The sequence below is a fragment of the Xyrauchen texanus genome, chromosome 34 (genome assembly GCF_025860055.1).
Source record: "Xyrauchen texanus isolate HMW12.3.18 chromosome 34, RBS_HiC_50CHRs, whole genome shotgun sequence".
Classification (NCBI taxonomy): Eukaryota; Metazoa; Chordata; class Actinopteri; order Cypriniformes; family Catostomidae; genus Xyrauchen; species Xyrauchen texanus.
In genome coordinates, this window is record NC_068309.1 from 31111312 (window position 1) to 31183400 (window position 72089).

The 72089-nt window shown below is 39.5% G+C and overlaps 1 protein-coding gene and 1 pseudogene across 1 annotated transcript; both read right to left on the minus strand.

The window, feature by feature from the left end:
* Positions 1-2897: 2897 nt before the first annotated feature.
* On the minus strand, positions 2898-40243 carry LOC127627580 (uncharacterized). Its single transcript, XM_052104020.1, has 9 exons — positions 39415-40243; positions 39029-39153; positions 36069-36268; positions 25356-25636; positions 24876-25119; positions 16203-16349; positions 14555-14697; positions 12717-12928; positions 2898-3453 (listed from the first exon to the last, which is right to left on the minus strand). The coding sequence occupies exons 1-9, from the start codon at positions 39550-39552 to the stop codon at positions 3060-3062; spliced, it is 1884 nt and encodes a 627-aa protein (XP_051959980.1). The 5' UTR covers positions 39553-40243; the 3' UTR covers positions 2898-3059.
* A 31567-nt stretch (positions 40244-71810) lies between these two features.
* LOC127627581 (uncharacterized) overlaps positions 71811-72089 on the minus strand; it is a 3762-nt pseudogene continuing 3483 nt past the window's right edge.

Here is a 72089-nt window from a genome sequence, read left to right on the forward strand (position 1 = left end):
TCTTCACCTGCTCCAACTTCTCGATTTCCTACCTACCCGGCTCCAAGAATGTCAAGGCCGACTCCCTCTCTCGACAGCACGAAGCCACACCTCAAATCTCCTCCAATGATCCTATAATTCCTCCCGGGTTGGTTCTTGCTCCCATTCAGTGGGACATCATGTCAGACATCACTCAGGCCCACACCTCCGCCCCTCCTCCTCCCGAATGCCCACCCAACCGGACATTTGTACCCCACAGTTTGTGGGAGAGGGTAATTTGTTGGGTACATGACGCTCCACATTCCGGGCACCCAGGCACCACAGCTACAGTTCGCCTGCTTCGGAACCGCTTCTGGTGGGAGACTCTGTTGGAGGATACCACCGACTTCGTCAATAAGTGTCAGACCTGTAACATTGCCAAGACACCCAAAGAGGCACCAGCTGGCCTACTGCAACCATTACCCATACCTCGACGTCCCTGGTCACACATCGCCGTAGACTGTCACCGATCTACCCAGTTCTCAACATTACACCACGATCCTCACTGTCATCGATCGGTTCTCCAAGGCTTGCCAGCTTATTCCTCTACCCAAGCTACCCACTGCCCTCGAGACCGCTGAACAGCTCTTCCAGTACGTCTTTCGCTATTATGGTCTCCCAGAGGACATCGTTTCGGACCGGGGTCCCCAATTCACGTCCAGTGTATGGAAAGCCTTCTTTCGTCTCCTAAATATTAATGTCAGTCTCACCTCAGGCTATCACCCGCAGTCCAATGGCCAGATTGAACGCTTGAATCAGGAAATAACCAGATTTCTCCGAACATACTGTCACCATAATCAGTCGGACTGGAGTCGTTACCTCCCGTGGGCAGAGTATGCTCAAAACTCTCTACTCAAACCATCAACCAACTTAACTCCCTTCAAATGCATCCTGGGATACCAGCCCCCCCTGTTTCCCTGGTCCGGCGAACCTTCGGAGGTCCCCGCAGTAAACGACTGGCTTCAGCGCAGTGAGGCGGTATGGGACCAGGCCCACGTCCACCTACAACGGGCAGTGAATCGCTCCAAGGAACAAGCTGACCGTCATCGTCACCCTGGTCCCAACTACGCTCCTGGCCAATGGGTCTGGCTCTCCACCCGGGATCTCCGTCTTTGCCTTCCCTGCAAAAAACTCTGTCCTAGGTATGTGGGCCCCTTTAAGATTCTCAGACAAATTAACCCAGTTTCTTTTCGTTTACAACTTCCCACTAACTATCGCATTTCTCCCACTTTTCATGTCTCACTGCTCAAACCGGCTGATGGTCCGAGGGCTGAGGAGGAGATGAGTTCCACGCCCCCTCCCTTGATTGTGGGAGGCGAGGAAGCTTTCTTGGTGCGGACCTTGCTTGACTCCAGACGACACCGAGGTCAGATCCAATACCTGGTGGATTGGGAGGGGTACGGTCCGGAGGAAAGATCCTGGGTAAATACCAATGACATCCTCGATCCTAATCTCATCGCAGAGTTCCACCAGACCAATCCGGAGAGACCGGCCCCTCGACCCCGGGGGAGACCTCGACGCAGGTCGCATCCTCGCGTCCGGAGCCGCTCACAGGGGGGGAGGGCTCTGTCACGAACATTGAGAGCGCCTCCCCCTCCAGCCGTCGGAGATCAGATTTGCCGGAGTTTTGATTATAGACTACATTTCCCATGAGCCCACATGCCTAGGTCTGATTACACCCCAGCTGTTCCCTGTTTACCTTCCCCATTTAATCAGCTCGTTTACTCACACTCTTTGCGAAGTCTTGTTTTGCTCCGGCAACAATTCCAAGCGTTTATTCCTGGTTGTCATTCTGTCTGTTGTGTACCGACCCAGCTCTGTTCCAGTTTCACGATTGTTTGCCACCTGCCCTATATTACCTTTGCCTGTTTAAGTTTATTGATTGCTTGCTGCCTGCCCTGATCTTCTGCCTGCCCTCACGTTCATACTGCCTGCCTTCTACATTCCTGTTTGCCCGTGTTTTACCATTGCTTGTATCACTACTGAGGTTTCATTAAAATTACTGCTTATGGATCCCAACCTGCATGCGTCTGCGTTACAGTAAGTGCCGTTTATATTTATATTTAGTTTGTATAGTGTTAAATATGTCGACAGATCTGTAGACACGTTTTTTTTTATACATGAAAATGTACAGATGTTATTGAAACTCATAATAATTATTATAAGACAATTATTGTTGTCTTTTGATAAAAGTCATGCTCAGCAGCTCATAAACTGTAGGGAAATTATAGATTTGCTTATAATGCATAAAAAATACTAAAGTATCTTTGTAGGTCTGTAGACATACATATTTTAAAGGATTACATTTTTCTTTTGATCATTGATTCAGTGACAAACTCACACTTTCACACAAGACATCACCAAAATGCCTCACTTTAACTGCAATTTTTGCAACATTATGCCGCAACTGCTTGTATTGAACCCAGAACATTACTTTCATTTGTCAAATATTTACACAGCACAGTAGTATTTGTCGTAATGCCTTTGGGGTGACCTGGGCATATTTTTGTAAGATTCACACAAATTCATGGAATGATGTCATCTCAAATAACACAAATTTGTATTATTTAATAATTAATCTGAATCACAACCAGACAGACTCCATCTAAGCATTCTGAAACATCTGCACTTAGTCCACAGATTACAAGCACATTTCAGGGGTGATATACCCCTGAAATATTGCAAAATCTGTTAAATATTGTTGTACCAGTTCATGTTACACAAAATGACTAATAAAACAAACCAAAACACACGTAGCATACTGACCAATGGCAGCTCTCTACTGTAACATCACCTGGAAATACCCTGTCATCACTGGTACTCTTAAGGGCTTTTCACACCAGGGTTATTCCCTGGGTTAATGTAATCCTGGTGTATCTTCCCAGCAGGGTTTCATAAGCAAGGGTTAAAAACAATGTTAACTTGGTGTTTAGCATAGTGTGAAAAGCCCTTTAGAATCACTGGGACCTGCAGCTTATATGTCCTTAAGAGTATTTGAGAGCCGTTTTGTATGGCTAAAGGCACTGAGGCGCACCTTCCCTTCACCTCCTTTTGGTGGCGTTCAAAGATCTCTTGAGCTCTTTTTCAGCATCAGAGACATTGTCTTTAGACTGAGGACCTGAGGACTGACTCTGATTTTCACCTTCATCTCGTTCTGTGAGAGTCCAAACCGTGTCCACATCAGCTTTGGGGAGAACCAGGCCTGCAGGGGGGAGGGAGTTGGCGTTTGCACCCACTGGGGTGGTGGTGTCTGAGCTGGAGGGAGGGGCGAGGGTGGAACTGGCCTGGCCCTTCATCTTTCCAATTGTACAGAGACTAAGACTCCTGCACAGAGCTCCCCAGTTCTGCTCACACTGAGTTTGTATTCTTCGGCCGATGGCTTCGCGCACCTCCTCGCCACAGCCCAACAGGATGTTCACCAACTCCACATGGGGCCTTTCGGGAAGGTTAGGGAAGTAAAACCAAGGTTATTCCATGTAATTATTGAGTATTTTGACAGGTTTTGTAAAAGTCTGAACATGCGAGTTAGTGTTGTGTTTTACGGAGCCAGAAACATTTTTCCTAAAATAGTTTTGCGTTCCCTCGCATTCAATTTAATATAAAAAACAAAAACTATGGTAATAAAATGGTTTTACTATTGAAGGTTACTTGTTGAAGTAGAAACCATCTACTTCAACAACTTTTTTTGGCAGAAACCATGGTTTTACTATATTAATATTGTAGTAACTATTAAAAGTTAAATAACCATGTTGGTGGAAACTATGGTTTTAATACAGTATACTATATCCATATAGTAACCATGGTTTTTACTAGATTAACCATGGTAATTCCTGTGCTTGTATGGTTTTACTACAAATCCCACTGTCTTACCTAACCCTAACCCTAACTATAATAACCAAAAATTTTGGATTTTTATTACCATAGTTTCATTTAATGCACTCTAATGTGACTGGTTGGACAGTTTTTTCATTTGATTTAAGCTCTATAATTTAGAATTCATAATTTAGTATAGGCATCGATAAATCACGTTCAATTGAGAACATATGGCCAATGCTAATGCTGTTAAACCCATAAAAATACACATCGCAGGCAGGGGCTTACACAGTACAACTGGGGAAAAACTTGTAGCATGCAAAGTTTACAGCATTTCAGTCAAAAACAGAAGCAGAAAAGGTTAATTTTTTGTGGACGACCTTCTGCCCGAAGGAATTTTTTTTTTTACACTAAAGCTTCATATCAATCCATTTCTATTGGCCTCTTGAACTGTTTAATTCACAAAAGAGCCTCTGATTATGGCAAAAACATGCAGTGGCAGCAAGTTCCTCACTTTCATTGAGACACTATTGTGTTTGCTAAATTAAAACTCGCTGCGACTGCACTTCATTCATAAAAACTATTTCATTACTGTTCCGCATATATGTAAAAAGCATTTACTAGCGAGTCTGGTGCCTTCCTTATATGGCGTTTTCATGGGGTGGATTATGATCATTGTGAATGAATCATGCACACACTCCCTATTTACAAATGTTTTGAATTCACAAACATACGCATGTTTTACTAACAAATCTGGGGTGTACGCCACGTTTGTGAATCCTGAGGAAAGTTTTTAGGAAGGTCCATTTAATGCGCAAATTACTCGCAAATGTATGAAAGTTTCATGAATGAGACACGTTAAGTCTAAATAGATGCACAACTTACATAATTCCAGTAGCACACCTAAATGATAATAGTCATATCATACTGTTCATGTGCTGTACTTGCTAAAGTTTACTTCCATGTCAATTCTTCATCAAATACCAATGCTAAATTTAAATCAACAGCGCCATCTTGAGGAACAAATAGCATGTATAATATACACCATATGGTGCATTCAGCAAGTATTCAGACCCCTTAATTTTGTTAAAATGTTTTTATGTTGCAGCCTTGTGCTAAAATACTTTGAATTATATATAAAAAATTTTCTCACATCAATCTACACTCCATACCCCATAATGACAAAGCAAAAAACAGATTTTTGTTAACTTTTCAACTGTATTAAAAAGAAAATACTGAAATGTCACATTGACAAAAGTATTCAGACCATTAACTCAGTAATTAACGCACCTATGGCAGCGATTACAGCCTCAAGTCTTTTTGGGTATGACAAACATTGTACAACTGAATTTGGGGATTTTCTGCCATTCTTCTCTGCAGATCCTCTCAAGCTCTGTTAGGCTGGATGGGTCCATTGGTGGACAGCCATTTTCAGGTCTCTCCAGAGATGTTCGATTGTGTTCAAGTCCAGGTTCTGGCTGGGCCACTCAATGACATTCACAGAGTTGTAACTCTTGCGTTGCCTTGGCTGTATGCTTAGGGTCATTGTCCTGTTGGAAGGTGAACCTTCGGCCCAGTCTGAGGTCCTGAATGCTCTGGACCATGTTTTCATTAAGGATATATATGTATTTTGCAGCATTCATCTTTCCTTCAACCTTGACCAATCCCACAGTCCCTGCTACTGAAAACACCCCCACAGCATGATGCTACCACCATCATGCTTCACCGTTGGGATGGTATTGCACAGGTGATGAGCAGTGCCTGGTTTCCTCCAGACATGATGCTTGGAATTGAGGCCAGACAGTTCAATCTTCATTTCATCAAACCAGAGAATCTTGTTTCTCACAGTCTGAGAGTCATTTAGGTACTTTTTATGTGTATTTCACTGAGGAGAGGCTTCCATCTGGCCACTGTGCCATAAAGCCCAGATCAGTAGTGTTTTGCATTGAAGGTTGTCCTTCAGCAAGTTTCTCCCATCTCCACACATGATCTCTGGAGCTCAACCAGAGTGACCATCAGGTTCTTGGTCACCTCTCTTACCAAGGCCCTTCTCCCCCGATTGCTTAGTTTGGCAGGGCGGCTAAGCTCAAGGAAGAGTCCTGGTTGTTCCAAACATCTTCCATTTAAGAATTATGGAGGCCACTGTGCTTTGGGAACATTCACCTCAGCTGAAATGTTTGTAGCCTTCCCCAGATCTGTGCCTCGACACAATCCTGTCTCAGAGCACTGCAGGCAGTTCCTTTGACCTCATGGCTTGGTTTTTGCTCTGATATACATTTTCAGCTGTGAGACCTTAAATAGAGAAGTGTGTGCCTTTCCAAATCATGCCAAATCAATTGAATTTGTCACAGGAGGACTCCAATCAAAGTGTAGAAACATCCCAAAGACAATCCAGAGACATGTTGATGCACCTGAGCTAAATTTCAAGTGTATAGCAAAGGGTCTGGATAATTATGTCAATGTGTTATTTCAGTTTATTCTTTTTAATACATTTGAAAAGTTATCAAAAATCTGTTTTTTTCTTTGTCATTTTGGGGTATGGAGTGTAGATTGATGATGTAAGGATTGCAGACGATGAGTGGGGATCTAAACACAGCTCTTTATTGAGTAAACAAGTAAACACAGAATGAAACAAAACACTGGGAATAAATAAAACATCCACGATGGGATAACAAAGATGATAACATAAGAAACAAACCACGGAGGAACACGGAACAAAGAGAACACGGCAGGACAGGTAACAACGCGAACAAGGAACCATAAACATACACGTGAAGTACAAACATCCAACGACCGACAAGGGAATGGAGGAACAAACAGGATTTAAATACACAAGGACAAGGGTAACAAGGCCAATCAACAAACAGAACTCTGAAACAGGATAACAAGATAATTAACTAAAACCAATGACAAACAAGAACTGAATCAAAGTAATCAAACAATGAACCAATAAAAACCAGATACAAAACATGGAGGGAAAACAGGATGTGACAAGACTAGGAATTGAACAGGAATTTCAAAATAAAAGTACACAAAAGAACAAAGGACAACAATGAACATGACAGAAGCCCCCCTCAAAGGATCGGATTCCAGACGATCCTAACACAAAAAACAAAAGACAAAAACAACATGAGGGCACCAGGGGCAAACAGACAGTCCAAGTGGGCACAAGGGGCAGGCAGGAAGACCAGGGGGGCACAGAGGGCAAGACAGGCAGGTCACGGAGGTGCAAGGGGCAGACAGGAAGTCCATGGTTTGTGACGGGGACCGGGTCAGGTGGTCTGGGGGGTGTCCACCGAGAAAGGACAGGTTTAGGAGGCCAGGGAGGTGGCCACAGGGCAAGGACCGGTTTGGGTGGCCTGGGAGTGTCCACTGGGGAAGCTGACAGAGCTGTGATATGTGGGGCCAAGGAGGACTTCTGAGGCGGAGCAGTCGAAGACTTCGGTGACGGCGCCGAAGGAGGCGTAGGCAGGGCCGCAGGAGGCTCAGGAGGCAGAGCTGAGGGAGCCACTGGAGGTGGAGTCGGGAAAGGCTCAGGAGGTGGAGCCGAGGGAGACTCAGGAGGCGGAGCTGAGGGAGGCGGAACCATGGGAAACTCTGGAGGCTCAGGGGCGGAGCCGTGGGAGGCTCAGGAGGCGGAGCCGAGGGAGGCTTGGGAGGCTCAGGGGGCGGAGCCGAGGGAGGCTTGTGAGGCTCAGGGGGCGGAGCCGAGGGAGACTCAGGAGGCGGTGCCGGGGAAAGCAGAACCATGGAAAGCTCTGGAGGCTCAGGGGGTGGAGACGTGGGCGGCTCAGGAGGCGGAGCTGAGGGTGGCTCGGGAGGCAGAGCCGTAGGAGGCTCGGGAGGCAGAGCCGTAGGAGGCTCGAAAGGTGGAGCCGAGGGAGGAGGCGCCATAGGAGGCTCTAGAGGCGGGGACCTGGAAGGCTCTGGAGGTGAAGCCGAGGGAGGTGGCGCCGTAGGATGCTCGAGAGGCGGAGCCCTGGAAGGCTCGAGAGGCAGAGCCCTGGGTAGTTCAGGAGACTTGAGAGGCGGAGCCCTGGAAGGCTCGGGAGGCGGAGCCCTGGAAGGCTCGGGAGACTTGAGAGGCAGAGCCCTGGGAGGCTCGGGAGGGTGGAGCCCTGGAGGGCTCAGGAGACTTGAGAGGCGAAGCCCTAGGTGGCTCGGGAGGAGGAGCCCTGGGAGGCTCGAGAGGCTTGAGGGGCAGAGCCCTGGAAGACTTGAGTGACTTGAGGGGCAGAGCCTTGGGAGGCTGGGAGGCCGAGCCCTGGAAGGCTCGAGAGGCGGAGCCCCGGAAGGCTCGAGAGGCGGAGCCCTGGTAGGCTCGAGAGACTTGAGAGGCGGAGCCCTGGTAGGCTCGAGAGACTTGAGGCGGAGCCCTGGGAGGCTCGGGAGGAGGAGCCCCGAGAGGCGGAGCCCCGGGAGGCTCGAGAGGAGGAGCCCTGGGAGGCTCGAGAGGAGGAGCCCTGGGAGGCTCGAGAGGAGGAGCCCTAGATGGCTCGAGAGGAGGAGCCCTGGAAGGCTCGAGGGTCGCTAGCTCTGGGACGGTCAAGGCTACTGGTGCAGGCTCTTGGACGGTCGGGGCCACAGGCGCTGGCTCAGGGACGGTCGGGGCCACAGGCGCTGGCTCAGGGACGGTCGGGGCCACAGGCGCTGGCCGTTTGGCAGAGGTAGGCAGAAGCTGGAGGGCAGAGGCCTTTCCTTTTCTCCTCCTCCGCTGGCTGTTTGGACGAGGCTGGCAACGCTGGCTCTCTGACCGTGGCAGGCATGGGCTCTGGCTCGTTGACCGTGGCCGGCGTGGGCTCTGGCTCGCTGACCGTGGCCGGCGTGGACCCTGGCTCGCTGACCGTGGCCGGCGTTGCTGCTGGCTCGCTGACCGTGGCAGGCGTGGGCTCTGGCTCGTTGGCCGGAATCAAGAGGGGTGGTTCCTCGGCAGCGAGTTTCTTTACCACGAGACTCACATACTCCCTCCACGTGTGTTTTCCGGGTTCCGGCGCTTCCCTCCGCCGGCACGATGGTAACCCGATCCAGTAGATGGATTTCAGGGAAGCATCGTCGAACCCGGTGTAGATGGCGACAGTGGAGAAGAGGTAGGAGTACTCGCGGATCGACAGATCCGCCTGGGCCAGTTCTGTGAAGCGGGCTGCTAGATCCATTTGTGGTCGGTCGTTCTGTAAGGATTGCAGACGATGAGTGGGGATCTAAACGCAGCTCTTTATTGCGTAAACAAGTAAACACAGAATGAAACAAAACACTGGGAATAAATAAAACATCCACGATGGGATAACAAAGACGATAACATAAGAAACAAACCACGGAGGAACACGGAACAAAGAGAACACGGCAGGACAGGTAACGACGCGAACAAGGAACCATAAACATACACGTGAAGTGCAAACATCCAACGACCGACAAGGGAATGGAGGAACAAACAGGATTTAAATACACAAGGACAAGGGTAACAAGGCCAATCAACAAAGAGAACTCTGAAACAGGATAACAAGATAATTAACTAAAACCAATGACAAACAAGAACTGAATCAAAGTAATCAAACAATGAACCAATAAAAACCAGATACAAAACATGGAGGGAAAACAGGATGTGACAAGACTAGGAACTGAACAGATGAGAATTTTTTTTTTATAATATAAAGCATTTTAGCATAAGTTTGCAAGTTGCAACATACCAAAATGTGAAAAAGGTCTGAATACTTTTTGAATGCACTGTATGTATACATGCATATGGTATACTGATAATTCACTGTTCACTCAAAAAATTAAGGCATAACCATTCATTACATTTGAGAAAGTTTTTAATTTAGTTCATTCAGCTTAAGTGATTTTCATTGATCCAGCATAATTTAGTTAAATCAATGTACTATTGTAGTTTCAATTGAATAATGTTACATTTAATACATTTTCTTATGTTGGTCCAACTTATTTTATTAATAATTAGTATATGCCAGGAGAACAAGTGTAAGGACAGTGTAACTCTTGCACCATCAATTTGATAGCAACTATTTATGGAGCTAAGCAGCACTCAATCAAACATCATTTGAACATTAAATTCCATCCTCAACCTAAAAACTCTTTTTACCAATATAACAGAACAATAACCATCAACAAATATCCTCCTATTCTCATCTTGCTCAAAAATGCATAACATAACTCTTAATTTTAACATTTGTTCACTCACGTCAAGTCAATTGGTTTTATTGTCGTTCAACCATATACAGTTATTACAGTACACAGCGAAACGAGACAACGTTCCTCCAGGATCATGGTGCTACAAAAATCAACACAGAACCACATGAGACTACACAGACTAAATTACATTTCTACATAAAGTGCACGTGCAAATGTGTGCAAAGTATGGGACAGTACAATAAATTACTAAAAGGAACAGGACAATAGGCACAGTGAGAGACCAGTACATATTTGTAATCAGAGTAGTGCAAAAAATGACACTTTCTAAAATGCTAAATGTAAACATACTATGAAATAGTGTTCTATGGACAGCAGTTATTGAGGTAGCAGCCAGGTATAAATTGACAATGAATTAAAGTGCAACTCTGGACATGTGCAAATGTTGGATGGTGTAGAGGTGTGTGTGTGTGTGTGTGTGTATCAGTCCAGTCTCTGAGTATTGAGGAGTCTGATGGCTTGGGGGAATAAGCTGTTACACAGTCTAGCCATGAGGGCCAGAATGCTTCGGTACCTCTTGCCAGACGGAAGGAGGGTGAAGAGTTTGTGTGAGGGGTGTGTGGGGTCATCCACAATGCTGGTTGCTCTGCGGATGCAGCGTTTTGTGTAAATGTCTTTGATGGAGGGAAGAGAGACCCCGATGATCTTCTCAGCTGTTCACTATCCTCTGCAGGGCTTTGCGGTCCAAAACGGTGCAAGTCCCAAACCAGGCAGTGATGCAGCTGCTCAGGATGCTCTCAATAGTCCCTCTATAGAATGTAGTGAGGAGGGGGGGTGGGAGATGTGCTTTTCTCAGCCTTCGAAGAACTTCAAAGACACTGCTGGGCTTTCTTGGTAATAGAGCTGGTGTTCAGGGGCCAGGTGAGGTTCTCCGCCAGGTGAACACCAAGGAATGTGGTGCTCTTGAGGATCTCCACAGAGGAGCCATCGATGTTCAGCGGAGAGTGTTCACTATGTTCTCTCCTAAAGTCAAAAACCGTCTCTTTTGTTTTGTCCACATTCAGAAACAAGTTGTTGGCTCTACACCAGTCCGTTAGCCGCTGCACCTCCTCTCTGTATGCTGACTCGTCATTCTTGCTGATGAGACCCACCATGGTCGTGTCTTCGGCGAACTTAATGATGTGGTTTGAGCTGTGCATTGCTGCACATTCATGAGTCAGCAGAGTGAACAGCAGTGGACTGAGCACACAGCCCTGGGGGGCCCCAGTGCTCAGTGTGGTGGTGGTGGAGATGCTGTTCCCGATCCGGACTGACTGAGGTCTCCAAGTCCGGAAGTCCAGGATTCAGTTGCAGAGGGAGGTGTCCAGGCCCAGCAGGTTCAGATTTCCAATCAGGTGCTGAGGAATGATTGTGTTGAATGCTGAGCTGAAGTCTATGAACAGCATTCAAATATATGAGTCCTTTTTATCTAGGTGGGTGAGGGCTAGATGGAGGGTGGTGATGGCGTTGTCTGTTGAGCGGTTGGGATGATACGCGAACTGCAGTGGGTTAAGGGAGGTGAGCAGCTGGGTCTTGATGTGCCTCATGACGAGCCTCTTGAAGAACTTCATGATGATGGGTGTGAGAGCAATGGGACAGTAATCATTGAGGAAGGACACTGAAGACTTTGGCATGGGGACGATGGTGGTGGCCTTGAAGCACGTTCATCGGCGCTGCTCAGAGAGATGATGAAGATGTCGGTAAGAACATCTGCCAGCTGGTCTGCACATCCTCTGAGCACTCTGCCAGGAATGTTGTTTGGTCCAGCAGCCTTCCATGGGTTGACTCTACATAGATTTTTCCTCACATCTGCCGTGGTGATCCAGTCCCATGCACAGCATGCTGGAAAATGGAAATCCCCTATCCAGTTTCATCAATGCTACAAAAGGTATTTATTACGGATGTCATAAAATATCGATTATTGATTGGCACTTTATCAATATATTTTTGAGGCTTAGATATATTAAAATTAGCCAACATTTAAATTAGAATCCCAGTTGACATGCTTTCCAATTCACTCAGTTGACCTCTGTTTAACAGTCTGGTGTAATAGTTTTGGGAGACCACAAGAGGGCAGTATAACATTTACTGAATCATGCACACACACACACACACACACACACACACAATACGAGCTGAAGTGGTGCAGATGGCAGTCCAAAGTTACAAAGGTTTTTGTACTTCAAGAATGAATAAAGTGACATTGATGGGTTTGCATGTTGGTGAAACTGGTGTAACTACGTGATGTTAATTATGCAATTTCACTGTATGTAGCCATGAATAGGTCTTTCATTCAAGCTGTCAAATCACATAAAGACATACTTCTTACTGAAAATACATTGGGTAGGCTATATGAAAGATACATTTAAACAATGTATCATCTAGATATACTAGAGTAAATAATCTTTGTCCTTTGATAATGATTCGGACTTGAGCTCTGTGGCTCTTCAGATTGCTGATGCTGACACTCTTTTAGAATGCGCCATGTTGCCAAGACAAAGACTATTGTGCAAGGAGCAGCCTCATTTATATCTGAAAACTCCACTCCAAAGTCCTATTTCAATAGAAAATGTGTCAACAGCAATTGCAACTGCACTTGACAAGTGATTTAATGTGGTTAATATTACACTATATACTGTTAAACACACTTGAGTAGATTTTCATTGACATTCTGTAGACGTTGTCTCTGTTATTGAATGCCTCACCCTTTGGGAAACAGGTCTTTGAAGTGGATCATCCCCACCATGACGTTGATGTTCTCTCTTACCGCAGCGCAGAGGTTGTGTTTGACATAACACTCCCGCTGCAGCTGAAACACCATCTCTTTAACGGCCAGACACTTGCGGCTGACACAGCTGAACTTGTGGCGCAGTCCATGGGCCATGCACTTCAGTGCATCTTTGATGAATGATTTTCCCTGTGGTAATGCAGGAGATAGCTGTTAGAACATGCAAGTAATGGCAAAATGTTGACGACGTTGATTTCAGCTGAAGTATGTCTTAATTAAATTTCCCTCAGTTATGTGGTACTTGATGGAATGTATGCTAGATATCACTAGAACCTTAGACTTGATATGTAGAGTCCATATTACACGTTACTATGTCCATATTACGTGGACAAATCCAACATACTTTTATTCTGTAGATCAAAATTATTAATTAAAACAGCTCCTACAGCTTTCAAGCTACATCCACCAAATTTGGCACAGACCTTCAGACTGTTCCAACTCAGGTTGCCATGAATTTTTTTAAACTGATTGGAATAACAGTTAATAATCGGCCAATATTTGGACATTATGAGATTATTTTATCAGCTGATAACTGTGCCCAGTTGGCAAATTAACAGAAGTGTTAGTTCCAAAATCTACTAACAGCCTTGTGAATGAATAGTGCACATTTCCTGTTTTTTCTTTTCGTGAATTATGCAGTAAATAGTCTTTAAAATGACTGTCAGTAGCAGCTCGTAACCACAGATATAGGTGGGGTAGATTTTTTTTATTTAAGTTTTTTTTACATTATTCAACTCGTTCAACTCATTATTTAAACACAATATGTGTCCTTGCATTATTCCAACACAAGGCGAAACCCATAGAACATAATGTTGGTTCTAATATTATAAATAAGAATGCTTTATCTTAAAATGTTTACTTGTTGTAAGTCAAAATCTAAATCAAATGTTATTATACAATGTTAAGTGTTGAAAAACCCCAGCGAGGAGGAGAGAAAAATAACTATCTACATGCCATTTGAACATTTCTGCATTAGGCTACTAAAAAAACGTAATGTTTACAATGATAATGTTTTAAATCACAGTAAAGGTAAAACAGAATGTTTCAAGAGCCAAGGCTTTTTGACATACAATCTATCAACATACAAAACATACAATTTGAACGACGGCGGTTGTACACACCTAGGTTTCTCCCGGAAAAAGCTGATTATGCGGCCATATAAGCACATAAACAGCGTTCTAACAGGTTTCTGAAGAGTGTGTATGTGTGTGGAACAGACCGATTAAAGACATTGTCTTTAATATAAAAAAAATATATTGTTATATAATGCTCTAAACATGATGAAGTCCCTAAATACTTCTTGGTTTGAAAAAGTGCAGGGTTCTTATTACATGTACAAGAATTCAACTGAAAATAAGTGTCTATATAACATATACTGTCCACATGTCACATATTCTTTGCCACAAACTAGATTTGTGCAAGCAAATTATCTCTTCAGCCTGAAATACACGACATGGCAAGAAATTTAAAAATGCAGTTTATATGGATCTATGTTTTCAAGTGGATGAATATGTAGGTGGGGCTCTGCCCTTCCCGCCCATGTAGATGTTCTGCACCTGATTACAGTTATTTTCAGTTTTGCAATTTTGTGTAATTTTTTTTTATAATTACACATTAATTATGCATAGTTCATAAGTATCACTCAATAGATACATGAACACTGTAATGTGAGGTGTGACACAATATCAGAATTTTGGTGTATTCTAGTGGAAAGCTTGGAAATTCCTTATGATCAGAGTAAATAAGTGATCAGACCTGGGAGTCAAATTTGCCCGCATTGTGTAGAAATGTCAAGCAGATGTCGTGTAGTCCACGGATCTCACAGGAGTTGTTGTTGAAGCACTCAAACATCCCGCAGCCCACATCACCCGCGTTCACCAGACACTGCTGAATCTCTACTAGTGAACGGAGAAATAGGGAGAGAACTTTGAACACCTAATGAAAAAAGTTGTCACATTACAGTGTCCATGTTACTGTGTATTTACATATGTGTATTGCATTATACAGATGAACAACATATGTGTTAGTGAGTATCAGTATCAGCAGTGAAATTATAATACATGCAGTTTTTTTATGATCTCATATTAATTGAGAGAGTACAATGATCTGTAGTGAAGGCAAAAGGGTGATCACAAATGGTTAAAAACTTAAAAAGAAATGTGTGACCAAGAAGGATATGCTCTCCCTTAACATATATAAATTATAACCTAAAATCTTGATATTGAATAAAATAATAATAATAATATATATATATATATATATATATATATATATATATATATATATATATATATATATATATATATATATATATATATATATATTATTATTATTATTATTTATATTGTTTAAGTAAACTTCGTGGACATGTGTCAATTAGCCTACCTAGAAAGTTCCCCTCCGGTATGGTTTCCATTTTTTGTTTTTGGTGAATCAATTCCTAACGTTCTAAGAATGTTTTATTTAGTTATAACCAAACTATCGTATCCAGACATTAGCACATTGCATGGATGTTTTTGTGTGACAACCTAATAGGCTAATAACTTACAAGAAACCTTATGTTCTTCATGTAATTATTTGTAATCACTGTTACTGTGTAACAAGAAAACTGCTATTAAAATGTTACAGCTCATTCAAAGGTGCATTCTTGGATTTAGAACGTTAAATATACGAAATATTCAAAAACATTCCACGTTACAGCGTGTATTATGTTTGGCGCGAAAAGTTGACGTTTAATGGTCGTGTCTGTGGACTTTTCGCATCGTTCTGGGACTAAATAGGCCTACTAGGCTACTATTCAAGATTTAAGGTATCATGTATGAACACTTTAATGTAAATTTGACAAAAACCATCATTAATTGTTTGAAACATTGTGATTTAGAACGTTCATAAATTCAAATAGGCCTATTCGAATTATTTAAAAACGTTCCATGACCGTTAAATTTGACACGGAAAATGGAAGATTATGATGTAGGCTAATCTCTATCAGGACTTTTTGCATCGTTGTAATGGGTCGAAAATTATGGCGTTCTAGATTTAACGATTAGAACGTGATAAATTTGCGTTATGGAACGATTTGAAACCAATTATTTAAAACAACAAAAAATGCATTCATGTTCATATATAAAGGTCAGAAGATTTACAGTTACCTGACAGTTGTCAGCACTTTCACTTCTGCAGTAGAATTCTCCTATACATGAACCATGCATACATTTGTCTCTATTTCTGTTCTATATGCTGCTTGATAGAAAGTTTGATACGGCTACTTCTTCAACCGAAATTAAGGTGAGCCATTTAAATAGGTATATATTTTTTAGATGTGTCTAAGAACATACAGCTGAAGCAGATTTCCTTTCTCTGTGGAATATTCAGTCACTTTATTGCGCAAACGCGCCGTTGTTACCTGTGTTCTGCAGAGACAGTCTTCTCTTCTGGATGTTCTGTAATCTCTCCTGTGAGGTGTCATGAGCGCTGCTTGTATCCGTCGCGTCTGTTTGCCGCACCGCCAGTAATAATAAAAACACCCCAGTGATATATTTGACATGCATGTCTCGTTATGACGATGATTAGCGTGTGTAAAACTGGGAATGTCTCTTCTGCGGAGCGTTTGTCTCACTGTTGCATTGCCGCAGAGTGGTAAATGCGGTGAAGGGAGTATCTCATAAGCCAGAGGCGTAGTGAGAGTCAGAGGGGAATGGATGCTGCCTATGTTTCCTCAAACTCATGTCAGTTTGGATGAAGGAGGTGAACAGGTGCTGACCAATCACAGTCACCGAGACTAAAGCACTGTATTTCCATTCAAAGTTTGGAGCGGCACATACAGTTGCAGCTTCAAATGTTTAATTCAGCAATTTTCTCATCATTTACTGAATTGAAATTCCTCTTCTTTTTCCTCTTTCTTTCTAGATATTTTCCGTTTAAGGTGTCTCGTCATTTTTCCGGTCTTTACAAACGTTCTTTTTAAGAGATTTAAGATTAAAGTTTGAAAATGTCCAATTGAAAATCTTCACCCTTCAAAATCAAAACCATATCCATGTCATGCTTGTAATATTCTCAATCGATCTTCTTTATTTTTAATTTTTTTTATATTGGTTTGTCATTTTGGATGGGTCTGTTCGTCCTTGCATCTTTTGATAGATAGATAGATAGATCTGACAGACGGACGGACGGACAGAGATAGATAGATAGATAGATAGATAGATAGATAGATAGATAGATAGATAGATAGATAGATAGATAGATAGCTAGCTAGCTAGCTAGCTAGCTAGATAGATAGATAGATAGATAGATAGATAGATAGATAGATAGATCTGACAGACGGACAGATGGACAGAGATAGATAGATAGATAGATAGATAGATAGATAGATAGATAGATAGATAGATAGATAGATAGATAGATCTGGCGGATGGACATAGATAGATAGATAGATAGATAGATAGATAGATAGATAGATAGATAGATAGATAGATAGATAGATAGATCTGGCGGATGGACATAGATAGATAGATGGATAGATAGATCTGGCAGACAGACAGATAGATAGATAGACAGATGGATGACAGACAGATAGATAGACAGACAGACGATAGACATACAGACAGATGGATGGATGGACTGACAGAGATAGATAGACAGACAGTCAGATAGATAGATAAATGGATGGACAAACTGACGGATACAGGCAGACAGATAGATAGATGGACAGATTGATAGACAGACGGATGGACAGACAGACAGAAATACAGATAGATAGATAGATAGATAGATAGATAGATAGATAGATAGATAGATAGATAGATAGATAGATAGATGGACGGACAGATAGATAAACAGACAGACAGACAAATACATATAGATTCTGTAGACAGACAAATAGATAGACACAGACAGAAGTGTAGTTATTTATTTATTTTTACTTAATTTATTATAATTCATTGTAATATACAGTACTCTATATATATTTATATATTTTATATTATCATATTGGCCAAACCCCCCAATCATTTAGTATCATTGAAGGGCACTTCCAGTCTTTTCAACATGCACGATTTCTTTGTAATTCATAAGAATGGTCTCAGAGATCTAAACAAAAATGTATTACTGAGTCTCAGAGCGCATCCGATAGGGTGACACACTGATTGGCACAAACATGCTGTTTTCCACCCTGGTCACAATATAATTTAGGACAGAAACATCATTTTCCAATGTATTTCACATTAATATATGCTCTTTGGTATGCTCTTTTGGCCTAATATATTGCTCATTGCAAAAACCTTCAAATTGCAGTAACTTCATTAATTGGTCTTTAACCAAATAAAGAAAAAAGTCTCTTTGAAATACTTTGACAATATTAGCACATTAACACAACCACTGTGGAGTCCAAGAGTATTTGCAAACTGGATACAATTTTATACAGGGAATCAAACTTATTTTACCCATCAAAAGGCAAAGCAAAGGGAGTCACCACACTGTTTTGCTTGAGGTGTATAATGGATGATCGGTTTACCATGATCTATTTATTAATACAGAGCTGGATAACTGGAGGAACACGAGGTGAGAGGCAGCTGAATGCTTTCGCTAGGGCCTCCTGCCAAAGCAAACATATTCCCTTGGCATCCTTACATTAGTGCCGTCAATGGCCTACATCCATAATATGTTAGTGCAGCAGCTTTGGAAATGAGACCCCAGCTCAGGGGGAATAGCAAGCTTAGTACGGGCCAAATTTGGCATAGAACTGTAGTCCCTGTAGGTTGAAATTATTCTAATTGTAAAAATATATGATTTATTCATCCTCAGTTATTTTAATGACATGATTTATTATTGAGGTTGAGAATTGAATTATCACTGGCTGACATAAATATACAATGAATGGCCTGTAAACATCAGATATTTTTTTTTAAGAACTGTGAAGCAAATGTGCATAATTTGAGACAACTGTAATAGATTATGGTCTTATATACACAAAAGTTTATTAATGGACAGCAGCAAAAGACTAAACCCATCTGGACACCTGTTTAGACCATGTAATCCTTGATCAATGTAATTCAAAGTAATTTCCAATACTCCTGCTAAACGTTTTTAAGGAAAATGTAGAGAGCTGTGAGTAGTTAAGTATGAAAAATTAGTCATCCATTGCTCTGAATACAAACTCTCTCTGTCCCTGTGTGTTTGCTTAAGATAATATTACTGCTTTTACAAATTTTCCTCTATATGTTACAGCTTGTAGTTACTGATCATGGGAAAAGTCTTTGAAGTTCTTCCCCAAATCAATTTGTGCAATGGACCTTCTCTTTATTTTGTAAAAAAAAAAAAGTATTGCACCATTGTCATAACATCATGTGACGGGTCAATGCTTGAAGTTTGAAAGAGGTTATTTAGCACAGATGACAATTTTCACTGCCTGATTCCCTCTAAGTTGATTGGAAATATGTAAATGTTTACTATATTTGCTATGGGGTTTGCTCTTGTGTTTATAATTTGGGTACATACTGTCCTTCTGACTTATGCATAGAAAAAACAATGTGTCTGAACAAGTACACAAACAACAGTCACAAGAACAAACTGTGATTTTCTTCTGGACAAAACTAATATTTTGTGGTCTAAGCACTCAACGACAGATTTTAAATGCTTTAAATTGCTTTAAATTGCTAATTTTTTTTGTCTTGGGGAAATCTGCACTTGTGGTCATTCATTGGTTGCATGCAATGAGACAGCAACATTTTATTTTATATTATCTAAGAAATGGCAAATACAACTTCTGTACAGAGTTGCACAACTTCTTCCGAAACTGTCAATATATGTCAACCAGTCTCAACTAGAGTAGCCAGACCTTTGACTAAACATCAAACTGGTTTTCTTTTTAGCTTTTTCTGGCCAAGAACCACCCATTTAGACAGGAAGAGACTGACTGACTGACATGTGAAGTGACCAATCAAATTTGGTTTTGATTTTATGTGTATTTGAGGGCAAAGTTATGTAAAATAGATCATTCCACAATAATAATGGCTCTTTAGTCTACATAACATGCACAACGAAAAATTACAGACTTCAGATTTTAGTTTGTTCAGAAGAGTAACCTACCTGATCTCATATGAAAATGTTTCTAAACCTACATTTTTGCAAAACAATTTTTACATTGCTCATCGTTGTACTTGTAGTGAGAGTTTCCTGTTGAAATGAACACTAGAAGTGCAACTACAACAACAACTTTGATTCCCTTTACACAAATCCTGAGTAAAATGACAAATTATCATTACAGATAGCAAAGAATGCAAAAGAAGTGCTGCACAGGGTGTAAAATCTCGGTGCTCTTTGGTTGCTTGGGATAATTAAGCTCAAAAACAAAAACAAAATATTCCAAGGCACTTGACGAGTGCCTTGGAATATTTTTTTTTTATCATTATAGATAATTAGATGATATTATGACATCTAAACACTTTTACTATAGTGTATGAATTGTAAGGCGGTACATTTCAATGTGTGCATTACATAACCAACTACATTTACAAGCTTGTTCAAGTGTGATCAAATTGTGCAGTAGCTCAGTTGATAGAGCAATCTAAAGGAACAGACTATGAGTCCTGAAGAACGCGCAATTTGACAAGTGAGCCAACCACAAAATAACGTGGTTCCTTCAACAATTGCATTTTTCATCTTGCATTGGCTGTTATGACACTTTGTATAGGTTTAGGTTAGGGAGGTAGGTTTTGTTGATTTAACCTTTTGTGACCCCGCGTCCACATGTGTAGATGCTGTATTTTGGTTTCACTATATGCAACTCATAATTTGATTTCATTTAAACCATCTGATCTCAGTTCAGGAGACTCCGTGCTGTCAGTAAAGGGTTAAACTTTCGACGTATGTAGTCTTGTGTCCAAACAACATGGCATCGATCACAGATGAATTTGTCTTTGGAGGATCTCCAACAAAACTACAACTGGTAAGAAACCAAATTAAGTTTTTATATTGAAACTGTGTCATCCAATATGCCTTTTTTAAATTGTAATCTATTTATCATGAAAAGGCACACTGTTAAACACAACGACCACATACGTGGACTACAGATTAATTTTTTCTGAAAATATCCTATATTTACAGTGCATTTTCACATTGAGAATCAATGGATGCATCCAAAAGCTGAAAATGTTGCTCTCAGAGGCTGTATATGGAGTTAGGATGAAAATAAGGTCCATTTCAAACTGTTCTGAGACCAGTGCAGACAGACAGCACACTGGAAGTTAAGTAATTCCCTAATTAGGTAGCAAGGGAGCATCCTATATCTCTCTATGCAGCTAAGTGCATTCAATCCCAACTTCCTATAAAAAGTTCAGTTTCAGGCTGCAAATGATGTTTGGATCACTCAATGTTTGGCAGACATGGAACAATGTCTCAGACGCTAGTGCATACCTTAAGGAAGATGAGTGAGGTTTATACACTGCATAGCAACATTCCGCATTTGAACCGGCGATTCCTGGCATGGGAGTTGGACGTGCTAGCAAGGAGGCTATAACAGCCATGGCCTTGGTTGCTAGTATGTCTCTCAAGACCAGGAGAGTGAGGTTTACACACTGCACAGCTATCACGTAGCAGCTGGCTACCATTACAGTTGCTTACTGACCCAAGTTAAAAGAAACTCTGTATTCTAGTCCCTAATATGGCTTGGGTTTCTCTTTCAGTCTAAGTCTTTTGGGGTATTTCATTGTCTGCCAGGCAAACATCATTATAACAATCACTTGGAAAAGCAATAGCACCTCTTCTCAACAAGCCACATGATTTGAAGTATCATTCATGTCTGTTGCAAAAATGCTGGCTGGTTTACACACCAAACTTTAAAAATGTGGGTTGGGGGTTGCATTTTTACTGCACTGATGGTTAGTTTAGGGTTGGGGTTTGGATTAGGGGGTAGAGTTAATTAAATATGCATTCCTGTTGACTTCATTTACAACTAAAAATACATCTCAGTTTTGGCACAAAACATTTCACCCAAAAATCTGGAGCTCAAAGAAGGTTCTGTCTGCTGATCTGCAAGAATACTACAAGGCACGCTCACTACAAATTACGCTCATTCAAACCAGTGGAATGTTGATACTTGCTACATTGGGATCACACTCATACACTGTGTTTGTTGTGTTTATTTGGAGTCCAGCAGCAACCCTGGCTTCAACTACACCTATCCCTACCCTTAAACCTAAACTTAATCCTATTTCTATACTAATCCTAACCACAGAGATTAAAACTAAAATCTTTGTAAAAGTTTGTAAAAAAATTTAATATACCGTAACTTAAAAGTTCTATATAATACAATCATTCTGCCGTATCACTAGGTGGCAACGGTGAGGAGAAATGTGATGAAAATCAAATGGAGAAAAAAACGATGCTAAGCTAATAGGATAACCGGTTAGCTTGTGAGATATGTGGGGAAAACATAACAGAGAAATGTTTAATTTAACCATTTATATCTCCAATTTAATAATAAGATATATGAGATATAATTTTTAAGTTATTCATATTTGCACATACAGCAAATGCATAGGTGTTTAAAAGTTCCTTCAGCCAATAGAATCGCTTTGTGATCCTAGGGGGGTGTTACTGGGAGTGGGCATTTCATGTAGTGAGTGTTCCTTGTCGTCATGCAGGATGCAGACAGAGACTGTATACAGAGGTAGGATGAAAATAAGTTCTGAGAGCAGTTTCTTTAAGAGTTCCATTCATTAAAAAATGCTGTCGTTTAAGCCATTAACTGATTAGGTAGAACGTAAGCTGTCTATGTTTTTGGATGCTCCCAGATACACGTGCTCACACGTGCCTATATAAACTAAATGTTTATACAAATCTAGATAGATATTTCATAAATAGGACCTTCTCCATCATCATTGTTAAATCCGTACAATTGGGACTAGTCAGTACAATAACAGCTTTACACAATGTGACAAGGTTCTATTAACACTTTCAAGTAGGAAGTGGGAGATGGGTAACAATCCAACATTCGTCTTTATTTCTCACACAAACTTAAAAAATGCTTTTCAGCTTCAACACAATGGCGACACACTGAAACGTAGCCAGGGCCCTGAACATACCAAAAGGAAGGGTGATAAATTGGTGTAAGCTAACGGTGTGGAAAATGAATTTTTTTCATGGGACATGGGAGTTAAGGGGATCTGCCAATATCCCTTTGTTAAATCCAGTGTATATAAAAAGCAATAAAAGCAAGCCATGCCTAACCGATTCAGCAGTTCATCAATCCGAGGCATTGGGTATGCATCAAACTTAGACACCGCATTGACTTATCTATAATCCACAGAGAACCAGACTGAGCCGTCACTCTTCAGAACCAACACCACCAGGCTGGCCCAGTCAATGTGGGATTCTTCTATTACCCCCATATCCAGCATGGCCTTAAATTGTTCTGAACCACTTTTTGTTTGTGTTCGGGTAATCGGTAGGGACGACTGTGTACAACTACCCCTGAGGTCGTTTTGATATGGTGCTCTATGAGATTAGTACAACCGGGAAGAGGCAAGAACACATCGGAGAATTCTCTTGCAACCTGGCAACCTCCTTGACATGTGACCATGAGAGGAGGTCTCTCGAAAATGACACGATCGTTGGCTTAAGTTCACATCCGGTCTGAGCTCCTAGGCTTTTTTCTAGTCTAGGGCTTTTTTCCTGCCCTAAGTGATTGGATTATAATGAGCCACCTGGAATAACATTTCCCGACGGCTCTTAGGTACTAACAGTTGGGTTGTATCCTCTTTTGTCTGAGCGTCCTGTGTCACTAGATACAACAAATCCTCGATAATCGAAAAATACGGATATGCGAGATCAATGTCTGGCTGGAAATGTTGACCATCAATCACATTTACTTGATCAAAGGTGTGCTTAAAGGTCTCATCTCACGTCTTCTCCAGAGAGAAATCCCCTAAGGGAATCCTCTAAGGGCTGGGGAAGCCGGCACTTCCCCCTCCCTTACGTCTTCCCCCTCCTGACATGGAGCTGACATAGACAGCCCCAGCTCCACCACTCCAGCAAGTGCATCGCAAAGAACACCAAGCTACTTTGTTACAGGACCCATCCACACAGATTTCCCTCAATAAAGCAGTAAATGCTAACCAATTCTTACCCAAGATTTGTGGAGGGGTGAGGCGTCGACACTATGCTTTTGCCTCCAAAATTGAATAATGACTGTCAATAACGGGTAATTGTGAATATCCCCGTGCAAACACCTTAACCGTCTGGGGTCAACGGGCGCGCCGGCGCATCCTGCTGGATATTTTCGTAATTACAGCAGAAACAACTTAAAATACTCTGTCATTTTTGGGTATACAGATTAGTGTAAGTCATCATTAGAGACTATAAAGGGTGTACTTTTATTTGTGTACACTCACAATAACAACAAAATCTTGTGATTTTGTAAAATAAAGAAAATAAAAAGGGTGAGCTTTCAGCAGTCTCTTTGTTCACGAGCATATTTCAGAAACACGTCACAAAAATGGCAACTGAAACTCCACGAATACTTATCACACAAACATGAAACATATGTCTAAAGAAAGCTTAAAATGTCTACTTTTAAATAAAACAATTCAAATTTAAAACAAATATTCTCCTGCAATGCAATCTGTTTGAAACAAAGCGATGTACAGTTTTTACTAGGCTATCTAATTATCTGTAATGTAATCCCACCCACCAGCAGAGTGCACCATTCATACCCTAATGTGCTGAGATGATCAGTGCAAATGTACACGCCCCGAATGTGAGATTTAATGTAAATACAACACAACTCAACTTTTCTGCATGTTTGTAACGATACACAGGCGACTGTGAGGTTTGATTTAAACACATTTCTTTCATTTTTCTGCGATCTTTGCAATGCTACACAGACGAGAAAGCTCCAGGATAATATGGAAGAGTTAACATTTTCCTCAGAAGAAGAGCGGGACATTTGTATTTTGAAGAGAGACTTGATCCAGCCGAGGATACAATTTCAGATGAGTAAGTCATTGAGTTTTCATTAGTTGACATGCTATTTTATATAAACGTACATATTTTACTAGTGGGACTGCAATATGGTCCTCACCCAACTGGATCTCCTCCTGCAGTGATGCCGAACAGTGGCACTGGACCCACTCCATCATCCCCTTTGGCAGCCGGGAGATGAACTTCTCCCACACCATGGTGTCGTCGATGTCGCCCCCCTCCTCAGCCAGCAACCACTGCCGACAGGTGTAGCTGAGCTGTTGTGTGAAGGCAAAAGTGCACCCGACCTCGCTCAGTGTCAATGTGCGGAAACGCTGGCGGTGCTGTTCTGATCTGTGGCTGACCTATTGCAGGATGACTTTATTCAACTCTGAATACTCCAGGAGGTTGACGACAGGGAGTTGTTGTGCCAGAAGTTGGGGTTCCCCAGACAGCAGCAGCAGCAGCAGCAGATGGACCACCCAATGTGAGCACGGCCTCTTCAGAGAAGATCTCCAGGAAGGCTTCCATGTTATCCTATAGTGCCATCTTAGTGAGTGTCACATGGGGTCCTGCTGCTGCTGGGGTCGTTGCTGAAGACCCCTCCTGGGGCAGCAAGCTCTGCAACACCTGCCGGTCCTTGGGCCTGGAAGAGCACCTCGAAATGCTTCTTCTGCTCCTTCCGCAGCTCCAAGAGGGCCTGGTGTTGTGCTTGGTGGATGCTGGCGAGGGACTTGATTTCTTCCAGAGGCGAGGACGTTATGACAGTGTATTCTTCCTCCTTCCCGGGTTTCGGCACCACTGGCACAAGGTTTTCAACTCTTTCAAGAGGAAGCAGGAGATGGATAGCAATCCAACGTGCATCTTTAGTTTTCACGCAAACTTAAAGAATTAATTTCAGCTTCAACACAATGACCACACACGAGAACACACTGCTGTATCTAAATCTCTCTTTCCTACGGCGGTCTGGATTGCCTTTTAAATCACTGTCCGCTATCACTACAAACACAAAACAGCTGTTAGAGGTGGTTTCCCACAGGTGCCAACACTTACTGCACTATATGCCTTGTTGATGAGAGAGGTCAACAGAGAATGGCCAGCCTAGTTCGAACTGAATAAGTCTACAATAACTCAGATAGCACTCTGTACAATTTTAGTGAGAAGAATATCAGCAATGCTGGTTGGAGCTGTTTTGGCGGCACAAGGGTGACCTACACAATATTAGGCAGGTGGTTTTAATGTTGCGGCTGATCTGTGAATATAAATAACTATATTCCAGTATGATAATACTATATTCCAGTTTGGTTTGGAAAGATTACATTTAATTCTAAAAGTTTTAAAGGGCTTACATATAACCAGAAATGGTTCAACTGAATATTCCTACTTGTTAAAAAAAACTGTTCTGTGTGAATATTACCATTTGATTTCTTTTTTTAAACCAGACGAAAAAAAGGTATAGAAATCTAATTCTGCTCATTTCCAATTATTAGATATATAACAATTAAATTACACCAAATGTTCTGATGGCATGCGCTAATATCAAAAGTTCATCTTGCCACCATGACAACAGCTTGTATATTGTACAAACACTACAGCAAGTGGGGATTGTTATGTCAAAGAACGTAAACATAATGGAGCATGTTCCAGAAACAGAAGCAGGTCAAGGCTGTGTGTGGGCATTTGTGTATTTAGATGATGTTTTGGTTTAACAGTGTATATTTACATGCATTACTCACTTACACGCACTAACATGAATGCATAGGTTCCTATGGTCCTGAAGAAACTGGAATTATCAGGGAATTTGATTTTTTTTATCTCCAAGCCTGGAAAAATCATGGAAATTTCTATAGTGAATATAATGTTTTTTATACATTTCATAGGCTAGAATGCAATCTCTAGAATTAACTTAAAAATATTTCTTTTTTTATATTTAAGTAACCTTTATTATTGGTGTGGAAACACTAATTTATTTAATTGTGAATAATTAGTCAGTGGAGGCTGCTCATATTTTGACCATGTTCCTCAACAACAAAGTTACATGACCAAACCAGATGTTCGGTTACACAAGTGTTTACATCTACAGTGAAATGCCCTAAACACTTTTCTTGAAATACTGTTAAAGTGACACTATTTATTTTATTTAAGCTCTGATGGTGTTTATAAAGATTTCCTGTTTCAGTGGCATGTCCAAAATTAAAGGCTTATAGCTCAACGGGAAAAAAACATACAAAAAATAAACAAACAAACAAACAAAAAACAAGGAGGGTCAAGTGTTTGGTATAATTAAAAAAAATTACTTAAAATATATATTTTGTTCTTATTTGACATTATATAACTCAGGGTGTAAATAAGGTAGCTCAGAAAAAGCTTTCATTGCCCAAAAACTCTCACTCATTGTCATCTGAAAATAATAAAACTACAAAAAAGAAACTCCCCTTTTTCAAGACACTGTATTTTAAAGATAGTTTTGTAAAAATCCAAATAACTTTACAGGTCTTTATTGTAAAGGGTTTAAACAATGTTTTTCATGCTTGTTCAATGAACCATAAACAGACGGTAGCCAATTAAGGTCACAGTCATAAAAACATAGGACACTAAAGAGATCTTTCTACTGACACCAAAAGAAAGATGTCCTGGGTCCCTGCTCATCTGCATCAACGTGTCTTAGGCATGCTGCATGGAGGCATGAGGACTGCAGATGTGGCCAGCGCAATACATTGCAATGTCTGTACTGTGAGACGCCTAAGACAGCTCTACAGGGAGACAGGAAGGGCAGCTGATCATTCTCGCAGTGGCAGATCACGTGTAACAAACAACACCTGCACAGGATCGTTACATCCAAATATCACACCTGCGGGACAACAACAACTGGCCGAGATACACAGGAACGCACAATCCCTCCATCAGTGCTCAGACTGTCTGCAACAGGTATAATGAATTTATTTCTGCAATAGTTTAATTTAGAGATTTTGAACCAAATTAAACTTCAGCATTCAGTTTTGTTTTATACTGTATTTGTATGTACTGTATAGTGTCTTATGCACTGGCAATGTACACTTAAGATTATCTTGACAATAAAGCTTGATATAAATAGATTTTGAAACTTTTAATTACAGCATGTCCACTAATTTTATGGCATGTAAACATTATTTTATCAGATATTTATATCTGCAAAAACATTCTAATGAAATCTATTCACAAAAAAAAAGAACATTTTAACATACATTTAAATACTGAAATATTTTAAATTATTAAAATAAATGACGACTAACCAATTTCATGCAAGTTCTTTGAGACAAATTATAAGTTAAAAATATTAATGATAATATTTTTATGTTTATTTTAATGTACCATGATTAATAGTGTTTAATCAAAGAAAACTGTGAGATTACATTTTTGATCGATTCACAGCCCTAATTTTTACATTTCGAAGTTTCATCATTCAGATGCAAAGAAATTGGTTGGAGTTAAAAAAATTATTGTTCTTTTTTTTAAATGCAGGCATTTTTCGGAAGTATCTTGGGATGTACAGTGCAAGTGTTCTTTATTCTTTATTTTAAGTGTATCATGTGTAAAGACATTACAATATTGTTATCTTGTTACTTGTTTCTCATTCATCTGCATTGGACTTGCATAATGGCTCCAACCTCGTCGTAAGCAAAGACCGTGATGTGCTGTGTGCGTTTTTGGGCAAGTTATGTATTAATCTAGTCAGTTAGATCATCGTTTGGTTAACAAGTCAGAGGAAAAGCAGGGCAGGTATTGAGATTGCTTCACAAGTTTCTCCGGTAAGTGGCTCTGACATGAGCAGCACAATGAATAAGGGTGTGTGTTTGTGGCTCTATAGAAAAGCATATTGGCTTTCTACTTAAAAGGGAGGAGCCGTTCGGCCAGTCCCTTACCCAAAATAGAACTGCGTTCGTCAAGGCACTTTACTGTGACTTTAAATAGAGTTTGATGGGAAGTTTGTTATATAGCATTTAGGTCAATTTAATGCATTAATTCAGCATGATTAACTATATAAAAAATAACATGTAAACAAAAATGTAAGCAATTAATCAAGCCCTTGAAAGTAATAAGGAATTTTCCTACCGTCGGAGCAATTAAAGCTTGAAGTACCACCTAAATGTTTTTGCAAAACCCATTCAGCAAGAGGCAGTAAACACAATGTGCAGCTGTGCAGGAAACAAACCACACTGACAGCAGAGTAGATGCGGTTCTTGTATTCAAACACAGCTGGATGGTGTGCAACTCAGAAAAAGATGTCACAAAGATGACTGTAATTGAAGTTTCAAACTATGTTTAACTTGACACAGCATCCTACAAACATGATGCAACCAAAGTAAGATGTGTCCTTAAAAAAACCCCTTGTATGTCTGCCTCGGACAGAGTGACAAATTCATTTGTATACAGTATATGATGTACAAATAAATATACAAATATATCCATCCATCTTCAATAAACGCTTGTCCCAGTTAGGGTCGTGGGCAGTGCCGGGGCCGAAGGCAGGGAAACATCCAGGACAGGTGGCCAGTCCATCACAGGCCTAACACACAAAGACACACTCTCAATTTTGAATTTCCAGTTCACTAGACCTGCATGTTTTTGGACTGTGGGGAAACCAGAGATCCCATAAGAAACTCACACAAATATGGGGAGAGCATGCAGACTCCACACAGAAAGGCCCTGGGCAAGCCGGGACTCGGATTGGCTTGCTGTGATCCACCTTGCTGCCTATACAAATATATAATATTCATAATTATTTAAATATAATTATTTAATCAGTATTTATTTGAGGACATTTCTCTGTAAAATATTGATAAATGAGATTAAGAATTTAATTTTTTTTAGATTCAAATATTTTCGACTGACAGCTCTAATAGCATTGTGTTAATACCGTTGTTTGTAGTGTGAGGACACTAATCTCCACAATCACTAAGCCTTAAATATTAATAGGAGAAAAGTTTGAGATTTAAAGATCCATTTCTTTTACTATTTGGAGAAAGATTATAATAAAAATAATTGTAATGTGTTAAATACACAAGCATTCAGAGCAAGTATTTTGGCCAAGGGACACAAATGCTGCTCTATTCCTACAAATAGCTGCATTGGAAATGACCTTGCCTGTCCAGTGAGACAATTCGCTTGGGCTTCCTCAACATCTGGGCAGTTTTAAAATGGGGGCGATCTTTAGTTTAACGCTGTAATGAATCTCCTCCAGCATGGGGTGAGAAAATGTGAAGAGCAATTAAACTCAACAGATGCAGCAGGACTTTTTGAGGAATGGGGATTTCATTGATGTGGCTTGCACATTGGAAGGCCAACTCGAGAGCGACCAGCAGCTGTGTTTCAGGAGAAGCTGGGGGTGGATGGAGGGTTTGATTTTCTTTGCCCCCAACCCCACCCACACTCACCCTCAGTAATTACTCTGGTGATTTATAATGTCCAGAAGACAAATGCAATGTCAGCTGAGACGTCTCTCCCCAACCGATGCCCTTAACATACAATTTCACACTACATTACCGACCCTCTCCAAGGGCAGCGCGATTTAATTGCCACATGTCTGAGGCCAAAAGTGCTGTGTCACTCGTGTGGAGAAACAACATTGGAAAACTTCTTTCAACACTTTTATAGCTGATGAGGAATGAAATCTGAGAGCTTGATTTGTTCGCAAAGAAATCTGCACATTGGAATAACCAAGGAACTGTAAACATAGCTGAATCGTCAGCATTCACTAAACACTAAACTGTACTCAGTCATTTTTTATCTCATAAAATTTGTTTTACTCCTAAATAAATGAAAGGTAATTTTGAAATATATGTATAAAATAATGAGCACTCATATGAGATGAAGACTCGAGTCATATCAGTAACCTTTTATTCTACATGGAGAGGGTCCCCTCATGGGGGCGGCCATGTTAGAATCACAATAATGTTGCATCCACACCGCTAGGTGTCAGTGTAAGTCCAAGATGACACAAACAAAAAAGTTACTGAGTGCACCTTTAAAGTTAGTAATTTCATTTTAACCATTCACCCTCTCTCTTACCCTAGAATTCAAAGGGCTGTTCTTTACTCCTAGAATAGTCGACTCAAAAATGACAATGCTTTTGTTATTTAATCACCATAATGTCACTCCAAACCCACATAACTCTTCACAGGGTTATTTTGCCATATTGAAGGTGAATGGTGACTCCGGTCTGTCAAAACGGACAAAAAAACGCCATAACACCACAGTTCAATTAATTTATATGACGCCGGCACTATATTTCAAGTTTTCTGATCACTTTGTGTGATGAACAGTATTAAATGTTGTCGTTATTCACTCTCAGATAAAGTCATATTAGTTAGGGCTGTCGATTGTTTAACATTTTTAATAGAATTATTTACTTTATTTAATTAATTTATTTGAATGATTTACATAAAGTAGTTAATTAGTCGCTTAATTAATCATAGATGACTACAGAATTTATGGATACAAAAAATGTCTTTAGAAGTCAATATATAGTTTGTTTTATCCCTATATCATTGAGAATAAGCCTACAGTCGACAGCAACCCATTTTGCGTTGAGTTCATCAATCTGTCCTGTTCTCACAGGATGCCTTCTTGCGTTCTGTTTAGCTATTTTGGTCAAATACAATGTATTTTCATGGTGTACAAATGTAAAAATGGATCAAATGGTTGCTGATATACATAAATGAAAATGACCGAAATGGCAAGCGCTAACAATTAGCTGTATTTAGAATAAAATGAATAAAACCTGTCATTCACTACAGAAACTGTAAACCTCGGCCATGTTGAAAGTTTACAACTCCTCCCATCTCGGTTATCAAAATTAACTTTGCGTTTCCCAGACGTAATTACGACTTGAGGGTTCGTTCATGTGCAACTTTCGAGTGGGAAACTCGATTTTACGATAAGTCCAGTGAAGGCAGCATCAATAATGAATGCGGTGAACTATTCCTTTAAGATGAGTGATTACACCAATAGTATCTTTTTTGCTTTGTTTTATTAAGGAACACATTTTTTCTTATAATCTAAAGCAGAGGACATGGGTTTGGGAGGACAGTATGTTCTGTGGTGAAGAACAAAATCTCTATGACCAGATCAAGCGAGATCTTCACACTGTCCCTCAGTTCACATTTTGCCTTTTAAATGAGAGTTGGATCAGGTTTCTTCAGATGGAGAGCAACGATTGCAAAGCTTCTTAATAGGCATGAGTGAACACTGGGTTCAGGACAAAGTCGCCAGTAGCATTGCCAAGATCAGGGCTGGAAATATGAGCTTGCACCTGGGCTATTATAGTGAACATTTTGCTATCAATTACAGTGAATGAGGATCCAGGGTGTAACTGCCAGGTGGTAGTTGTACTTTAGCTGCTACAGTGGCCCCAAAAAGTATTTGGACACTTAAGCCATACTTAAAAATGTATGAATAATTAAAGATAATAAAACTCGATACATGGCCCAAAGTATGTGGACATCTGAAAACCACACCCATAGGCTATGTGCTTGTTTAACATTTAAGTTCATGAGACATGATGATGACCAATAAAGCTTGATGTTAAAGTTTGATGACATGGGTAAATTATGACTTACATTTCTTTCATCGCATAAAGTGATTGTATCGCTTCAGAAAACTTGGAACCGAGCATAAGATTTGTATTGGTTACTTTTACTGTGGTTTTATGGTGTTTTGTTGGCCTTTTTTCAAGCTTGACAGACTTTAAGTGGGCTTCACAACTGGGCTTTCTGCAAGCGAATCAGGATCTTCCACATCAGGCTCAGTAAACCATTTCTACAGGGACCTCACTTAGCGCACAGGGGCATTGCTAGAACACAAAAGGTGAACCCCATTCTTCTGTTTGTCTAAGGAGATCGCATGGCTATTTGCTTGATTTCATGCACCTGATATTAATGGGTGAAGCTCAAAAAGCACAACCTGTCTAAAAGAATGGGGATGCACACATATTTTCTGCCATGACATGTATCAAACTAAGTGGCTTTTTTTTAATTGTTATAATTGTTGCAATTACTTTTAACCAATGGGTCCCAAGGTAATTTTTAAGTATGAAGTCAGTTCCCCTCAAGTTCACACAGGTGTCCTAGCAGAGTATCCACAGGTGTAGTTCATCACATTAACTACTATTAGTTGGCTCAACAACCATAACGTAAGAAAATGAATAGCTTCTACTCAGAAATGTACACATTTATCAAAATCATTGGTTTGACTACATTTGCATTCATGTGTACAACACAAAATAGTAATTAGTGAACTAAGAGTAAATGTGAACACAAAGTAAAAGAATGATTGTGAGTTCCTTGAACTTCTTTGGCTTAAAAATCCATCAAAATCAGATGTTGAAGTACTGCTAACTCAAATGTTCAAGTACAAAAATGAGGTTGCGGGAAATACCCATAATGGCGCTTGTATAATTTAAACACGTTTGTTTAGTCAAAAGGAATTATTGGGGCATTTAATTACACGTTATTAAGAATTCATAGAGATTTTTAGCTCTTTTTAGTATTATTGATTAGTTATTCTGTGTAGTCACCATTAGGGTGATTAGTGTTCCCTTTGAAGTTGGATCCCTATTCAATCCATGTCATTTTTCCTTATGAATGTGGATATGCGTAGGTTTAGTTTTACATCTTTGGGGAAACAATTGTTTAATGACTGTTTAAAGTGAATAGTGGCCAGAACTGTGAAGCTCCTAAAACCACATAAAGGTATCTTAAAAGTAATCCATAAGACTCCAGTGAATAAATCAATATCTTCAGGAGTGATTAGATAGGTGTGGGTGAGAAACAGATCAATATTTAAGTCGTTTTTTTTTTACTATAAATGATCCTCCCTGCCCAGCAGGTGGCGATTCACACGAAGAATGCAAATTGCCTAAAACGAAAGAAGAATGTGAAAGTGGAGATTTATAGTAAAAAAGGACTTGGATATTGATCTGTTTCTTACCCATACCTAGGATATCGCTTCTGAAGACATGGATTTAACCAGTGGATTACTTTTATGCTGCCTTTATGTGCTTTTTGGACCTTCATAGTTCTGGTCACCATTCACTTGCATCATATGGACCAAATGAGCTGAAATATTCTTCTAAAGAACTTTGCTTGTGTTCAGCAGAAGAAAGTAAGTTGTACACATCTGGGATGGCACGAGGATGAGTAAATGATGAGAGAATTTTCATATTTGGGTGAACTGTAGACCTTTTTCAGACTGTGATGATGCATTTCCACCTTATTTAGCAGCGTAAATCTCTCATTTTTTATATTAAACATTTTTTAAATATTGAGTGTAAATTTATAACATTACGTTTTGTGTTATATTTCCCTGGAATTAGTTTTCAAAAATGAATTACCACAGCTGCGAGGGGGTTTCTATTACAGTTGCTGAGAGAGTGACAGTAAATTTGGCATCTTCTCCCATCCGACTGTCTTAATCCACCGCTCTCTATTTTTTTCTTCTGGAAAGTCATTCAAACGTAAGATTGGATTTTTTTCATTTACTCTTGGAGCAAATGGGTAAGTGAAAATAAAATTGGCCGTGGTCTTCCATTCACTGCTGTCGACAAGTCACACAATTTAATTGAGTAAAGTTGAATGAGCTGATATATTTGTGTATGCAGTATCTAACAGCTTTCTAAATATGCTGACAAAAAAATGACCATAAGTTGAATTTACTTTATGAATGTTAAGAATAAGTCAAACACATCAAATGAAGTAAATCCAACACATAATTCTTTTCAGTGATATGGTCAAGTTCCACTGATGTTTGACAACAAACATAAACTTCTTTTACTTTAATGTTTTGCTTGAAGAGTACTAATATCTAATGCAATGGCATTCATACTGTATATTGTTAAGCTTGGCTTAAGTGTCCAAATAGTTTTGGTGGGGCCACTCTACAAACGTACAACCTATTATTAGGGTGTTTCTTCAACATCAGGCACTGAAATTTTTTTTTACGAGACTACTTTTTTAGATGTCCACAGTGCTAGTGTCGAAATTGAAGAAACACCCATTAATTTAATAACACTATTTACAACAGAAGAAAAGTTTTCTACTATTTCTTCTATTACATTATTCATAAACTGAACAACTGTGAAACAGTCCCACAACAATATGGAGTATCCACCACCTACTGCAAAGAGGTTTACTGCAACAAGCAGCAAATATCACAAGACACGTGATTGCAGCTTTTTAGCAATCTGTCAAGCATCTGACTGTGCTGCACATTCTCAGCAGAGAGGAGCTGAAAGACAGAAACAAGCTGGAGCAGTCAACCTTTGTCCTAAACTGGGACATGTCACCTCTCCAGATGCTCTTCCATTACCACAAACCCTTCTCTGGAAGTTCATGCCATGAGGACACTGGAGTTTCCAATGCAGTCCCGGGTCAAAAAGCTTTAAGCCCCAAATGGTTTCAATCATCTAACACTGTGTCTGCATGGTATGGAACACGGTGAACTCTTGAGGGTATTCGCTCCAGTTAATGTCCAGATGGAATCATAAAAAAGCTGGTGAATATTACCTCCACCCAACAATGCCACTACTAACAAGAGTCAAGAAGTATTGCTCAAAGGCCAAGTCATCACATAGTGTACTTCCCACAACAAACCACAGACTTTTGCAAGCATTCTGTATTATTACAAATAATGACAACAAAAACAACATTTCTCCAAAAGATACATTTATTTTAAAAATGAGTCCCACTAAGACATTTAAAAAAAACAACACACGTTTCACAAATCCAGACATATAAAAAATGGTCTGGCATCAGTCCAAACATTTTACTATTCATGTTTCATTTTTACTTAATTTTGTCCAACATACATTTCAATTCAATCTAATATTATCAGTTATTTACCTCTGAAGAATTCATGAGGCATTTTATTAAACTAAACCAAAATAGACAGCTTACTTTCATGTATCTAACATGCTTTGTACACACAAATAGTCCAAAACAACCCAACCACCTTAAAACAATGAGAACTCCTAAAATCCCAGTGCTCAGCAATTGTTCATCCACAGTAGCCGATCATCGATGGACAACTTTGGATGCTCCTTTCATCTCCATGTGAAATGGCAAAAAAGTATCCAAGTACCTAGAACATCATGGGCTCAAGAATTAAACAAATAATAATGCAAATCAAATATATGGTTCTGAATATGTTCAGTTTGTCTCTAAAAGTAACATTTACGATGAAATGAGTAACTGTTTTGCTATATAATGTGAGGGTCAACGTTTAAAAGTCAAAACTAACAGTCCTGAACTTGCCCTCAGCATAAAATGATTGTACCTTCATAGTGTTTTGGCCGCAGTATTGCTGGCTGTCTCCTGTTGCTCGGCATCAGGTGTTAAACTTGACGGCCCCTCCTCTTTCTTCTCTGCGGATAGGAAATCATGAATGGCGTTCTCGATGTGCGGCTTGAAGATGTGGTTCAGTTTCGGGTCCACCACTTGAGTAATGATTCTGTCCACCCCTGATTCCAACATTCCTGACCTGTGAAAATAAGCATGGTTTTAATCCAATATAACGCAATTCTAGAACATTGTCGTCACAACTTGATTTCATTGCGTTTTATCTATTTAAATTTGAAAAATGGCAGTTTACTTAACCATTTGATTTGGAACTACATGAATACTTTTTGTGGTGTTAATGTAGCATTGACCAGCTTTACATGCACTTAAGAAAACGGTTTATTCCAGGGTTTTTGCAGAAAGCGGCGTTCTGAAAGGTCTTGTAACCGAGAATGCTGATTTCCTTACGCAGTTTAAGGAATTAAGAGAAAGCAGTTTAACACTCCGAGGTTCCTCCCAAAGAACGCTGCTTATGTGTTTCCATGGCCCCATTAAGCCGTGTTCCGGAGAATCCTAGGTGTGCTAAACCACTTTCTCTTATCAAATCAAAAATCAAATCACTTTGTTTTGCATTCTCGTTTGCATGACATTTCAGATCACCACATTCTGCAAAAAACCCTGGAATAAAACGCTTTCTTAAGTGCATGTAAACGTGGTCAAAGTGGCCATGTAACACACAAGGGGCATTCTAATAGATTTTTGAGGAGTGCACATGCGCGTGAAACAGACCGGAGAACAAACATCATAGGATTGAGCACAACAACAAATCAACAAAACATTTCAAGGAGTACAGTGGGAAAAGCACATACACTATAAACTATACCAATTTATACACACCAATGTAAAATATTGACAGTCCCTCATGTTTGCATTTATACGCTCATACACTGGGGGAATCCCAGAGTTTTATGTAAGAGGGAAACCCCACTATTGCAGTGCAATTCCATTGTAGATTGCGATGGAAAGTTAAGGAAACAAACACAGCAACATCTTTGGAGTATCTGGAAATAAATCGAAGCAACGGAGAATAAAATTATGAAGCCTTCCTCAGATGCCATGTTTGTTATTTACACATGCGTCACAGGGAAATTACATTGCTGCCAAGTAGGTTTGCAGCAGTATACTGGTTTCACGGTATACCACGGTTTGAAAATTGACAGTTATCATACCATGTACATTTGCTAATCTACGGTATTGAGAAAAAAAAAAGCGGAGAATCTCACTTGCGTGTGCGTGCACATCTCCTTTCCTCCTCGACTGCTTGTCAGACTCATTAACTTGTGCCCCGCATACACGTATGCAGCGGAGAAAATGTCAGAGAGAAGCGAGGGGGTCTGACATAAGTGAGAGTGTGTGTGGACTGGTGGGTCCTAGTTCAATTCTGACTGGGTCGAGGAAAGCAGGGAAAGAACAATGTCATGGTTCTCCCATTGAAGTTATGGCGGCTGCCCAAGTGAAATCTCATTTAGGACTGCAGAGGCAGATTTAATGATAATCTAAAGCTAAAGGGTTCTCATCTGCACTTTCGCACGAGTGTAACGGAACCAACTCACAATCATCCTCTGCTCTTCTCTCTGGCGCGCATGTTCAACAACCGGGCTTCACTTGAGCTCAGACCTCAAAACTGATGTGACCAATTTCAGATCTAGTGAGACTTTTCTAGTTTAAAGTGTTACGGAGGACATTAAATCAAACCGCTCAAACAGGAGGCATTCCTGACCTGCCGAACAGCACTGAGGAGGAAAAGAGCAACACTGAAATGCACCACAAAATAAAATAATTACATCATCACCTTTACAAAACTCTTCCACGATTTTACATGAGTAAAAGTAACTTATATTTTCACAAAATGTTATAGTTTCATATGAAATAATCTATTAGACCTTATTATATATCAACAGTAGCAGTTAAAGTTTCAAGATGTGTTTCTGCTAATATTTACTTTTCATAAATACTATAATTTGCTATTATTATTACGATTATTTAAGATTAGCTACACTAAATAAACCATGGTAATGAGGAGCCTTTCCTTCTGTGTAATATGGTTGTTCTGTTTGAATTATGTTTGAAATTAGGAAACAAACTACAATAATAATAATAATAATAAGCACATATAAGTATAAATGCTCTTTAATTTTTCTTTAAGTGGGGAGACAACTTCCTGTCGCTTTTGTTGTTGACGTCAACAGGATTGAATCAAGTTCAGCCAAAGAACTATTTATTTTGTCTTCTGTATAACAAACAAATTAACGGTGACCAGAAGCAAAAAAACACAAAAAAAGCACATAAAGGCAGCAAAAAAGTAATCCTTAGGACTCCAGTGGTTTAATATTTGTCTTCTGAAGCAATCTAATCGGATTTGGATGAGAACAGACTTAAATATAACTATATTTTTTTATATAAATCTTGACATCAGAAGTCTCCTTGGCGAGGATTTAGACCTTGATTACACTTTCTAGCACCATTTACCAATCTGCGCACACATCAAGGACTAGGATGTGTAATTAAACTTGAAATTGTGATTGCCAAGGAGACTTCTGATGCCAAGATTTATAGTTAAAGATCCAAAACTGATTGGATTGCATCAGAACAGAAGACATTTATTAAACCACTGGAGCCTTATGGATAAATTTGATGCTGCCTTTGTGTGCTTTTGGAGCTCAAAGTTCTAGTCACCATCCACTTGCATTGTATGCAGAGCTACAGAACTGAAATATTCTTCAAAAAAAATCTTCGTTTGTGTTCTGCTGAAGAAAGAATGTCATACACATGAGTAAATGAATTTTGGGTGAACTAACTATTTGAAAGGAATTGTTCTGAATATTAAACACAATGTAATGTACAATGCAAAGCAATAAAACATACCACATACAGAACAGTAGAAGGATTGACTGATACATACTGAACTACACTCTGTCTCAAGACATTCCTCACTTGGTTCTTGTTGATGGATGGATTCCATTCTTGAGTGCTAAGATGAGTGGACACAAAGTTGTCCACCTTCTGCCTGAGATTCTGGTAAGCTGGCTGGAGAGAAACATGAAACAGGTCAGCTTATATTAGACAGAAATTGTATGGATGACAAAGGCAAAAAGTGAGGGGGGAATAGAGATAGAAGTAAAAGACACAAAACCCTACGGATGGGTCTCAAAACTAAGTGAGCTGTCTACCTAGACAGCATTCAAGCCCCAAAATGCTGTCTAGGTAGGCAGCTCACCAGTTTTTGAGACAACCTTCGTTGTATAAAAAGGATCAAGTGCAAATCTAGATGCAGCGTGTGTGTTTCACCTTCGTGTCCACGTCTGCCAGACAGTCTCGTCTAAACTCATCAAACAGGCCTCTGTTCTTCAGATGCTCCACAATGAGCGCAATGAGCTGCGGGTCTCCTGGAGGTAGACTGGCCATATTACTGCCGCCTTCTGCCATAATTTACCATCAAAATAATGACGACCGGCTATTAACAGCGCTTAAGAAGCGCAATCCGCTAGTGTTAGAAGGCTCTCTCACGTAAAAACGGTTTATAATGCAATAAATAACACTCCAAATAAAACAAAACTGAAGTTCATGAATGACAAGCATAAAAACAGTAGAAAAAGAAAGCGCTTCCTCGTTTTCTTTTGTGTTGGTCTGCTGGAGGCGTACAAGCAGATATGCCACCTATCGGACACAACGAGAACAGCGCCAAAATATTACTCAACATGCTCAGAGTTTGTAGCACATTTAGCTTAGCCTACAGTAGTTCAAAAATGACTGTTTTCAACGTCGTATCGCATTTAAGTTGTAAGCACCGTAAACTTATAAAAATGACTAATGTAATACTCATTTCTGTCAATATACCATAGTTAGCCACCTTACATTTTTGATTCTACTGTAAAACCTGTGCATTAGCATGGAATCTCCTTCAAACAGTGTAAAAAAACTTCTTTTAATTCTTCTTTTAAAAAATTTCTTTTAATTTCTTGTTTTGCTGACAGTGGAGGCTAATTTCAATTTAGCACACTTTTAAAACAATTTAAAGTTATGCTAAGCCTACCTGTTACAGTGTATTTTAAAAGTGCACTCAATAATAGTTTTTTCATTGAAAAGGTTTTCCTCCGAAAGACATGAATTTTAATTTTGCAATATATGTAGAGAATCACAACCACTTACATTAAAATGAAGACTCCAGCCATCTCAGTAAGCTTAAAAAACTGTTTTATTCTACATGGAGAGGGTCCACACATGAGGGCTGCCATGTTAGATTCACATGACCAGTCGAATACTACTATTAATCTCAGTAACCATCCTGTTATTGAACACTTTCACTCATTGATTAAATTAATCATGGCTGACTGTGATTACTGCATTTCTACAATGACATCTGAAGCTGAAAACTACTGATTTTAAATGATGCTGCATCCAAGCCACTTGTCAGTGTAAGTACAAGATGACACAAAGACAAAAGTTACTGAGTGTACCTTTAAAGGAAACGATGGTAACCATGGTAAATTCTCATAAGGTTGAATTGTCCTGGCCATTTTAAGGGGCATCTAAGCATGAATCACATTTGCATTCTTTCTTATTGTGATAATTAAATTAAATAATAAGAGAATAACACATACTGTAATGTTTCCATTCAAATAATGCAATTGTGTAACTAGAGGGTAGTCATATCTAATATCATATCATACACTAATCATGTAGTGTACAATGCTTGCTTCATTTGCAGTATGAAATGGTTGCCAAGCAACAACAGAGAGGAACCATGGTGGCACTGAAGATGAAATGTAACAAATATGTCCCCTATGGCCCCCTCATTAGTAGATGACCATGTGTGTATATCACTCAAAATATTCACAGTGTTAATCATAATAATAATACCAACAGGTTTGTGACACTTGGGGTCCACCTATATATTTCTATTTCATTTAAATACATAAAATGTGTTGCACTCATGCATTTAAAATCCATTCCTAAGCATTTCTAAATTAATTTAAAATAACTTTTCTCTAATGATCTAGTTTTAATCTAGGCTGTGTTTGCCATAACGTAACAGTAATAAAGTCTTTAATTTGACCTGAGTGATTGGGAAATATTTTTGCCACAAGATGGAGACAAATTATAATTCAATAGGCTGTACTTCACAATTCTGCAGTGTGCATTTTCAATTCGTCAGCTCTTTTCAATGTACTGTACATTGTTGTTGTTTGCTATTGAGGACCAAAACATATTTAAACACTTTTGGACAGTGAAGTCACACTAAAGTGGCATCTTCCAAAAAATAATGTAAGAGCTTTTTCAGAACTAACTTACATTTTCTGAGCCGTGCTTTGAAGAATATTTGACCAACTGGTCCCAAGGCATTTTTTTTTTTTTTTAGCACTGTACAACAGGGCTTCCGGTGTAAAAGACACATTTGATTTTATTCTTCCAAAACACTAAACAGCAACCAAAATGTCCACAGTACTCTCATTAACACCTATTTATCACTATACACTGCAAAAATATTCCTGATCCACGAGACCATTGTATGCAATGTCTAAAGTTTTAACTTGAGGTAATTTAATCTAATATTTAATATATATTTTTAAATGTTGCATGTACCTAATTAGAATCCCTGAAATTATCACATTTATTTTTAGACAAAATACTTATTTTTCATTTACAAGTTTAATCAAATTCTCTTCTCTTCCCAGTAGGTGGCGATATTCACAAATAATGTTAATCTTCAAAAACAAAAGAAGAAGAATGTGAAAGTCATGTGGAGATTTATAGTAAGAAATTACTTAAATATTGATCTGTTTCTCACCCACACCTATAATATAACTTCTGAAGACATGGATTAAACTACTGTAGTCATATGGATTACTTTTTTGATGCCTTAATATGCTTTTTGGACCTTTAGATTTCTGGTCGCCATTCACTTACATTGTGAGGACCTTCAGAGCTGAAACTTTCTTCTAATAATTTTCATTTGTGTTCAGCAGAAAAAAGAAAGCTTTAAAAACACTTAATTTCAAATGGCTCCCATTTAAAATGTGTGGTTCCCAATTAAACAATTTTGCATGGGTGATGCCTTTACAGTGCTGCCTCTGTAAGAAACTTACAATGTTTTGGAATAGAGAAAATATCCGACATATTATACAGTATATCCTATATATTTATGATCATGAAAAATACCACATTATAGTCACTCTAAAACTTAGTATGCTGAAGTAGAAGGGTCTCAAATGATCATGTGAATTATTGCCCACTCTTTTGTGTGGGCTCCATTTATGGATTCTGCACCTACATTTTACAATCCATAAGAGACTATAAACAATTAAAGTGGATACAAGATTATAAAGCTTGGCAAATACAGAGCATTATCGTCTTTCTCTATTCAGTCCACACGGCTTCTGTATTGGATTTCCTTTTGACATCTCAAAAGGTATTGAACACACAATAATAGAAGCTCATCAGCTGTAAACGAACCCAGTTGGCCACAAAAATCTAATTTGCCGCTCTGAATGAGCATACAATTCTTTAGGTTGCCAAGGCAACTTGTTCCTCATTCACTACCCCCCCCAACAAAAATTGTATTTACAAAGGAAAATAGCCACTTTACCAAGTCATCTACACTTGCTGTTGCTCGCATCATCAACATCTCTCTCATCACCTCTCTTCCATAGAGGATTCTGCCAAGTTTCTCCTGACTACCATGATGCACACTCCACTGACGAACACACTACTCTACCAGTGGTGGACAGTAACAAAATACATTTACTTGAGTACTGTACTTAAGTACACTTTTTGAGTATCTGTACTTTACTTGAGTATTATATTTTCTGGAAAATTATGACTTTAACTTTACTACATGTGAACGAAAAATATCGTACTTTTCACTCCACTACATTTCTATCAAGGTCCTTGAGTAGAAAGTCATTACTATGCAGCAGCTTTGAAAATCAGTGGAGGATTTTTTTTCTACTCTAAAACGTGATTGTTTATTTGGAGGTGACAGACAGCCTATCAATAATCAATCTTGTAGGGTCACGTATCTTGAAGTTCAATGATTTCACAGCATTTTTTGAACACTTATCAGTTGGCAAATTGGAAGACGGTGGTTCCTCCGCGCAATGCGCACAACCATGCAAGATCGCAGTCTTGATTCAAACACCCACACAATCTCTTTCCTAAAAGTTAAACGATTCGCCTGTCTATTAAACTTTAAAAAAATCATTCCGGAACATTCAAATCAGCGTTGGTGCTGCTGCAGAGCCAGAGAGAGCAGTTTTCATGTATAGGTATGAAACAGCTTCATAAACAGTCTTTTCTAGTCCTGGACTTACAGCCAAAGTGCGTGGTCATGTCTGTATTTACAGCAATTTCTCTGTCCGCTTGATTCAAATGTGGATGGATGTATACACATAGATGTGTGCACATGACCAGAGCTGTGTGAGAACACTACCATGCTGCATTTGTGGGGTGGGTAGGAGTGTTAAATAAAAAAAAAGGTGATTATGGCTTTTTTGTCAATACAGTTGTTTCATTTCTATAGGTTTTGTAACATTCTAAAAGCTCTTTATTCCGCAGATACTACAAGCTAGTCAATGTATTCTGTAGGTTGCTTCATAAGGTATTGTAAGTATTACATACAACAATGCAACAACAATAAAACAATGCGTTGACATAAAAAAGGAAATTTACTTTTGATACTTAAGTACTTTAAAAACCAAGTACTTCTGTACTTTTACTGTATCTGTCCATTCATGCCTCCATCAATCATCCCTCTGTCCATGCCTCCATCCATTTTACATGCCTCTGTCCATCCATCCATGCCTCTATCTATCCAAGGCAAGATAAACCTTCCTTCCATCCATCCATCCACCTACCCACACAACCATCCATGCCTCCATCCATCCATTTCTACATACCCCGATCTATCGATCTATACATCCGTCCATCCAATCCATCCATGCCTCCATCCATCTATCCATTTATACATGCCTCTATCCATACATGCCTCCATCTATACATGCCAATGTCTACCCAAGGCGAGGCAAACCATTCATCCTTCCATTCATCCATGCCTCCATCTATACATCCATACATCCACTCACACATTTATACATTCCTCCATCCACCCACCAATCACCCACACAACCATCCATGCTTCCATCCAACCATTTATACATGCCCCAATTCATCCGTCCATCCATCCATGCCTCCGTCCATCTGTCCATTTATACATGCCTCTATCCATGCCTCTTTCCACCATCCATCCATACCTCTCCATTCATCCATATATCCATCTTAACATGTCTCTATCTATCTATTTTATCTATTAATCCATTCATCCCCTGCATCCATTCCTTGATCCATCCATCCATCCATCCATTCATCCATCTTTACATGCCTCTATTCTTCAATCCATCCATCCGTCCATCCATCTTAACATGCCTCTATCATCCATCCATCCATCAACCCACACATTTACACATCCCTCCCTCCATCCACCCACCAATCACCAACACAACCATCCATGCCTCCATCCAATCATTTATACATGCCTCGATCCAATGATCCATCCGCCCATCCATCCATGCCTCCATCCATCCATCCATTTATACATGCCTCAGTCTCTCCATACATGCCTCCATCCATCCATCTTTACATGCCTCTATCTATCTATCCATCCATCCATTTATACATATCTCCATCCATGCATCTTTACATGCCTCTATCCATCAACCCACCCATCCCTCCATTTACAAATGCCATTCTCTATCAATCCATGCCTCCATCTATCTAGCCATACATCTATACATGCCACTATCCATCAGCCCATCCATCCATCCATCCATCCATCCATCCATCTAGAAATGCCTCTATCCATCAGTCAATCCATCCATCCACCCACCCTCCCACCCATCCACACATCCATCCATCCATCCACCCATCATGCCTCCATCCATCCATCCACCCAACCAACCAACCAACCATCCATCCATCTTCACATGCCTCTATGTATTCATCCATCCATCCATCCCCTCTAACCATACCTCCATCCATTTATACATGCCTCTGTCCATCCATTCATCCATCAATCCATACATACATGCCTCTATTTATTCACCCATGCCTCCATCCATCCATCCATCTATACATGCCTTTATCCATCAATCCATCCATTCATCCACCCAATCATACATCCTACTATCTACACATGCCTCTATCCATCAATCCATCCATCCACACTTTTATTCATCCATCCATCCATCCATGCCTCTTCCCATCCATTCATCCATTTATTCACAGCCAATGGGAAGCAGAAGCACTCCTATGAAATAAAATGCAGATTAAATATAAAGCCAGTGGCAACAATGAAATTCTCATTATCACAGTGGATTGCAGAGTGACATGACCTGGCACAGTTTTACTAGAGGGGATCACTCAGTCATTCACAAAACTATCACACACACACAGATGAGATGAGAGAGGTTGGTCGGATGATCTAGGGCACTTTTCAGGCATGACCTCCAGGTGCTCCAAGGTAACATTTCACTTTGGAGAGTCGTCTACCCATCCAATGAGCTCAGCGGACAGGAGCTTCATTAAGCCTCATGATAATGAGAGAGTTAAGATGATGGTGGGTTTGCTGCGAGATTGATGTGGCTCTAGAATTGTCAGCTATTAATAATTCCTTGCAAGAGGGGAGAAGGCCACTGCTCTGATTGGAATAGAATAGATTAGCCATCTGTGTGGTCGGCATGGTTACCAGAGTGGAGCAGCAGCAGGAAGTGCATCCTAGGTGTGACGGTGCTTCTGTTCAAGCCATATTAAAAAACAAAACGCTTCTCTGCTCGTTTTAACAGGTTTCCATAACTACTAGGCTGATATGCATGTTATCAAGTTAGTGGTTTTTGTTTCACTATTAAGGCAAGTATTACTATTATTATTGCTTATACTTAGGGATGGTTTGTGTTCTAAACCCCTCATTGTATTAAAATATTAAACTTCAACAAGTAACCCTCCCCATCTGTGGTACAGACATGCTTTATACATCAGATTGTGCAGATTGTTAAAGTGAGGTATGCTATTATTTCTCTAAGTGATCAGACAGTCATATTTAAACCTGTTGGATGATAAATAGGGCAAAAATAAATAAATAAATCCCATAGACTTACACTTACGGAAGGACCCGAGCTACATTGAATCATATTAATAGAGGAAAGTGCTTAAATCAAATATGGTGGCTACATAGATAACATCCAGCCTCCCTGATTCTCATCTAATGCGATGAATTAAGTGCTTTATTATTATTAATGATCTAATTTAATGAATAACGACTCAAGTTTTGTTGATCAATATTTAAGTCCTTTTTTTTACTATAAATTCTCCTCCTGCCCAGTAGGTGGTGATATGCACAAAGAATGTGAATCGCCAAAAAAAAAAAGAATGTGGAAGTGGAAGTGGAGATTCAGAGAAAAATGTACTGAAATATTGATCTGTTTCTCACCCTCACCTTTCATATCTCTTCTGAAGACATGGATTTAACCACAGGAGTTTTATGACTTTTATGCTGCCTTTACGTACTTTTTAAATTATTTGGTGAACTTGTATTGAACTTGGTATATTCCTTTAAGGACTAGGAGTTCCAGGTGTATACTGATATGGATTCAAATTTAAAGATCATTTTTACAGTCATTTTATGGTTTGTTGACATTACAGCGTCGTGGCAATGAAGTTGTAAAATTGGATATAACTTTACACAGAAAAGGTTAGTAAGTGATTTTATCACACTAAAGTCACATAACATATTGTTTATGTCTTGTGGCTATAGTTTTAAAACAGTGAGTATTTTAACATTTTTGGATGGCTGCATTCACTTCCATTGTAAGTGCCTTACTGTTACCCTTTAAGAAAAGGAGGGACAAGTTAAAACAAAAGTTTGTGGTAACCAACATTATGCCACAAATGCAGTCATTGAGCTTAACTTGTATTGAAACCGAAAAAATCCTTTAACCATGTTTTCAGTAGTGTTTCATTTAAGTATCAACTTTGTTTAAAATGTTTCTCTTAAAATACCTTAAGAGAAAATAGACACAATTGAAATAAGTGTTGGCACACAATAAGAGTATAACGTGTAAAATGAACGTGTAAAGTATAATACACTAAAAACATATTAGCTGATGTGGTCTTGAAAGAAGCTGATAAAAAAATGAGAGTTACATTGAAATCTCAGAATTTTGTTTTCAGACTTCTGTATCTTAGTTGTTTTGATAAAGGCTGGCCTGGAATACATTGTAAAGCTACACTCTGACCACTGTCAACGTCACCAAGCCAAATGAGGTGCCAAAGTCACTGTGCATATGTAAAAAACAATATTGCTTCTAACAATGCTTTTGAATCTAATTTTGGCTGCAAATAAGGAGGAAACTTGTCAGCACAGGAAACTAACACATATTTTCGTTGCAAACCAACATTTCTGCTGTTCTCTTTCACTCTGTATCTGCACTGCGTCTATTGGCACTGAGGTTTTACAGTACCACAACTTTACAGTACCACAACTTAATTATATTGGCTAGAGCTACTCAACTTTGGAAAGGTCAAAGACCACAAAGCAGGTTCCCTTTATCTCTAGGGCCGCACTATATTATTTATAGTATTGCTTTAAGATTACTGTAATACGGCAAGTAGACAATGTGTGTAATGCATTGTATCCAAAAGCTTGTGAATAATTTAATATCACGATAACAGTAGAGTATATATCAGGATATTGTTATTTTTAATTCAAATGTTTTATATATTACGTAACCATGTTGTAAATATTTGTATACGAGTCCCATTTTTTGGTCCATTTTCCTGGAAGATAACGATTGTAAATTATAAAAATATATGTCTACTAAAAGTTATTTTTTTATCAACTTTTGGGATTGCACGAGTGTATAGATGACCTCAAAGCTAATAGAAATGGACAAAAAGCCACAAAACTCCAATTCTGATTTCATGGGATCTGTAAAGACGCACTCAGTGTCTTTTGTCTTTGTGTCATCTTGGACTTATACTGATGCCTAGCGGCTTGAATGCAGCCTCATTTAAAATCAATAGTTTTCAGCTTCAGATGTCATTGTAGAAATGTAGTATTCACAGTCAGCCATGATTACTTTAATCAATGAGTGAAAGTGTTCAATAACAGGACGGTTACTGAGATTAAGCGAGTAGTATTTGGCTGGTCATGTGATTCTAACATGGCAGCCCCCATGTGTGGACCCTCTCCATGTAGAATAAAACAGCTTTTATAAGGTTACTGATATGACTGGAGTCTTCATGTTAATGTGAGTGGTCATGATTTCCTACATATAATGCAAAATTACAATTCATGCATTTAGGAGTTTTTAATAAGGAAAAAATTACTGAGTGCACCTTTAATAGGATGTTGCCATGGCCACAGAATCATGCCACCATCTCATCATTCACCGTGGCATACAGCAGCCAATTTCTCCTGGAGTGCCTCTGTTATTGGAATGCACTGCACACCATTCAGGCCAACCAGACTTTGAGTAATTTTGTATGAGATTTACATTCTCTGCATGACTCTGATGTACTAGATTGAAATGGGGATCCATCCATGTCTCTTGAGGATGTTTTCCATTTGTTTTCCTTACAGAGACAACACACGGCTCTGCGTGAGATGTAGACATGAGAATGGTGAAAGATAATCACTCCTCAGGATCTCAAAACAACCCTAAGCCATTCTCATGTCTAGTTCATTTATACATGTGCAGATTTCTTTGTCAAAGTCAAGTTGCTTCCTGTTTCATAGAAACAGTTGGAGTCAAGATATGGAATTCTGGTTTAGGAAACATGAAACAAGCAGACGTATTCACAAATCATCCTGCAGAGAAATAAATAAATAAAAACAATTAGTCTAAGACTTGGCTGGTTTTAGCTGGTCATCCAGCCTGGTTCTCAGCTGGTCTCCCAGCCTGACCAGCTAAAATGTGCCCAAAAGCCCTCTAAAATGAGCCAACTGGCCTGGCTGGGTGACCAGCCAACCAGCATTGGCTTGTTTTAGCTGGGTTATTCCCCCAAAGCATTTCTCAGTATTCTACTAGATGTTCATTAGCCTAAATATATGAAAATTGTCCCTGTAATCCAAAAATATTCCCAATTTGATCTGTGTATAACTTTTATAACACTACAAATTTCTCTTTCTATAAAGAGGGATGGATGAATGAAGAAATAGAAAGGCAAAGTTGCTTTTAACATTCATGCAACTGTAAATAGTGCCATGACATTCAATTCTTAAATGTAGCCTACATCTTGCCTTTTCTTTTGGGAATATCCAAAGCAAGCAACATGGGTATTTAACAAGACATATGCTGATTAATATTATGAGGAAAAGTTATCCCTAAATATTTTATGAGCATTCAAAAATGAGCTATGTTAGGTAATATATAATAGAAGCTAAGATATAGCTAATAGCTACTACAATGAAACATTAGCTCTAATGTACCAATAAAGTTTTCATACCAGTACTGTTGTCAAGAAGGTTACTTATTGGCATAATTACTATCTACAAATTGAGGCTTCGAAATCACATTTATACAAACATTTCTGTCCAAGTCTGTCACAACAAGAAAACCTTTAACATTGGCTATGTGACAGGCTACTAGAGGGTGATAATCTCCTCTCACGTCAATGAGTTGTTGTTTGGTCTCTCAACCCATAATTTAGTAGCTGTTTTTAGCATTTTTTTCATTAGCAAAGTAATGAAATTGTCCTGTTAGGAGCATATGATTTATACTTAAATTGGCTGACTAGTATGCACAATATTCTTGACATCAAATGACTTTATTTTGAAATGTTAATCAGTATGACGAGCTGTTTTCAGGTCCTGGCAATTCTCAAAGTTGATGTGACGTGTGTAATTGTTTCTCCTTTACCAGATTAATATGTAGAGAAAACTACAAGTAAGCCATTCGTAGGTTGATTCCCTAAATTTCAAAAACAGTGGTTCTGTTTGTATTGTACATCCCGACAAACAGCATTAGTGGGTAGGTAATGCACAATATGCATAAAAATCAAGATTTTAGGTTTAAATCCTCCAACCCCATCTCTTGTCTTACCTTCTTTACATTTCTCTTTAACCTTTTTTAAGTGTTGTCCCCATCAATTCCATACATCCATTTCTCACCTTTTTTTAACCATTCTCAAGTTCTCACCCTGCAACTTTCAGCAATCTACCTTTTTCCCCTACCACCATCGTTTCACTCGCCCCCTCAGCACGGGCACTGTGTGTGTGTGTGCTATTTCAAATGTGAGTCTTCCTCTGCTCTTGGGAGACTCTATAAATAGCAGCATACGGTGATAAGCAAGAACATTGCTGCATTATGGAGCATGCGTCACATGGCCAAATCGCTCCAAAATACAGGAACATACTTGTTGTCACGATTACATGTTGTCTGTCCTATGTCCTCTGTTTTCACCCATCACGTTTATGTCATGTTTCCTTGTCTGCTCCGTGTTTTCCACTTCACCCGTCACCGTTCGCGCTCCATGTCGTGTATTCCTTGTTGTTCGCCCCGAGTTTCACTGTCCTTGTCAAAACTACAATTCCCACAATTCCTGGCCTCTCTCACTGCCTGCACTCTTCATTGTTCTCACCTGTGTCTCGTTTAGTCTTCATTGTGTTTGTGTATTTAACCTGGTCTGTTTGTCCTTTCCCCTGTCGGTCTTTGTTGTATGTAGATGCCTGTTCCCATGCTTCCTTCGTCGTTTTCACTCCAGCTATCTCCGTGTTAAGTTAACCCTCCGTGTTAAGTTAACCCTCCGTGTTAAGTTAACCCTTTGTTTGCCTTTCGTGTTTATTTACCTTTTCCCATCGTGGATGTTTCTTTTGTTGGTGTTCTTTTGTGTTGCCGTTATTATTAATAAAACCTGCTGCATTTAGATCCTCGTTCCGACTCTACCTTCACCGTCATTCGTGACACTTGTGTATTTGATAGAAATATGGAGAGTGGTCTTTTATCTTATTTTGCATTTACATTTAATGCATTTAGCTGACCCTTTTGTCCAAAGCAACTTACAGTGCATTCAATGTCTATATGTAATTAATTTGTGTTTTTTTTGCTGGGAATCACACCCATAGCCTTGGTGTTGCTAGTGCCATGCTCTACAAGCAACCATTTTGAATTATTATTTATGTATATACACCTCAGTGGCACATAGCCTATTTATTATTATATGGCTCTCTGGAATACTTGATTCTGACAAATGACTGTTGTATCAGGAAACCGATTTCCTACATAGCTTTGCTAGTTCCACTCATACCACTCTATTGCCTCTTTCTTTTCAAAGAAAAAAATTATTTCAACCTAAATCAATATTTATTTGGTAAGTAGCTATGTAATATGCATGATAATGTACAGTCATTTGGTCATAACTGCAATATAAACCCCTTCAGGTTTGGCAAACGCATTCATCCAAAGGTATTCAAGAAATTCAAGAAAATGAACACCATTTTTCCATTTAGAGGTCATGTGCAAACAGCAGTGATGGGAAAGCTACTGTAGTTCTCCTCATGTACAACATACTCATAACTTAAAGACCCTGTAAAATTCATATACAGTTTTGCTGCTTTTAGTCCACATCTATTAACTTTAATGTCAACTATATGCAAGTGTACTTCTAAATGCTGACAAAATTCATTTTCAGAAGATATAAGCATTAAAAATCTGCAGTCTTTCTCTTCTGGCCTAAAAGACGTCACAAAGAGGTTGAAAAACCTTGTCCAATAAAATGCTTTCTAGAACCAGAACGTTTAACTATGGAATTTGTAGTACAACCACAGTAACCACAAAATTAACCATTGTTACAACAGTCATGGTTGCTACAATATTGCTATAGTAAAACCATGTTAATTTTTGTAAGGATTAAACAAATAAGGTGACAACATTGAATTAAACATACATTTATACTCAATGTAAACTAGTAAAACTAGAAAACAGCCCATTTTATATATTTGAATCAAAATATAGTGATAAACAGCTGCTACTAACTAAATATTTCTCAAATCATGCCCTATATTGATTCAATATGGGACACATCATTCCATCTTTAAATATGGGACAATCCATATTTTATTGGATGGATGGCAACTATCTGCAGGCTGAGGTCCAAAAAGCAGCGGGAGCTTCAAACCGCTGGTAAAGATATGGGAGCCCCTTACCTAAACCTTTCCTTAATCCTAACCATGAGTGGAAGTGATGCCCCCTTTTGGAGTTAACGCATCACCCTTTTTAGAGTAAACCCACCCCCTTCTGGAGTACCCCGCAGTCTTTTGGAGACTACACCACCATTTGGAGATCTCCAGCCTGCAGCTATACATACTTGACCCTAGTTGGGAAATACCAGTAAATCAGACTTTTTCTGAACTAAGGAGTTAAAATATTACCATAATGGTTTTGTTTTAATGCTACGGAAATAAGGTATGTAGAAAACATTACTTGACGATATGTGGACGTTTTTGTTCTACAATATAAATTACACACAGTCATACCTCAATCCATTTTGAAGCTGCAGTGTTTAAAAAAAAAGTATGCTGTTCAATTTGGTTTCAAAATTCACAATTTAGCTATGACTGAGTGTATTCATGTTGTAGAACAAAAAAATGTCCACGTATCGTCAAGTGAAGTTTAAAACACACCTTATTTTACTTAGAAATCCAAAATTGCCATTATAAAAACCCATAGGAAAATCCCAGGTATGCAAAGTATATAAAGTATTTCAAATATCTGCATGTCTAATTACATGTATTTATGCATGTTTTCATGGCATACATGAGCTTGAGTTTCTCTGCTGCTACAGAAGCATATGGTGTGTGGATATGTGTGTAAGTGGAGCGCTCTGCTTAGACGCAAAGCTCTGCATCATGAATCTTTAAACACAGGCTGAAGGCTCAGCTTTCTCACTCCACCACACATCACTAAAGGAAGAGAGAGAGAGAGAGAGAGAGAGAGAGATTTGGCATTAAATGGTGCTTCTTTCTTCTCCACCCACACAACCCTCACCGTCTCTCTTCATGAGGGTATTCCCTCACTCCTCACGCCCTCCGTGCAACGTCATGCTCCCTCCCTCCACCAGCATCATCACAGCAATTATAGACTCCTGGGAATGATGGAGGTGTGAGCAACTCTTCTTCTATCAGCCCTGCCCCTCTCTGATCTGTCTAGTCCAAAAAAAGCACAGCTAAATCTAATTTTTTGGGAGGAGAGTGAGAGATAGATTGGCAATTGTACTCTAGAAGATCCTTGAGGAAATAAAGATGTGCATTATAGAGAATGAGGAGAGAGGGAAAGGGTGAGACATCCTTATAGAAGAAAGGTGAGAGAGAGCGAGAGAGAGAAAGAGAGAGCAACATAGTACAAAATATAAATGGCTTTGCTTGAAATACCATATTATTTCTGCAGTTTATAGCATGTAAACTGTGCATAGAACTGTATGGGCATTTTCGGTATGTAAATACCCAGATGACCTACTACATTTGTGCAGCATATAACAGAGTATACTACACTGGGTACTGCATCCCATAATGCAAAGTGTTTGACCTGACCCTTAATTTCCTTTGTGATGAATAAATATATCTGAAGTAATTACTTTCTCAGGGCAGTCTCATGATGAAGGTGTCAGCAACATTTTGCCTGAATCATGAAACCTTCATTCGCTTGTGTGCCACTATGGGCTTGCCGCACGCGTTTAGATAGTTGGCAAACTTCAAAACGTTATTCCATTTTAGACTCGACAATCGATGGATTTATCTCATGATTAACTGCAATATGGTTCATTATACTTATAAATATGATTTTAATTATATATTTCTATCACATCAACATTTTAGATCCCCTAACCTGACCCCATTCCTAAAAATAACCACTTATAAACATGAAAAGGGCAGGTCAATTATGTTACAATAATTTCTAGAGTGCCTAACCCCACCCCTATGCCTAAAACTAACCAAATATATAACAAAAATATAACCAACCAACAATAAAAAGACATAGCAGATAAAAGTACAATTACAATTAAAGCTGCATGAACGGGCCCTCACACCCTGGTACACGTTGGGGCTGCTGTGCCAGGGGAATGGCATTACATTTTTTGAGCACTTTTTAGCAGTTTTTATGTTATAATTTATTTCATTCTTCAGGTCATGTATTTGTATGTAATTTTGAGAGGACAGGAAAGTTAAGGAGGTAAAGGCTTTTTATTTCACAACAAATCTTATCAAAGATATGGAAATAACATTAGAATAATGATACTGATATATAGCCTGACAGAATCTTATAGCAGCAGATATTTAAAATAGACAATGCATTTTTCTCAGGCGAAACATGGAAATATGCCAGGCTGCCACGGACACTGCTTTCAAAGAAAACTCAAAAGCTTTGCAATTTAGCATTGCAATGGCCTTTAGACTAGACTGACCGAATATGATGTTGATCTGATTTAATCTCTAGGAGCAGTTCGTTAATGTATGAGGCCTGGAAATGGCAAAAACTGAGCAAAAATTGGAGAGAAAAATCAAAATGGCTGACATCCTGTTGAGTTTAGGGCATGGGTCCAAGAGACTTATTTTTAGGTCTTGGCATGTTACACATGTGTAACACAGGTGAAACATAGCAAGAGATGCGCAATGTTGAAGATTTTTAGGTGGCGCTATTGAGCCATTTTGCCACACCTCATTCTGAAACCCATATCAGATGTACATTTTTGCCACTTCTGACCCATCCAAAGTTTTGTGAGTTTTCGAGTATGTTTAGGCCCTCAAAAATGCGATTCACTTCGGAAAAGAAAACGGCCACACTAACAGAAGCTGAACCCGGTCCTCCTGAAATCTCTGCAGAACAGCGTGCAGCAGACTGACTGGTGGAAATGCATAAAGAGGCGCTGTCAGCCACTGATGTGCCAATGCATCAATGCCCAGCAGAGCCATGGGCGAGAGGGAAAACCAGAGGGGACAGTGCGACGTCTCACTCGAAGCGAATAGGTCCGCTTCCGCTCTGCCAAACCTTCTCCAGATTTGTTCCATAATCTGAGAATGTAATGTCCTATCTACGGGCATCAAGCCCTGTCTGGACAGGAAATTTGCCCCCAAATTCAACCGGCCCGAAACATTTACAACTCATAGAGACAGCACATTGTCCCGTGCCCACAAAAGAATGAAATGTGCATTAGTGATGTGTGGAAAAACTGCAGCAACACCGCTAACATCTCCAGACAATATGTGCCTATATTGCCACTGGTCCGTCCAAACCCCATAGGCTGGATGACCCTCGTACACAGCACACCAACCTGTGGAGGAGGCGTCTTGCGCCGAAACACCTGTCTTAACGGAACGCCCGACATCAGAAGGTGGTTCCGTTTCCATGGTAACAGAGTTTGGTAGCACCCACATGTATAAAGCTGAAAATGCAGATTCTGTGTGCCAGCGGCACCTGAAACACATGAGGGACAAAACGTCAACACAGTTAGAACAAAACCAACAGAACAAGAAGCATGAGTGTCCGGATCCTGACACAGACCAAAACCGAACCATACAGGAAGTCAGGATCCAGACACCATGCTCCAGACATGAAACAAGACCGACCTAAGAGCACATGGCGGTACCTCACAACCGGATCCCTGCGCTCACACAAAGAATGTACACCAATCACAAGACATGGTATGATGTCAGGCAAAACCTCAACAAACAGAGAGACAGGACCATGATATTACAGATATTACAAATGTGTGCCGGCAGCTCCCACCATGGAAAAATTGTCTAAGTGTTTGTTTGCTTGTGAATAATGTGTTTGTGTGTGTTCATTGCAATAGTACGTAAAGACGTGACACTGCACAGTGCTTACTGCCTACTATTTTTAAAAAGTATGTGACACAGTATACAGTATGTAATGATGAAATGCTCCAAACATTAGTATGCTACATTGTTGTCATATGACCTAATAATTAAGCGAGTGGTTTCCAGTCATCATATTGGAAATAAATACAGTTATTTAATGTTTTTAATTCAATTATGTGTACAAATTTCGTAACTTTAGACAGTTCGTTCCAATAATGTGTTAAGAAAAAGAAGTTAAAATTCACAGCTCAAATTCTTTCTGGTGCAGTCGGCGCATTGGAAGTAGAAGATCAAGTTTAGTGCTTTGCATTTTGAGATACAGTACTAGGCATAGTATTCTCTGTTTGTATATACTGCACATTTTGGCAGACATGGTATTCATAAATAGTTCACATTTTAGTAGTACGAGTACTTTTGATGGCAAAGGGCTAAAGGATGCTGGAAAAAACATTGGAAGTACGACCAACTGCACTTCTCTGCAAAGTCCAATTTTCCATTGGACTCCTTCACATCTTCAAAATACCTCCATCCTGTCTGTTTCAGCCTAATGAATTCCAGTTCTTTCCTTTTTCCTTACTCTCCCCTCTTGTCTTTTCATTGAGAAAAATCAATGAGAAGGGTTTGTTTGCTTGTGAATAATGTGTTTGTGTGTGTTCATTGCAATAGTATGTAAAGTCTGAGAACAATCTGTATATGATGTGCATGTTTTAGTGTGTGTGCCATGAGTCACAGCTGGAGAGAGAATCGATAGTGGCTGTAAGTGTCACGACTCACACACACAAAAAGGTTAGGATCCAAGTGCATTTATTTAGGGTAATCCAAAATCCGTAGTCAGCCAGGCAAGAGTCAAAATCCATACAAAACAGTCCGAGAACAAGAACAAGAACAAGAACAAGAACAAGAAACAATGGGACAAGAACTACGAGGTGCTGGTAACATTAAACAGACATAAAGCGAGGACTCAACAACTAACACAAAAACAGACAGGGTCTAAATAGACCAGTGCAAACCATGTGAGTGGGAACAGCTGTGTGTAATGATCAGTGATGAGTGACAGAACAGGATGATGGGAAATGTAGTACCAGAGGAAATGTGACAATCAGGGAAGGAACTACTAGAAACCCCAGGGAACAAACCAGACACTGTGACATGACCGCCCCTCTACGGAGCGGCTACCAGACGCTACAAGACACCACTAAAAAACAAAACAAAAGTCCAGGAGGGAGGTGGAACGGTGGAGGACCAGGGGGAGGGATGGGGGGCCAGGTCCATGAAGGGGAACAGGAACAAGGGGTGACGGCTTAACCGGCGGCCAGGGCAAAACAGAGAGTCCATCGGGTGGCCAAGGCAAAGCAGACGACAGTCCAAGGGGGCACAAGGGGCAGACAGGCAGTCCAAGGGGGCACAAAGGGCAGACAGGCGGCCACAGGATAGGGAGGGAGGAGGCCACATGATAGAGACAGGGTCAGGAGGCCCGGGAGGAGGCCACAGGACAGGGACCGGGTCAGGAGGCCTGGGAGGAGGCCACAGGACAGGGACCGTGTCAGGAGGCCTGGGAGGAGGCCACAGGTCGGGAACAGGGTCAGGAGGCCTGGGAGGAGGCCACAGGACAGGGACCGGGTCAAGAGGCCTGGGAGGAAGCCACAGGACTGGAACAGGGTCAGGAGACCTGGGAGGAGGCCACAGGACAGGGACTGGGGGACTGGGGGCCTGGGAGGTGGCCACAGGGCAAGGATAGGTTCAGGAGGCCTGGGAGCCGGCCACAGGGCAAGGACAGGTTTGGGGGGCCTGGGAGGTGGCCGCAGGATAGGGACCGGTCCGGGGGGTGGAGCCGTAGAAGGCATAGCCGGGGGAGGCCTTGGAGCCATGGGGGGCGAAGAAGCCATAGGAGGTGGAGCTGAGGGAAGCCCTGGAGGCTCAGGAAGCGGAGCTGCGGGAGGCTCTGGAGGCTCAAGAGGCGGAGCTGAGGGAGGTCCTGGAGGTTCGGAAAGCGGAGCTGAGGGAGGCTCGGGGAGAATGGCCGTGGAAGGCTCGTGAGGCTCTGGGGGCGGAGCCCTAGGAGGCTCGAGAGACTCGAGAGGCGGAGCCCTGGAAGGCTCGAGAGGCTTGAGAGGCGGAGCCCTGGAAGACTCGAGAGACTTGGGAGGCGGAGCCCTGGGAGGCTCGGGAGGCGGAGCTCTGGAAAGCTCGGAAGGCGGAGCTCTGGAAGACTCGGGAGGAGGAGCCCTGGAAGACTCGAGGGACTTGAGAGATGGAGCCCTGGGAGGCTCGGAAGGAGCTGACTCTTGGACGGGCACGACCACTGGCGCTAGCTTTTGGACGGTCATGGCTACTGGCGCTGGCTCTCGGACGGTCATGGCTACTGGCGCTGGCTCTCGTACGGTCATGGCTACTGACGCTGGCTCTTGGACGGTCATGGCTGCTGGCACTGGCTCTTGGACGGTCACGGCTGCTGGCTCTGAGACGGTCGAGGCTACAGGCGCTGGCTCTTGGAAGGTCATGCTACTGGCACTGGCTCTTGGATGGTCACGGCTGCTGGCTCTGAGACGGTCGAGGCTACAGGCGCTGGCTCTTGGACGGTCATGGCTACTGGCACTGGCTCTTGGACGGTCACGGCTGCTGGCTCTGAGACGGTCGAGGCTACTTTTTTGACTTATAGAGTTTTAGCCGGCAACAGCGAATGGCACGGTGGATTGTGTTCACCGACAATGTTTTCTGGAAGTATTCCTGAGCCCATGTTGTAATTTCCATTACAGTAGCATTCCTGTATGTGATGCAGTGCCGTCTAAGGGCCCGAAGATCACGGGCATCCAGTATGGTTTTCTGGCCTTGACCCTTACGCACAGAGATTGTTCCAGATTCTCTGAATCTTTGGATGATATTATGCACTGTAGATGATGATAACTTCAAACTCTTTGCAATTTTTCTCTGAGAAACTCCTTTCTGATATTGCTCCACTATTTTTCGCAGCAGCATTGGGAGAATTGGTGATCCTCTGCCCATCTTGACTTCTGAGAGACACTGCCACTCTGACAGGCTCTTTTTATACCCAATCATGTTGCCAATACCTAATAAGTTGCAAATTGGTCCTCCAGCTGTTCCTTATATGTACATTTAACTTTTCCGGCCTCTTATTGCTACCTGTCCCACCTTTTTTGGAATGTGTAGCTCTCATGAAATCCAAAATGAGCCAATATTTGGCATGACAATTCAAAATGTCTCTCTTTCAACATTTGATATGTTATCTATATTCTATTGTGAATAAAATATAAGTTTATGAGACTTGTCTTTTTTACTCACAATTTGTACAGTGTCCCAACTTTTTTGGAATCGGGTTTCTAATTTGCTTACTCTCATTTTGCAGCTTAATGTGCTGGCTCACTGAACATCTACTTAACAGTTTGAGGAACCTGCATGTATTTTTTGTGCCGCCCATCGGCTGAAGTTTATTTGGTCGAGTATTTCTTGCAAATTCATTGGAGTAAGTATTTACTTGTAATCACATTGCAGCCCTGTGGACTGGCTCACTAAATATTCGTTCGACTGTTTGAGGAATCTGCGCATTGTTTTTGTGCTGGTTGATTCTAGCGGCTGGAGTTTATTTTGTAGAATAACACACCTTCAGGACAGTTTTATCTAAATGCTCTTTGTGTTTACTCTGTCTATTGGCTGGAGTTTCTTTTATAGATTATCTTTTGCTGTGTAATTCTGTCTAACAAAATGTGTATAGAAACACCATGCTTGAGCAATCCGAAGGCCAAGTTGTTGGGGTTCTCGTAGGTTTACATAGACTGTTTGAGTTTGGAAGGAAGGAGGACAGTTGGCGCCCTCGTGTGTGGGGTTAATGCGCACGTTATTCTTTTTTCTGTTATTTATTTCTAAGGGATGTTCAGGGTTTGATTGTTACACTAATGTTGGAATGTGGTCTTTATAATCCTGTTTTTGACACACAATACATTTTTTATATGTCAAATTGTAAAATGTTAATATGAGTGGATTGTCTCTCCATGTGGAATGTGAATGGGTTGGGGCACCCCATAAAAAGAAGAAAGGTTATGTCTCTTCATAAGAAAAAGAAATATGATATAGTGTTTCTTCAAGAAATGCGCCTTTCTCTGCAGGAAGCTGAAAAATTTAGAAAGATAAGGGGTGAGCATTTTTTAATAGTGCTGGCTTGAGTAAAAGCAAGAGAGTCATTACACTGATAAGTAAACATCTACAATTCAAATGTCTCAAACTGAGTAAAGATAAATTAGGAAGAGTCATTATTGTTTTAGCTGAAATTCAGGGCCAAAGTGTAATGTTGATGATCAGGGCTTTTTTATAGATCTTGAAGGGATGTTGCAAGCCGCTGGCACCCCTCTTGATATAATATTGGGAGGAGACTTTAATCTTTTTATGGATTCAGTCCTTGATCATAGTGAAGAAAAAGTGTGCAAGCCCCCTAGAGCAACACCTGATGCATTCACAGGATGTGTAAAAAATCTTGGTCTTAATTTGGAGACTTTTGAACCCATCTGGTAGGGACTATACTTTTTTTTTCTTCAGTCCATAAGATTTACTCTAGAATATATTTTTTTAATATCTAAGTCTCTCATTTCATCTGTTGTTGATTGCTCAATCTGAAACATTTTAGTATCAGATCAAGCCCTGGTGTGTTTAGAGGTGTTGCCACATATGAAAAAAAGGAAATCATATAGTTGGCGCTTTAATGTATCCATCTTGCAAAATCATGAATACCAACAAATGCTAAAGGCTTAAATAAATGTCTATATGGAGACCAACTAGTCCTCAGTATTCTCTGTGGGCGTGGCTTGCAAGGCACTTAAGACAGGTCTTATGGACCGAATTATATAGTATGCCACTTTCACCAAAAAATCCAAAGCACAAGAACTCTTGGAATTGGAAGGGAATATTAAAAGTGCTGAGGCAGAGCTGAATTGCCGAATATCGTCTATTGGCCTCAGATAACTGCCCCGATTGAACTACAGATATAATACTATTTTGTCACGGAAGGTGGAGTTTTGGCTATTCAGGGCAAGATAGTCATACTTTGAGTCAGGGGACAAAGTAGGAAAACTGCTGGCTAGATATAAAAGAGAGAGAGAGTCTTTTTCTATCATTCCCTCTGTGAATTCTGCTAGAGGTGAAATATTTACCTCGACCACTGATATTAATAAGGAGAATTCTATTTTGATCTTTATAGTTCCACGTCCTCGTCTACTTATGAAGATATTATACAATTTATGGAATCATTAGAACTTCCTAAACTGTTGGCTGAGCAAAAACTTTATTCTGAGATAAACTTGGAGGAGCTTGGTGAGGTAATTAAGGCCTTGCCTACAGGCAATGTTCCGGGGCCAGATGGCTTTGCCGCTGAATTTTTTAGATCTTATGCCACGGAACTGGCTCCAGTCTTGCTATAAGTTTACACAGAATCATTAAAGAATGGAAAGATTCTGCCAACCATTACACAAGCCCGGATCAGTCTTCTTAAAAGTACAAAGATCCAAGTTCAATTTCCATAATTCAGCTAGACGTTAAAATATTGTACAAAAATGTGGCTGACCGATTAAGTAACGTTTTGACATCTCTTATACCTATAGATCAGGAGGGGTTTATTCTGAGCCATAGTTCTTCTAATAACATTAGGCTTTTCATCAATATCATGTGGTCAGTGGAGAATGATCAGACTCTGGTCGATGCCATTTCACTTGATGCCGAAAAAGCATTTGATATGGTAGAATGGAATTATCTTTTTAAGATTTTGGAAATGTATGGGTTCGGGAATACTTTAATTGGATTAAGTTACTTTATAGACACCCGTTAGTGGTGGTACAAATAAAATGGATTAATTTCTGATTATTTTACTCTAGATTGGGGCACCCGGCAGGTTTGCCCTTTTTCCCCATTATTATTCTGTCTTGCCCTGGAACAATTTGCAGCCACGATAAGAAAGGATTTTCCAGAATTTTCCAGGGGTGATGGCGGGAGGTGTGGCACATAAGCTTTTGCTTTATTCAGATGATATTTATTTATTTGTCTCCAACCCTACTAGATCTTTGTAGTACAGAGGCTACAGGATACAGAGATAATTGGTCTAAATCCGAAGCTTTGTCGCTGACAGCGTACTTCCCAGTAATGGCTTTTCAGCCGAGTGCCTTCCAGTGGCCCTGACAGGGAATTAAGTATTTGGGTATTTTATTCCCAGCAAATTTGTCTGATTTAGTTACAGTTAATTTTGACCCTTTAATAAAAATGTTTTTGAGCAATGCGGGCAGGTGGACTTCATTAAATATTCTATGACATGGAAGGTTAATGTTATTAAAATGAATTGTATTCCAAAATTCAACTACCTGCTACAATCTCTCCCTATAGATGTCCCCCTCTCTTATATCAAGAAATGTAATAGCATAGCGAAGTCCTCATTAGAATGATTTTGTTTTATTATCATGCATTCGGTCTCAGACATTTGGCTCATTGGTCCCTTCCACCTGATAGAGCCCATCCCTGGTTTTGTATTGAACAGGAAGTCCTTGCCCCTATCTCACCATTGCAAAGGGGACCATAAGTCCCCTTTCTGCTGGACAGAGTGGATTGTGAGGGAGGTTAATACGCTCGGTGACCAATGCAACTTAACCCAGCCAAGACAGAACTCCTTGTCTTTCTAGCCAACCCTGCTGTTGAACACAACATCAACGTGCAGCTGGGTGCAACTACAGTAATGCCTTCCAAAACGGTCAGAAATCTAGGGGTACTAGAAGGGACTACTGTAATGCTCTCATTGCAGGCCTCCCTGCATGTCCAATTAGACCCCTGCAAATGATCTAGAATGCAGCAGCATGTCTGGCCTTTAATGAAAGAAAGAGAGCACTTGTTACACCACTCCTTGTCTCTCTTCACTGGCTGCACGTATCAAGATGTTGATGCACGTATCAAGTTCAAGGCTCTGATGCTGGTATACAGAACAGTCACTGGGTCTGCTCCAGCATACCTAAATTAATTTCTACAGAGCTACGCACCCTTAGTCAGCTAAGGAACATCGCCTAGTTGTACCTACACAAAGAGGCACCAAAACACTTTCCCAGACTTTTTTTTTTGCGTGGCCATTAGCTCGTGGACAAGAGGCGAGCCTGTGACATGGCATGGAGCAGACTGAAGCTTGGCAGTGACATGGTATGGAGTAGACACAGTCGTGGCTGTGACATGGCATGGAGCAGACTGAGGCATGGCTGTGGCATGGCATGGAGTAGACTTAGATGTGGCTGTGACATGGTATGGAGCATACTCAGGATCCGGGGCAGAAGGTGGTGCAAACTCAGCGATCATGATGTGGGACCCTGGCTCAGCGACTATGACGTGGGTCCCTGTCTCGGCGACAAGATGGAGAACTCTGGCTTTGCAGCCATGATGGCGGATGGCTCTGACATGGCAGTCACTGTAGGAGTGCATAGTTCCTCATCAGGCACTCCTACAGTTAAAGATGAACCGCTCAGTTGCAGGGCTAAATCCATGTATTGAGCCAGACTGAGGGTAATCTGACCGCTAGGCACCATGGAGGCGAGTATATCCCAAAGCGGAAACAGTCTTTGAGGGCAATATCATTAAAGTCCACCATGTGACACAATCCAGAAATGTCCACAACATAATCCTCAAGGGGATGATTCCCCTGGTGGAGATACAGGAGTGCATCTGCTGGGTTCATGTTATTCATTTCAAGTATTCTGTAACGTTGCTAGCAGTGACAGGAAGATGAAGACGAGATGATGTAAAGAACCCAAGTGCAGTTTATTTACAAACAAACATATTCCAGAATGTCAAATCCAAACGTGAAACCAAAACAAAACATAAACATGAACTTGACTTGAACATTGACATGATGTTACTCAAACAATATTTGACAAAGGACAATGGCAAACATGAGGGCTTAAATACATGGACATGAGCAAGCACATGACAATGACAACCAATAACAAGACTAAACTAATAACAAGATAACTAGATACTAAAACATGAACCAATGGCATGACAAGACTGATAACGAGATAATCAAACAATGAACAAATGAAAAAAAAAAGACAAATGAACAGGGGAAACACGTGACAGGATCACATAAGGGAACAGGAAATTAACAAAAACACATATAAACATGACACTCACTTCTATATATACTGTATATATAACTCCAGATATATTCACACAAACTGCAACAGCATAGCAACATCCTGAAAACAAACCAACAACACAATATAATTTTAGCAGTGTCTTTTGCAAAGGCAAGAACCATTCACATTATCTTCAGAAATAATATTAGATTACATAATCTTGTAATCTAGTATTATCTAGTTTAATAATATATCTGTAGTTATAACAACCTCTCCCTAAACCTAATGACAACTCGTTGCATTTTTTGATTTTAACGAATGAGGATGCCCATGCTAATCAGAGTTTGGGTTTGACTACATTTGTGAGGACATTTTTAGAAATGTGGCCTCCAAACCTTTACTGAAACAAGTACACAAACACACATACTTCGCAGCAGGGCAGAATGAGCTGATTCTCTTTCGGTTCAATGGGTCTTTACACATTCTCCCACACTTAATAAATGAATCCAAGACTAATTAAGATCTAAACTCTTGCTCAGTATTAGCCCTCGCTGTGCCCCAGGAAGGAGGGCTGAATATCTGAAGTGTGTGTATGTGTGTTTATTGTCTGTGTGGATTCTGGCATGGGCATGAGGATTTTTTTCTGTAATATTTAATATGGTGTGATGTTCTTTGTTTGTGTGTGTGTGGTTTACGAAGATTTTTTTTTAGGTTACAAACTGGTAATTAAATGGGTATTATGCTAAAAATGTGGTTTATGAGGACATTTCTAGTGTCCACATCATTCAAATTGCTTAAAAAACATACTAAGCAAAGTTTTTTTTGTTTTTTTTTAAATAAAAATGCAGAACATTTTTTGTTAGGGTTAGGGGATATAATCTTTAGTTCGTACAGTATAAAAATCATTATGTCTATGGAGCTGCAGATAACTGCACCAACGTGTGTGTGTGTGTGTGTGTGTGTGTGTGTGTAATGTGCATAATGTGTCTGTGTTAGTGGAGTTTGCACAGCCAATCTCATTAGACTGCTTACTTTAACAGAATAAGCAAGGTTTACTGTGCAGCAAGCACCTGAATGAGTCTGAGAGTGAGTAGTGTGAAATGAAGTGTATGTGTGTGTGTGTGGTGGTGGTCTGGGGGGATAGAGGGTGTTACGCGTGTGTGCATGCGTGTGTTAATGAGATTGTGATGTGCAACTAGGAAGGTTACAGACACAAGACAATAATAGGAGCATAAAAAATTAGCCAGAGAGAGAGTGAAAATCTGTACTACATATTATATAAATATCAGTCATTGCTGAAAAATTGAGAGATAAAGCTTTAAGGCAAATAAAAAAAAAATTGAATAGAATAGAATAGAAGAAAATAGAAGAAAAGAGCAAAGGTTGTATTAAAACATTTGAGTTGTTAAATATTTAAGATAATTAATCAATAGAATAGAATAGAAAATCTAAAACGGCACAATCAAAAGTTTAAATGAAAAATGTTAATGAAAAAAATGTAATACAAATAATAGATTACAATAGAACAGAATAGAATAGAAAATCGAGTAGGGCACAAACAAATGTCTTATTTTAACATTTGAATGATACAATCTTTAAGAAGAATAAAGAATACAATACAGTACAATACAATACAATACAATACAATACAGTACAATACAATACAATACAATACAGTACAATACAATACAGTACAATACAATACAATACAATACAATACAGTACAATACAATACAATACAATAGAACATCTAGATGATCACAAACAGAAGTTGAAATAATACATTTAAATGATATATATATTTTTTTAACACAAACATTAGATTACAATAGACTAGTATAGAATAGAACAGAATATAAAATCTAGAAGGGCACAAACAAAGGTATTTAAACATTTGAAAGATAAAATCTTTAAGACAAATAAAGAATAGAATAGAAAATCTAGATGGGCATAAACAAAAGTTAAAATGAAACATGAATGATACATTTTTTAATACAAATAACAGATTATAATATAATATTATAGAATTGAGTAGAATAGAATAGAATATAATAGCAAATCTAGAAGGGCACAAAAAAGGCATTTAAACATTTGAATGATACAATCTTTAAAACAAATAAAGAATAGAACAGAATAGACAATCTAGATGGCACAAACAAAAGTTGAAATGAAACATTTTAATGATAATTGTTTTTAATACAAATAATAGATTATAATTGTATAGAATAGAACAGAATAGAAAATCTGGAAGAGCAAAAGTCGTATTTTAGTTGAAAAATCTTTAAAAAAAAATAAACAACATGATAGAATATAAGTGAATAGAATAAAATAAAATTGAACAGAAAATCTATAAGGCTACAAACAAAAGTTAAAATGAAATATTGTAATGATACAATTTTTAATACAAATAATAGATTACAATATAATAGAATAGAATAGCAAGTCCAGAATGGTACAAACAAAAGTTTTTTTTAAATATTTGAGGAATAAAATATTACAAATAAAGAATATAATTGAATAGAATAGAATAGAAAATCTAGATGGGCATAAAGTAAGTTGTATTTAAACATTTTAATGATATATTTTTAAGACATAGAACAGATTTCAATATAATAGAATATAATAAAAAATGTATTTGAAATTAAAGTGTTAGGATAATTTTAAAGTAAACGTTTCAATTTATTTAATTATATAGATAATTAGCCTAAGAAACTGCTGATAAATAAATAAAAAAACAAGCCAAAAATATTTTTCTGATTTGACATGATATATCTCAGGGTGTAAATAAGGTGGCTCTGAAAACTGCATTTGTTTTGTTCCCAATCATTTAGCCTCATTTCAACTGAGTACAATTTTGTTTTACTGTAATACAACAATGCAATCAAAAGTTATAGCATGACAAAAATTATATATCCTAGTGTCAAAAAAATATCTTCATGTGTCCAAAAGCCTCTTTAAACAAATAAAAATAATTATTGTACATAAGAACTAATTACACATGCAAATACAACAATGACTAAAGCTTGCTCTCTCTCCAAAGCATGCAGATATGAGTAAGGAGATCTCATTCAGTTCCATTCTGTGTCATTTAAGCCATCATTGAGTATGTGTCGATCCTCTCTGCCCATATTTGTGTGACTTTCAACCTCTGGTTGCAGCAGTCTGAATTCTAATATGATTGTTTTAGTGTTCCATGACGCTGGACAGCATACTACATAATTTCCGATCAAGTCATCTGATCCAGAATAAATTTTTGTGGAAAATAGCATATTACAGTTTTTCACAATTACTAAGACACATTTCTTGAAGCCTTCACACATCTTCTCACAACTTTAAACACAAAACCAAACCTTCAAACTACATTCACAAAACCCTTGACTCTTCTGGCAAAATCAACCAATCACCTCAAAACCATTTAATCTGTGCTCAAAGTCAAATGCTTTCAGATCATACATACAGCATGTCAATATATAAACACTACAGAGCATATATTAGACACTACATCAAAGAAATGGAGAGCACAGTGTCCAGGGCATGTAGTTACAGATTTAACAAAAATGGTATATAGTAAATGCATTTTAGGAATCACAACTTAGAACAGTGAATATATTGTATACTGTAAGTAGTGCAAGTAATAAAGTATTGAATGTTTGTATATTCAGCATTTGCATACTGTAAAAATACAGTAGTCCAACTGCAAAAGCCCAGAGAACAAAGGAATATTGCACAAAAATCATATGGTCTCCATTCACTTTCACTGTATGGAAGGAACAGCTTGAAATATATTATGCCATATATAACATATCCTTTTGTGTGTCACCAAAAAAAATTAAATAATAAAAATAAATATATAAATCATGAGGTTTGTATTGACATGAGTGTGGGTAAATGATGACAAAATCATTTTCTTTAGACCTTTGTATTATTGATCTAAGTGTGCACTTGTTCCATAATGACTTTCAAGAGAGTTTTAATTTACTGTATATTGGCAGCTGTGGATGATGGGAAACACTTAAAGGGTTAATTCTACTTAAGTGGAGGAATCAAATGCATTAAAAACTATCAGTAACACATAGAGTGTGTTTATAATGTGTTATGTCTGTATGATTTTGTAACTGGAGGAGGGGGCTTCCATCAGCAAGCTTTTATGGAACCAGAGAGAGAGAGAGAGAGAGAGAAAGAGAGAGAGAGCATGCTTCTGGAAAGTGCCAACCTTAGACATCTTATGACAATAATCGAGAGACGGTTTGGAGCTAGTGGGGTGAAAAGGCCACACAGTCAGCATCCCATTTCCTCGTGCTGTCTATAATAAACCAATCAGAACACTGTCACTATTTACTTTTTTGCCAGCTCTGGAAAAGGAGGGCTTAAATGACTGGAATGACTAATGACTTTTACTGTTTGTTTTCATCATGCAGTCATACGCTGATTATGTTCCTGAGTGTTCCTAATAAAATGTTCAGTGAATGTACAACACATCACACTGTGTGGAGTACTGTATATCAAAACAAAGCACTAAAGTATATCTTCCATTATCTACATGATAAATGAGCGGAAATAATTATCAAAACTCAACTTTCTGTAAATGTGATGCTTTCACACATATGAATTTACTTTTGCCATTTAAATAAAACAATGAACAGAGCACTGACTTAGACTTCCTCTGCCATGCTCTCGTCCAATCACTGTTCACAAACCTCTGAAACCTGATCTTGATGACATACGCACTCTTACTAGCCACCTGCACGTGTTTGCATAAAGAGTAATCCAACTACTACTAGTGAGCAGTCCTGGTTAGTGACATTATTGGTGCGGGATTCCACGATGGTGTACCAACAATTCTGACAGACATGTTGAAGGCCATCGCCACTGTTTAACACTCGGGTGTGACTTATTGTGAGACATTCCAACTGCAAATGGAATTTAATTCCTGCTTTTAAGCTATTTTGTAGGAAAGCATAGTCCACATGCTGTTTTGCAGCATGAACACAGCTTCACTATTGCTGTAGGAATGCGTATAGCCATAGTCTACCTGCAGATTAATATTATGGATGATGAGAGTTTAAGAGATTTAATGCACATTGCAATGAATACGTAACCTATGGGGAGACAAGTTCTTTCAATTAGTCAAACTCCAACTTAGACTTTGGGAAACGTTTCTTGAATTGGTGCTATTTTAGTGCATTTCTATCTTTATACTGTGGAAGGCTTTGTTTAGAAAATGTTAATAAAGCATTATCTTTTTACATTTTGTTTTGTGTTCTTTCCTAAGATGGAAATAATTGCATTTTGACAGAAAGAGAAGTATATACAGTGTCAAATTACAGCACTTTCAAAATATTTAAACAAGATTAAACTTTTCATTGACTGACAGCAATAAAAAATCTTGAAAATAGGCTAAAATAATTTTTTGAGTATATATATATATATATATATATATATATATATATATATATATACTGGTAATACTGAATGGATGAACAATTTCCTAGACACGGGTTCTGGTCACATAGACACCTGGAAGTAATTGCATTCACATAAATAATGGTTAGAGTGATTCAAAGGTTGCATTTCCACTGTAAATGTACCTTTTTACTCCACTGACTGTCATGTTTAGGGTTGGTGTTTGGGTTAGTAAATTTTAATAAAATATAAATTCCTGTTGACTGTGTTACATCATTTACAACAAAAAATACAACTCACCTTTGGCGTCACTCAGTGAATATTTCACCTCAACAACACTCCTAGCTTCAGGTACTAGGGGCAATATTATGAATTTCAGTAAGCACAGACCAATTTCAGCAGCAGAACTTTCAACCTCCTGTCACTAATTCACACTGAGATCAGTTTGCATTAGCCCAACCAATGGTGAGAGTTTGGGGCATGTTTGGGGCATTTCTGTTTGCATAAAGCCATAACATCCTGCAAAACCTCACAATAACTCTGATGACAAGATTATCTGTAGTGGCCTGGAGATTTTTTGAGGTTTCTTATATAACCGTACTGCCATTATTACTTCCACACCACCCAAATTTTCCAATTTAATGAAGAAATGAGCCAAGAACATGGTGTTCCCTGGCAGAGGTCACAGGCAGGCGCTAGCCTGATATAATCCTTTCCTCTGCCTGGCATGGATAAACGCTACCGTATTTGCAACAGTGCACTAATGGCTTGTGTTGTGTATGTCTGGCATAGAAGACAGGAGGATCCGATGACGTGAAGAGCGTTATTGGTTAGATGGTGACTTTTAGAAACAAAGAATACAAAAATGAATATGCCCTTTAATTAATCTTTTTTTTTTTTTTTTTTTTTTGCTGCATATACAATACCAGACAGTGAACATTAAGAAATGGTAAGACCTTTTTTACCAGCATCTGTGTGAGTATATGCATGTTAGTGTCAGTATCTGAATGTCTGTGATCCTTTATGCATGTCATAATGCAGACAGAGGGCGAGAGAGTGACTCACGTGGCCTGAGAGAATGATCACATGTGCAGCTGCAGAATGTGTGTGTGTGTGTGTTTAGCTGAGCCTCTTTACCTTACATATCAACAGCAGTCTGTAAAACAGCAGTCAGTAGTGGCTTGTAAATACCTACTGTAGCTGAAATTGTCGAACACGAAAGCGACAATGTATGAATATTCTGTGAAACAGGTTGAAAGATCTTTTCACCTTCGCTACATAAATTGCATTATGACTGTGGCTATCATTTTAATATCGAACTAATTGACTGAAATTCATTTTATAAATATAATTATTAATAATGCCTCCTGACCTGTATGTAAATTCCATCAGAAATGCATATATTTTCCTACCATCTGAGCCATCCAAGCTTAAAGTACATGTTACTGCGTTTTAACGAGCACCGTCTGCAGAGGACAGACAGCATGCTTCACCAATCCTCATAAGCAAAGTAGCCACAGTGTAAGAGCCACCTGATGAGAGAACATATTATGCATTCTTGTCACCTGAACAAAGCACAACATAATGCAGGAATGTTGAGACACAATTTTCTAAGTTTTACAACTTGGCACTGCATCCTAAAAATGCCCATTTATGACACCGAAAATCAACAAGACTCTCCAAAAGCATCCATCTGACACACATGTACATAAACGACAATTAAAAATAGCGCAGATGCTAGAACACATCCTGTGAATAAAAGACAGACTGATAAACTCTCAAATTTGCAAAATGGAAAGCTATCGACTGTAGGCTTATGTTCAATGAAATGGGAATAAAACAAACAATATATTGACTTCTAAAGACACTTTATGTATGTTCTAATCCATGCTTTCCTCAACTTTCCTCATCTAAATGATCTAATTGTTTGAATTATTATGTTGTGGAAATTGCAGTAACTTGCAAGAGACAACTTCGCACTTTGAGCACACAAATACGTGTCGTTTATTTAGTAAGAAAAACACCAGAAAAACAAATGGCGCCGACAAGCGTCCTACGTCATCACCCATATAGAACATTTAAAGGGACCACGATCCCTGAACAGTTATGAGGAAAAACGCTAAGAACAAAGTACTGCATTTATCACCAACAATGTATAGAACTAAATTTAACACCAAGGTGAATTATTTATGTCACAGTCACTACACACGTCCCCCCAGAATTCACCGTATCCGCAGAACCAAACTGTCAACGGGGAGGTGGGCGTATCAACCGACCACAACGACTGCGCTGTACTGGAGGTTGAGGAGACCTCACTGCAGCCGGTGTCCCGTCATGACCCGGGTGTGGGGCATGGAGTGTAGGAGGTTTTGGAGCAAGGGGTGGAGGCAGAGCAGGAGGCCGTCCGCGGTGTGGGGGCTGGGCCAGGTCGATGGGCCTGGCCACGTCCAAAGTTTGAGGCGGTTGATAGAAAGTCGCTCCGGTTTGCCGCCTCTGTCCACCACAAAATGTTTGTCCCCCGTCTCCAGAACCCGGAATGGGCCCTCATAGGGCGGACGTAGCGGTCCCCTGTGGGCATTGTGGCGAATGAA

Bases quoted from the DNA above. Each gene is read 5' to 3' on its own strand.
- LOC127627580 (XM_052104020.1), bottom strand. From the start codon at position 39,552: ATGGCAGAAGGCGGCAGTAATATGGCCAGTCTACCTCCAGGAGACCCG. The intron at 25,637-36,068 runs GAAGGTACAATC...TAATTCTTTAAG, and splicing joins TACTGCGGCCAAAACACTAT to TTTGCGTGAAAACTAAAGAT. The intron at 12,929-14,554 runs GTCTGATCACTT...GCATTACCACAG, and splicing joins CGGGCAAATTTGACTCCCAG to GGAAAATCATTCATCAAAGA.